At 47.9% G+C, this 71,661-nt stretch overlaps 1 protein-coding gene across 1 annotated transcript; it reads left to right on the top strand.

Moving 5' to 3' along the window:
- The first annotated feature begins 46,602 nt into the window (after positions 1 to 46,602).
- On the top strand, positions 46,603 to 70,860 carry ATOH8 (atonal bHLH transcription factor 8). The gene is given in 6 exon segments (XM_075420333.1): positions 46,603 to 46,646; positions 46,880 to 47,355; positions 47,357 to 47,413; positions 47,416 to 47,565; positions 62,025 to 62,216; positions 62,777 to 70,860. Coding segments are annotated over 5 exon segments (654 nt in total). The 5' UTR covers positions 46,603 to 46,646; positions 46,880 to 47,109; the 3' UTR covers positions 62,786 to 70,860.
- The last annotated feature ends 801 nt before the right edge of the window (positions 70,861 to 71,661 follow it).

The following is a 71,661-nucleotide window of genomic DNA, read 5'->3' as shown; positions in this document are numbered from 1 at the left end:
GAGGATTGAGCATACTATCTGTACATCCACAGCCTGTGCTGGTGCCATTTCAACATATGTTGCTGAAATTGTGATGTTTTGCTGGCACCACCCTTTCAGATTCGATTAATACCACAGGGGAATACCTAAGCAGCTTGGTTTGGCATCACCAGGAGAGATGGCGATGCTCCTTGCTATGTTTCTGAAAAATAAAGACCCATCTGGCAAATTGCACAGTAAAATAGCAACATAAATTTACAGATTGGGAGCTTAAGATGAGTACTGATTGACTATAAGTGTAACAGCCACAGGTTTTAACTGTGGATGTGATTAAACAGTGAGTTTAATCTTAAGAATGAAGTATTTAGTTTTCTTCAGGGCAGCTCTGACAGGCCAAGATCCAGTGGCTTTTGTTCCAAGAGAACAAAGTTAACTTTGCCTTCTTGACTTTGTTAGGAGTAGTTTTGGCATCCCTGCAATTTGCTTCAGTTTGCAGGCTAAGCTGAAATTCAGCAAAAGATAGATTGTCTGGCTTCAGAATAAAAACTTTCTCAGTCAGGTAGGGACTAGTATGTCTTCCACCTCAAAATAGGATAAAGCTCTGAACCGCCCAGAGGAAGACAACATTCTCACCTAAAACTAAATCCTATTATTCCTCAAAGTTTTATTTTGACCTGATGCTGTTTATCCAACCTTCTCCATTGCTCCTGAGCTACGTACACACACAAATGGGATTTCTCCATTCTTTAATGCTGAGTAAATGACACATGTAGACTTCACAGGGCTTTCCCATAAACAAACTCACATTATCCACCCACTCTGCAAATCCTGGGACATTGTTGTAGAGTGCAATATGCATATTTTGGTACATGACATCCATATATTGGCTCCCACCTTAGGGCACGTCTTTTCATATGCTGATGTAACTTCCATCACAGCAAAGCAGTTCAAATCAAGAGAGGCAGTTTCTGAACAACGATGACCCTTTCCATGCCCAGAAAGTTGAAGCTTGAAGATTCTGGTCTTCCTTAGCAACAGACATCAGGACAGCAGCTGAGTGCAGGTGTAGACCCTGACATTCATTTCCAGAGGGAGCGAGTGCGTTTGTACCAATTTTTCTCCCCTGCATACCACTGTTGCATGTATGAGATTCAGGTATTTTCCAAGGAACTACTTGCATTCCCAAGGTTTAGAAATGGTATGCACTGTGGGAAATGAAGCAAATACAAGCAAGGGATGGAAAGGCCTTTCTCTTGCACTCACAGAAACAAAACCAGACATGGGGATTCCAGCTGGCATGATGAACCAACACAAGCATTTATGTCCAAAAGGCTCTTTCCAGCCTCATTGATCTCGGTCTCTTTGAGCCAGAGAATGCCCAGAGAGTGTTTCAGCCCCAAATTTCTGTGAAAGGGTAGGGCACTAGCTTGAACTGGATCCAGACTCTCGAAAATTGTGTATTTAAAAGGAATACTGGACTCTGAAATGAGCTGGGTCAGCACCTCAGGGGGACAGAGGATTTTATTAACTTGCCCAAAGAATTACTAGCTGAAGTCCTGCATAGGGTGCTGCCAATAACCTCAGATGGTCTGAGATTTGCAGGCTAAAGCATTCCTGTGGGCTGCTCTGTGCACCTTGTTCTTGGGGTCTCTAATAGCATCTTTATTTCTATCCTTTCTTCCTGCACCCACATCTCTTCTGCCACAGCTGGCATAGGCATCTCCCAAGAAGAGGCAAAGTTAAAAGCCCCTGGTCCAGCCACATTTCATCATTTGTCAGCTCGCTGTGCAGGGTGGTCAGAGTCTATCTAGAAGCTTTTATTAATTTAGCTTTCCCACACTGTTGTTGCTGCCCTGCTCTCCTATCTAATTAGAAACTCATTTCCTGAGGGATACACATCTCCCAGAGGGGAAAAAATAAGAAACATTCAGTAATCACTAGCCTGTGCTATAAGTTTATTTTAAGGCTATAATTGCTAGGAGTTCCAAGATATTTGGGGAATATTTATTGTTACAGCAAAGCGAGTCAAAGAATTGGCACTACGACAGAAAGCCTTTCATCTCTGGGTCACTGATTCAAATCCAGCACGGGTCAACAGTGGCTATAAGTTGTCTTCATCCAAGGAGTCCTCAGAGGTGAACATGACAAGAGTTTGGTGGCCATCATTTATTGCCTAGCAGGCAGGTGCCAGGCTCCAAAACCATTTGCCTCTGGGTGACCCCACCAGCAGTCTCAGCAAGGCCAGTCACCACATGAGTCAGCAAGAAAGATGTTGTGCAAATTGTTCATTTCCATAAAATTAGCTGTATGCATTTGCTCCTGGAGGAGGGATCTAAAAGCCAAGACTAATATTTAAAGAAGAAACACATAGAAGTCCCACCTCTCTTCTCCTCAGTACCGCTTTCCTCCCATTTTTCTCCTCTGGCTTTCAATCCTGTTCTGATGTTGCCATGCAAATTTTTACTTGACCAGCTGTGAATCCCTAATATGAGCACCCTCCACACAGCCAAAGGGAAACTAATGCTGTTACTGAGCATAAAATCTCCATTGGTTTGGCCAGTTGCAGGTGGATCTGCCCTAAGCATGGTTCTTGTCATAGATCAAGGGGTGTGGACGTGAGACCTGGTCCAGGCTTATGTTGAAATCCCCCATCAGTCAATCAGTCTCCCAGTTATTCAGGGTGACAGACCCCATGAGCTGCTGGCTGTAGAGGTTATATCTCTACTTTGATGCTGTTAAAAGCCAGAGTTGAAGACTCAATAGTCGGAAGGCTGTTAAGCAGGTATTCTTTGTTATGGTGCAGGGCACACGGGGGATCTCTCCTCCAAACGTGCACGCCAAACACCCTGTCATTTCAGGTTAAATACAATCACAGTATACATAGTCATTATATTTCCAAGAAATGCTTACCATATTCATGGCTTTTCCAATAACTAATTAGCTTTTGTTAATGTCTTTCATGCAGGTCTGTTAGTGTCTCCAAGTGGTCATCGGGAGTCTTCAGATGAAGGCTCGTACTCTTCATCACAGTGTCCGCTGGTTGACCTTTATTTCTGCGCAAACTCACTTCTAAGATCACGTATACTGTGTCCTTCCAGGTTGTTTTGCTTTGGTCTTGTTGCCCTCTTGGTGCCTCTTTATCTCTGTAGCTTGGTGCATCTGCCCTCCCAAGGCTGAGCTGTCTAAATAACATTATTTAGAAGTCTATCTCTCTCAGAGCTTTTCTGTCCCCCCCAAAACAGCAAGTCAATCTTGTCTAAGTAGCATTACTTAGAAGCCTCTTCATCTCAGAGCTTTCCTGTCTTCTCAAAACAGCAAGGATCTACTTTAGTTTAGTTACAGTCACTCTGGTAAGTGGAAATTTTACATTTACGGGTATCATTTTGAAGGCTATGGACACTGTATATCTCATTCACACTCATCTCCTGTGCTTCTGGGCTTTCAACACTTTCGCTAGCAGATTTGCACCTTGGACCTTGTCTCTTGCAATAGTTACTTCTGTGTCCTCAAAGATGTTTTCACGCAGACACAGCACAAACCCACATGGTATCCAAGACTGCAGTAGGGCTGGCCCAGCTCCAGGACATGCGTCAGGGAGGGCTGGAGTCTAGGAGCCAGTTTCTGGCCGTAATTACGTGAGCTTGACTCCCACATATCTCTACCAAATTCAGTGGCACAACTGCACATGGAGTTCAAGCACAATCAAGACCAGGATCTGGCATCATAGTTGCAAACACCCTTATTGTAAAATTTGGCTTAGGGGCGAGTGGTTACGTGGGCTCTGCCATCTGGCAGGCTGAGCATACACACCTGCCTTTTGGGGAGCATATTTCCCATTTATGAATTGAAAGCTTCTTCTCAGACCCGGTGACAGCTCTTGGTTTGGCCAGGCTCAATTCGGTTTCCTGGGAATGTTTGAGGGCAGAACTGAGCTGTGAAGCATTTAAATATACGAGATCCAAGTTTTTTCAACCAGAAAAACATAAGGTGCGCTTGGTCTTGACACCTTGTGCACAGCTTGCGTATTTTCTCAAACAAATCCTGCCTAAGCCTTCCATGGGCTCAGCATGAGATTTGTAAATGTGGACAATTTGTCAGTTTTATTTCTGATGAGCAGAGCTAAACTACACAGCTTTTCTCACTCCCTTATTTAATTGGCTGAGACATTTGAAATTAGACCTAATTAGTTTTCTCACTCTATTAATACGCAGTGACAGTTGATTTCTGTTCTGTGACAGGCACTGGAGGTTTTGCTGAATTATTCAACTACCACCTCGCTGTGAAGGATCCTACAAAGTAATATCGACAACAGCCATAGCTAGTTTATGCTAAAATGCCTTATGCATACAACTTGCTTTTCACCCAGGTCGATAGGCTGTAGTTAAGCCTCTTTGGATCACAGGTTACTTTACTTTGCGGAGAGCTTGTGCTTGTTGGGTTGCTGTGGAGGGGCTCCCACCGCTCTCGCCTCTGGCAAGTGCTTGACTGCTACCCCACACTGCTTGACTTGGCACCGGCTTTTGCACTTGGGTGTTCGTCTTTGCCCTGGGTTATTCTGGCAGGATCTCTCTACCCCATTTAAATTCTTGTGGGCAAGGAGAACTTCACCGTGTTGAGCTCAACTAGCAATGAGGCCATGTAAGCTTTCCAGTCGCCCTCTCCCTTTATGCTTGCATGTGCATCCCATCAGAGAACTGCCTTTCCTTGCCCTGCTTCTTTGCTCTAGAGATGAGTATTTATAGAAAGAGATTTGGAAAGCTTCTTAACATCTCAAAAGAAACCTCAGAGTACAAGGAAAACATGAGAACAGCATTCACAACCTGAAGAAATACAATCTTTCTATCATATCTGGCCTTAATATTAGAGTTGGGAACAGAAGCTGTTGTGCACTGGCTCTTCTCAGCATTTACCACACATTGACTGGCAAACAGCAGAACCACCACCTGCAAAGGGGGTGACCTGGGAGGACAAGAGATGGGAAAACCACAGCCCTTCCAAGAAATGGCCTTTAGAACAGCATTTTCTGGAGCAAGTTCAGGGAATCAAAAATGTGCAGGTAATTTTGCAAATGTACTATTAAGACAATTCAGTGACAAAACATAGCAGTGAAGGTCTCGCTGCTAGGCAGATTATTTTCTGCTGTTCTAGTCTGTTATCACAGACTGTCTCAGACTGTTATCACAGCAATATTGAGTCAATATCGAGTCATCTTTGCATCACAGAGACGTGTTGTTTCTGCTGAAATGGCCATTGCCAAGGCTGGGGGGGCATTCCCATGCGATAGCTTCTTCTAGATTCCCTGAGAAATCCCAGTGAGGGGAAACTGCCAACAACTCACGTGAGCTGTTGGGCTTTAAGGTCTTGGCACAGCCACAGTCCAAACCTGTAGACTTCTTCATGCAACCCAAAAACGATTTGGGTTGCAGACAGATAGTGCCCATGCTGTGGGACAAGACTGAGGGACAAAAGTCATCATCAAAGAGATGCCAAGCAGGTTTGCACACTCCTGTCCTGGAAGAGGCGCAGAGCTCAAGTCTGGCAAACACCTTCATGGCTTCCTAAATCTGTACTAAATCTCTGAAGCTCCAATGCGATCTCATCTCCGGGGCGAGAAGAATAAAAGAAGTCTGAGTAGTTTATTTGCTGACTTCCCCATTTGCAGTGACAAAGCCATCACTGCACTGACCCATGAGTCATGGTCAGAACAACCAGAAACAGCACTCCACTGCAAAAAACAGTGCCTGATAAATCACTCAGAAAAAATAACTGCCTCATTTCTTTCTCTTCAGCCTGCCCCTCCTTTAGCCACTGCACAGAGCGACCACAGAACAAGCTGTAGGAAATATCAGACCTTAACCTCTCCACCCATGCAGCAGGCAGCCGCCTTCCTGCAACTGGCTGTTGTGATCACACCACTCGGCAAGACTCCCGGCAGCACTACCTGAATTGATGACTGCCAGCAGATGTTACAAAGACCGCCGCAGAGCACAGAGGTGTGGGATGGGACTTTGTGCCATGTTCTGCTTGCTCAGGGCTGTCCCTTCATGTACAGCCTGGTTTATGTGTGCACCCTGAGGAACAGGTTCCCAAAGGCAGGTGAATTCCCCATCATTTTGAATCTTTGCCTGAAATAAGGACATGCTCATGACAAAAGCACTGAATTTGATATAGGTATTGCCTGTGCTGGGGAGATTTCAAATTAGTTGGGTATTAGATTCTGGTTTGGCCTTGAAAATCTGTAAAAGAAATACCCGCACTTCATTTCAGCGTAGCTACTGCACTGCTAACAGCATCCCAACCAGTGAGCACTGGGACACAGGACTGGGAAGGCCTCCTGTGTCACAGACACTTCCAATCCTAAGCAAAATAATCATAAAAATCCTTCTATAAATCAACCACACTCCATCCTCTACTGACACCTGTTTTCTTCCCTCCTGCTTAGGAGGGAGTTCACTACCCCAATTGCTAACAACCTTGCCCTATTTCTAACCTAAGTTTATTCACAGCCACTTCATGCCCATTTGTTCTTGTGCCAACACCATCCTTAGGCTGAAATAGCTCTTTTCTCTCCCTAGTATATTTATAGACAGCCGTCACATCCTCCCCTGAGCTTTTGTTTTGCTAAACTGAACAAGCCAAATCCAGCAGTTCCATCTCATGTGCCAGGTTCTCCGTAGTCCTGATCCTATCCCTGCTTGGTCCAGCCTCAGGTCACCTTTCGAGTTCCAGGAGGTCTGGCCTGCTTCAGATGTTCCACCTAGATGTCCAGATCATTGCAGGTCCTATACATAGTGCCTGGGCATGGGACAAAGAGAGAAATGATGCAGCAGCTGGGTTTTGACCAGATATGCATGCCAGTAGCTCCGAAGTGCTACCACCACACACAACTCCTGCAACACCTGTGATGGGGCAGAACCATTATGCTGTATGGGTAGCACAGCCTAGAGACAGTATGGGAAGCAATAAGCCCAAGGGATGGTGCGTGGCAAATACCAGCTGAGCATTTAGTACCACAGCGATTTCTTCACCAGTTAGGAGGATTTCTTCATGAGTGTCCTGGATTTTGTTAGTGTCATGAGCCCATCCTATAAACAGTTTTTGTACAATGACTAAAAGAAAATACAGAAGAGCAGCACAGTGAGTTGCGTTTAATAAGGGGCAGCTCACAAAAGAAGAAAGAGTTTGTGGGTATTGAGGAAAGGCAGACACATCTGGACACAACCAGTGATGGGGTGGAGAGCTGGGAAGGGGAAGGAGGAGAAGAAGCAATGCCATTGTGTGACCTGAGTACAGATTTCCCCACGGCACTAAGTCCTTTGAACTTCTCAGAAGCATACAAGATACCCAGGGAGCCTTAATAAATTACGGCTCCTAATTAAACTCCTGATTAGCCACCTAATCTGAGTGCTGGCTTTCAGAACTTCGATTTTCTTTGGACATGTATTTTTTCCCTATACTTGATCATTTTAAAGTTTACATTTCAATTAAGCGTGGTCTTGATCATGCTTCTAGCAGCGTTTCACCATTGAGATGCACATCACTGACAATGACCTGCCTGCCCAGGAACAGGGAGGTTGTTGTAATCACCCTGCCATCACGAAGAATCAGCCTTTATGTCAGGTCTCAGAGGCAAGGGACAGAAGGATGATGCTGAGGTTCCCTGCTACTGTAAATTTATTTTTATTTTGCTGATGGATGGATGTTTGGGCAGCTGATTCACCTAGGCTGGGATTTTCCTATTCATCTTGCTTGAGGAAGGTTATAATAACTTCTCAGAAAACTTAGAACTAGTAACTCAAATAAGGCCATGGAAAATTACTCCGAAGTGATCTGATGTCCCGAGATATTGTGTTTCATTGTTTATTTGTTTATTTACTAGGAGGAAAACCTAGCAGTAATTTCTGCTATGCAAAATGCTAAATGTTTTGAAAATTCTTGGCCTGTGCAAGACTTTTCCTACTTAGCAATGACCAACAGTGACCTAATTCAGATTTGACTGGACTAAGCTGCAGGGCTCCAGTGTACTAGATATGTCACAAAACATCAGCAACGCACACTGCATGGTAGAGGAAATAAATAGAAATGATTAATTTTAAGAAGCCCATGCATGGCTAGGAAGTCCCACCTTTTGAACCAAGATGCCTGAGGGAAGGCTGCTGCTCTGCACACCTCTTAGTATTATTGTACTATGACCAAAGATGGCCTGATGGTGAGGAGCTCTTGGCCAGCAAAGAATTGCCATCACCACAGTCAACCACTTGCTTGTCAGCAGCTCTAGACACACCATTGTGAGAGCAGGAGGAGTGGAGAAGGCAGTAACAGAGGACAAGTTTTTGAGGCTTCAGCATTTTCACCAACCTGTTTTCCATGTTTCTGGTTTTTCTGCCCAAATTGTTCTCTGATCCCATTTAGCTTTAGGATGTCAGAAAGCGACTGTGTGCTTGTGGGGCTAGGTGCACTCATAAAACCACTGTGGGGGAAGGTCAGATAGAAAAGTCCTCCAGGTCCAACAATTCCAAATAAAGTCAACAAAGGCACTTGGTGAAATATGTCCTGTGTTTATAAGTCCCCAAATTTTGAGGTGTCATTGAAAACTCAGTAAGTAAATGTTCTGAACCACCTGTCATATAACGTTCCATTAACATCTGAATTGTGATGTCTCTTCTGGGAGACAGAGCAGAGAAAGTTGAAACTGAACCTAAGAACTGAAGTATAAGGAAATGGTTCTTATGTTGTGGTTCAGACAAGGGATAGTTAAGCTACTCAGTCAGAATTTTTTGAAATGCATTTAAATGACAGTGGTAAAATTCCTGACTAGCAATTTACAATTAGCCACATTCTTAGCCTCCCTTTTAACATTTGCAAAAGAGTTGGCTACACTTCAATAGATCTGATGATCCAGCTTCAGTCTAGCATTGAAACTGTCTTGTTCTGGCCAGTCCATTTGATAGTTTGAGTATTCTATTGTTGGGTTAGTTCAGTATTTTATTAATAAAAATCTTTGCTTCAGAAGTGTTTTCTTGGTTTTAGGTTAGTTTATTTAACAGCTCTAATAAAATGTATAAAACTGAAATCGATACGGAACCCATCTCTCCAGAGCAACACTGCTCCAAAACATTGGAGGGCCTAGAGCGGATGCCAGCCGGTCAGTTAAAAGGCAATTTCCCCCACAATAAATCTGTGCTCTCACACACTGGGAAGCTGTTAACAGTGAGAGCGGGGAATTCTGCTCGAAGAGTGTCTGGCAGCAAAGGACCACACAAGGTGCAAGACAGAGGAGAACTGGGCCATAAATTATCACTTCATTATGTTACTACTTAAGTAGCCTTGGGGATGGAGATTGTCACCCTTCCACCATGAATTTTGCTCTCTTCCACCTCCAGTGCATCCCTCCCGAGCCCGTCCTCCCCAGCCTGCCTGATGAAGCGACAGTCCACACCTGAATATCACCACCCTCTCCACGGGGTCTCCACTTCTCCTCATTCCTGGCATTCCCTGTGGATGGCAACAATAAAAAACGAGGCTTTTGTGCTTCTTAGGTGTGTCTTTAGTGTGGACCTTCACTGCACAGCAGGCACATGCATTCAGGAGCTGTATAGAGGCCACTGGAAGGAGCATTTTGGAGTACACTGTCATCGCATTTGTGTTCAGAGAGACCATGTGAAATGGTAAATAAAATCTGGTCCTTGGCCATTCAAACTTTGGGTGAAGAGTTGCTAAGATCCATCAGGATGTTTATCACTAACTTAAAACTTAGGATGTCATGGACACAGGAACATGGTGCTTCCCCACACGATCCATCATCAGACTCAAAGCAACACCACTCTGTCTATATGTTTTGCTGCTACTGCAGGAAGAATGAACAAGAAAGGTAAATTTCGTTCCTAAATAATTGTCATAGAGCCTAATTTTCTAAAATCCTTTGGCATAGACTTTTTTTAGAAAAGAGGAAATTGGAGGGTTGTTTAAAATTATTTGGTACTTATGTCTTGCTTTTTCATCACAAATGGCCCTGTGCCAGAAGGCAGAGGCTGGAAGCAGGGGGCACAGAAGGGAGCCTGGATTTATGATTCCTCTTTTTGGAGAGTGAGTAACACCATAGTCTGCACGCTACAGCCCTATCAGCCTGTACACATATTTCAGGTAATACATTCTGCAATGAAGACCCATATACCAGCTCTCCTGGAGATGCCACAGGCATTTAACTTCTCTTCTGGATTGATATCTTTATTTCACAAATCTGTGTTCACATGTAATATAATCTCTTTTCCCAGATAGTTACAAGAATATAAAAAAACCAGCTAAAACCCCAAATCACTCAGGTTTTCTACCTGTGGAAAATTATTTAAAATGAGGATACCTACACATCACATTGGCAACTGATAGAGGGATTCACCAGGAAGGCAAAGAGAAAGTACACCTCTCCCAAAAATCTCAAGTCCTTCCCTCCAAGGACTCTCTCTGCTAACACCAAAGAGAGCAAATGGACACTTAGCAGTGAATACCAAAGTCTTTAATAGTTTATGGTAAGACAAGAGAGGACTTCCATTGCCTTCTTTCCTGTGTAATTGCACTCTGCCATATCCATGTGCTGGAGACCTCTGTGACCTCTTCCCTCCTGGCAGGCACCCGTACCTTCTCACCAGCACAAATTCTCGTCAGTTTGTATTGATCCCAGGGCAGAAGTTATTTCTACCAGCCTCCAAGAAGACTGCAAAGAATCATCAAGCAATAGACACTCAGAAATGGTAAAAATGGAAGAGAACAGTGCCAAGCATTTCATTAAAATAATAATTATCTATAATAAGCAATGAGACTGACTGCAGGATGTGGATCCTCCTCTGGCCAGGAGTTCACTCTGCTCTTGCAGCAGGACAGGCAGCCAACACAGAGGGCAGGATGAATTGCCCCAGGTCCCCAGAGCAGAGCTGATATTTACGGACAATGCTAAAAATTATGGCACAAGGAAATCAACAAGCTGGAAAGCCATGCTGGCTGCGGCTGCGTAGGAAACAGCGGGACGGAAAAGCAGCGTTTGCCAAATGGATGAGGAAAAATCTGGTAGGGATGCTTTTTCATTTTCTTTTTTTTTAAATCAACTTTCCTAGGTTGTTTTGCAAACAGTGAAGCACAGAAGAAAATGTAGAATGTGTTTTTAAAAATAGTGCATGGCTTGGGAAGGCGGCTGCGGTTCAAATGGAGTTGAAATTTAGTGAATGATGGACATTGCCTTCAGATTCTTGGTTCTGTCACATCTTGCCTAATCCACCTCCAGAGTAGCACAGATACCAGGGTCCTCATTCCCTTCATCTGACCAAACTTTCCTCCTGCCCTTGCTCTTTGCAATAAATGTAACAAGCAGGCGCGTTAGGATTGCATTTCTCTCTGCATCTGCCCAACTAGTTTTTGCTTCTCCTCTCTCCACCCCACATGCAACAAAACACCCGAGCACCTGCTTAACTTCAAGCCCTGTGTTTTGATCCTGCTTGCTTTCAGTGAATTGAAGCACGTGCCCATTGCTGGGCTGGACCCAACACCACCACCACCAATGTTACGTGGTCCAGCCTTCAGGGCACCAGACCTAGACTCAGCTGTGAAGGTTTTTGGCTTGCGGTCCTCTTCCGTTTTGATCAAGGTAGGTGGAGCAGCAAAGCCAGCATAACAGTGTGTCACTTAAAGAAGAAACGCAAGTGGTTTGTCCCCCAAAATCATTGCACAGCCACAGACCTCACATGCAACTTCCACCAGGTTTCTAAACCTTGGCTGATCCCTTGTGAAACATGGGTATCTGCGTATCCTCGCTTCCCTGGACTTCTGTCAAGGCAGATTCATTTAAGACTGGGAAGTATCTGAATACCATTGGAATAGGAATGACACGTGTACTGTAGTCAGATTTGGCCGCACATTGAAATAGAGATCCCTGGAAGGGGGATCCCTGGTTGCTGGCACCCCTTGAACATCACACGGGAAGGCTGTGCCTCTCCTGGTCAATTCAGGCTCGACCAGCACCACCCCAATGCATGGGAGGTATTTGCCCATGCACAGAAATTGTTAGATCATCCCCTGGTGTGAATTTGTTCCAACCCAGCTAGAAATACCTCCAAGCCATTCCCAGGCTTGGTGTGGGGCTGAAGCAGTCCAGGACCTATTCCCAGCTGGTGCTTTGGATGCAGCCAACCTGGCTGGGTGGTGAAGATGTTTGCTAGGGTAGCTGAAGGCCATCACCTCCCTGTTGGCCTCAATGCTCAGAAATGTTCCCAGGCACATTTCATTTCATAGTACTGATATGGCTAGAAAGACCACCACAGCCCTGTGTATATTCCCAGACAAGTAAAGAAGCAAACAAATCCCTTCAAAGGAAAAAATACGAAGTTAAATAAATTAAAACAATTTTAAAATTTCCATTGAAAAATTATAGTCACTTTTTACCAGTTTTACTAAACTTTCTGAGATTTTTTGTAACCTTCACAAAGAAACTCATCCCATGAAGAGCAGAGTTTTGTTTTCTTCTTCTTTGTTTTACGGGTCTAGCTGCTGCTACAACGAAATCTGACTCTAGTTTTGTTTTTAATGATATGACAGAGGCCCTCAGGGCAAGGCCTCTCTCACTTCTTACAAAGAAAAATAACTAAAGAAGATTCAAATAAAGTCTTTGGGGGACATTTTCTTAAAAGCTTCCATAAAATAGGGTTACAAGTCACTGTAGATCCAGGTCTTTGTAGTAATTTTTAATTATAAGAGATTTCACACATGACATTTTTTAAAAAAGGCATTTTTGTATTAAAATACTGAATGATTTATTGATATTAGGCATATTTGTAGATTTTAATGAAAAAAGATATGACGTGACCATCGATTGTGAAATTTTAGCACAAATTTGAAATCAAGCTCAGTTAAAACCGGGTGCTCAGATGTGGGACTTTGAAGTTACCTGTTATGAATATGAACTAGGAAGTTCCAGCTTATGAGCAGGATTGTCTGTCTCAGAGCTTGGGGTCAGAGGACCCGCTGGGTCCCGTTTTGGAGCCATGCCAGGGAATCTCAATTTACTCTGTTTCCTGGCATCTGTGGAGGACCTTGCTTTGGCTAGAAGATCCCCCAGTTGTAGCAAACATCACGTACTTACACAGCATCTTTCACCCTAAGGCACCCTGAAGCAACTGCACCCAAAGCTCTTCACCCATCAGTGGCATGCCATCCATTCCCCTTTGGAAGGTGCCGTCAGTTTAACACCCTGCAACATAATCCAAACCTTTGGAAGAGGAATTTCAGAAGACAGAGTCCAACTGAAACCTGACAGAAATGCACCCTTTCCTTTGCAAATACAGACTGGAGGCAAAATTTTAGGGCATTAGTTTGGTTTCCTGCTCCAGTGAAAGTTGTTCTAGAGAGAAAAAACATCCTTGTTCATAACCCTGCATAACCCAGCTAAAATCAAATGTCAAATCCCCATAAGCATCAGTCCCTCAGCCAGAGGTTGTTTTTCTTCATGGATGAATCAAACATACTGGGTAAATCACATGAATCACCAACGGAAACATCATCCTTACAGCATCATCTCACATTTATGAATAAGGAACTTGTTTTGCAGGTCCCTAGAGAAGAAATAAAGCAGTGGGAGCTCAGGGAGGGGCCCGGGACTTTCACAAGCATTTTGTTCTAATAGATCACGAACAATAAGGTGTCTCCCTCTTCCCATCACAGAAATTTTAGGCAATTGCTTTACAAACCATCTCTCAATTTAGCAGTTCTTTTATTAATAAGAAAATGCTTACACTGATGACATAGCTCAATAACCCAGTTATAAATCGTATAAATATGTTGCAACGGTTACAAATGAGCACTGTGATTTATGAGCGGGGCCAATGACTTCTACACCTGACATAAAACTTTGTAGGCAATCAGCCACATGTTTCATTTTAGTTTTATATTTGACATATAAATCAGGCAGTGAAAGGACTCTCTCTCTCCACCCCCACTCCTCCCCTTTAAACAGACGAAGCAAATATTTTACGAGCAACATGTAACTCACTGTAGCAAGGACACAATGCGAGGTATGGAAAATATTATGTTGTGGTTTCACTAGTTTCATGTGAACCAATGTAAAGTACGGTGACCTGCCCTGCAGAGCAGGCAGGAGAGCAGGCAGTTTGGAGGGGAATAACCATGAAGGTCACCACAGAAAAACACTTGAGAAAAGATGTTGTTTTCCTGCACTATGTGCCCTGCTTATTTCCAGGTTTTGAGAACCTGTGGAAGGTCCTTGTCTTCCCCTCCTGAGCTGAGTAGAGCTTGGCCCTATTTTTGAGGTCACAGAATCACAGAATCACAGAATAGTAGGGGTTGGAAGGGACCTCTGTGGGTCATCTAGTCCAACCCCCCCGCCGAAGCAGGGTCACCTACAGCAGGCTGCACAGGACCTTGTCCAGGCGGGTCTTGAATATCTCCAGAGAAGGAGACTCCACAACCTCCCTGGGCAGCCTGTTCCAGTGCTCCGTCACCCTCAGAGAGAAGAAGTTCCTCCTCATGTTCAGACGGAACTTCCTGTGCCTCAGTTTGTGCCCATTACCCCTTGTCCTGTCACTGGGCACCACTGAAAAGAGCTTGGCCCCATCCTCCTGACACCCACCCTTCAGATATTTGTAGGCATTTATAAGGTCCCCTCGCAGCCTTCTCTTCTTCAGGCTGAACAAGCCCAGTTCCCTCAACCTCTCCTCGTAGTGGAGATGTTCCAGTCCCCTCACCATCCTTGTAGCCCTCCGCTGGACTCTCTCCAGTAGCTCTTCATCTTTCTTGAACTGGGGAGCCCAGAACTGGACACAGTACTCCAGATGAGGCCTCACCAGGGTAGTGTAGAGGGGAAGGAGAACCTCCCTCGTCCTGCTGGCCACACTCTTCTTGATGCACCCCAGGATCCCATTGGCCTTCTTGGCAGCCAGGGCACACTGCTGGCTCATAGTTAACCTGTCGTCCACCAGGACACCCAGGTCCCTCTCCGCAGAGCTGCTCTCCAGCAGGTCCACCCCAAGCCTGTACTGGTGCATGAGGTTGTTCCTCCCCAGGTGCAGGACCCTGCACTTGCCCTTGTTGAACCTCATCAGGTTCCTCTCTGCCCAGCTCTCCAGCCAATCCAGGTCACGCTGAATGGCAGCACAGCCTTCTGGTGTATCTACCACACCTCCCAGTTTGGTGTCGTCAGCAAACTTGCTGAGGGTACATTCTAACTCTTCATCCAGGTCGTTGATGAAGAAGTTAAACAAGACTGGGCCCAGTACTGACCCCTGAGGGACACCACTTGTCACCAGCCTCCAACTAGACTCAGCGCCACTGATGACAACCCTCTGAGTTCTGCCATTCAGCCAGTTCTCTATCCACTTCACCGACCAGGTCAAGGTGTCCAACACAATCCCACAAAAGTAATGTAGCCATCAACAGAATGGAACAGAAAAGGAAACTCAGCAGTCACTAACTGGATTTTTGAGGGTTGTTTTCCATAGGTATTAATAAAATAATTCTCTGTCCAGCATCTCTCCCCTCTTCAGATGCTACAGCAAAAGTTCCCTGTAGCTCAGAGCTTCAAATGTGACTCCCAGCTCAATGATCAACAACCATCTTTATTTAAAAAAAATGCACTGGGAGCACATTTCAATCATTTCAGGGCATTCTGGGATATCTTGCAAGTTTCTCCTGCATTTGTGTGTGACCCAGCTCCAAAGTGCATTAAAACCAGAAAGACTCCTTCATTCATCTGAATCTCAAGACGAGTCAGATCTCTGTGCAAAGTGGTGCTTGAAATTAGGTAACTAGGTATTTGCCTTAGAAACCCAAAGAAATGCTGCTCCAGATATCTAGATGCCAACTCAGATGTCTGGTTTTCAACAAGGGTAAAACCAGACCCATAAACATAGGAAATTTTCTACGGGTAGGATGTACAGAAGTGAGATGAAGTGCAAAATAATACATAACAAGCTAAAGAAAAAGTTATTTTAAACAAGCTGTATAAATCTCTAGTACTTTCATTCAATTGCACAAGTTAGCTTATCTCAGCTGGATCAAGTCCTGCTGAAGGTTTTTATGTTCTCTTCCAGGGATGTGAATTTTTCCATAACAGAGGTGTTGGCCATTTCTGGAAAGCTCTCACTATGAGTCAGGCATGCACTACTTTTCCATTTTCTCAGAAGAACTCTTTAAATACACTTGAGGCAATGGAAAGCCATCTGGAGGCAGAGGTTGAAGGATGGGTTATGACTGCTTCGTTCAGTGATGCAGAGCTCTGAAGATGGGGTCATAAACGGACTATCCAATGTTAGAGCAAGATTTTTGTCAGAATTAATCCACTATTTCTTTAATTTTAATCTTCAGTGATTTTATGTGATACATTACATGAACACAGGCCTCTTGAAAACTTCACTTAGGCTCCGATCAGCCATCCAGGTTACACCACCTTAGTGCAGACGAGGCATTTGCATACCCTCAGACAAAAAGTATGTCTTCAATAACACAAATATCTGCAGTCCCGCTAAGACTGTTAGTGTCTCGTCTACTCCAAGAAATAACGTATGATCCAGCTTAATCAGACACCATCTGTAACTGGGTTTCTCTAGTGTGTGTTCAAAGTGGAAAACAGGTGATTTTTTTTATCAAGGTGAGGTTATTGTACCATAGCTGAGCTCTCATTATTTATTAAAAAATAACTTATAGAAATACTAGAGAAAGCCATACTTACACTAGCTGAGAATTCCACCTGTACATCTTTCAGCTGCTCATGACCTTCTGTCTTCCTGCTCACTGATAGGTAGTGGAGTAGATTTTCCTGTATACAGAAGGCATACTGGATACTGGAAAGTTTACACCTCTAAGTGTTTGTCTTAATTAAATACGTTGAATGAGTCCTGGAAGAATGATAATTAAGATGTTCTCTGCACACAAATAGACATTTAGTTGAGAGCGACAGGACTGAAGAAAACATAGCAAAGAAATAACTCAAGGTCAATATAAGACTGAGCTGCCAGTGCAGGGGCTGGGTGTTAAGCCAGGTCTGGATCTGACAGCAGAGGAATCCAGCATCCCACCAGTATCCTAAGCCCTTGCCACGGCAAGGAATGCACTAGGATAAATATGTCTGCATCAGTCCATAGCCCAACTTTGCTTCTTTGGCAGCCATTAATTAACACCAACCTTTACAGCCATAGATTGGTCTTATTTTCCTACTCTGTGACTCTTTTCTTAAGCAAAAATGTTGTCCCTAAATTATGTCCTAGTAGTGGTGGGACTGTGCTTGAGGCTCTTCAGTGGCACATCTTTATCACATGGCTTGTATTATGTTCTTCCCACTGTCACAGTATTTATTTAAAAGCTGCAAATGAGCGTTTACATATCCAGACATCTTCCACTGGACTTCCCATTCTTTCTTATCTCCCCCACAAGTTAACTTCAAAACATGGTATATATAATGATCAGGAGTGATCAGCAAAGCTTTACAAAGGGGAAATCATGCTTGACTGACCTCATTGCCTTCTACAATGAGGTGACTAGCTTGGTGGGGGAGGGAAGAGCAGTGGATGTTGTTTACCTCAACTAGTCAAGCTTTTGTCAGCGTCTCCCATAACATCACCATGGACAAGATGACAAAGCATGGGTTGCACAAGTGGAAAATAAAATGGATTAAAAACTGGTTGAACCACTAGACCCAAAGGATTGTGACCAGTAACACAAAGTCAGGTTAGAGGGAAGTCACTAGGGTTGTACCCAGGGCTCAGTTCCTGGGGCCAGTACTGTCTAACATCTTCATTAATCACCTGGATGATGGAACAGAGTACACCTTCAGCAAGTTTGCAGATGGAACAAAACTGGGGGAATGGCTGGTACACCAGATGGTCATGTTGATATTCATAGAATCATAGAATCATACAATAGAATCACAAAATCATTAACGTTGGAAAAGACCTCTAAGATCATCAAGTCCAAATGTCACCACCATGCCTGCTAAACCATGTCCCAAAGTGCCACATCTACACGTTTTTTGAACACCTCCATGGATGCCGATTCCACTACTTCTGTTGGCAACCTATTCCAATGCTTGATCCCTCTTTCAGTAAAGAAATTTTTCCTAACATCAAACTGAAACCTCCCCTGATGTAACTTGAGGCCATTTCCTCTCATCCTATCACAAGTTACTTGGGAGAAGAGGAACCTCAACGAGCTGGAGAGCTGGGTAGAGAGGAATCTCTTGAAGTTTAACAAGGGGAAATGTCACTTCCTGCTTCTAGGGAGGAATGGCCCCATGCACCAGTAAACACTAGGGGATGACTGACTGCAAAACAACTTTGCTGAGAAGGACAAGTTGACCACGAGTCAGCAATGTGCCCTCGCAGAAAGAAGGTCAGCACTATCCTGGTCTGCATTAGGAAAAGCATTGCCAGCGGGTCAAAGGAGGTGACCGTTCCTGTCTAATCAGCAATGGTGAGGACTGTAGCATGACCTGGAGCACTTGCCCAGTTCTGGGCTCCTCAGTGCAAGAGAGATATGCACTTACTGGAGTGAGTCCAGCACAGGGCTACAAAGATAATTAAGAGATTGGAGCACCTCTCGTATGAGGAGAGACAGAAAGCTGGGACTGGTCAGACTGGAGAAGGTGGGGAGGGGGCGGGGAGAGGGCGGATCTTGGCAATGTGTAAAAGACCTGGTGGAAGAGAATGGAGAATGAAGATGAGAGAGTCAGACTCTTTTCAGTAGTACCCACTGACATGACAAGGCAATGGGCAAAAATTCAAACATAAAAAAATGTTTACTCTGAGGATGGTCACACACTGGAACAGGTTATCTGGAGATGTTGTGAAGATAATTCAAAACAAGACTGGACATGGTCCTGGACAACCTGCGCTAGGTAACTCTGCTTGAGTAGGAGGGCTGGACTAGATCTCAAGGGTGGACTAGACCTCAAGAGCTGTCTCCAGCCTCAACCATTCTGTGATTCTGCGACTCTGCAGTAAAGCATAGTACAACAGCAGCATTGATCTTCTTTGAAGACAAAGAGTATTCAATATTCAGTATTGCTCATTAGCCTGTTGTCTGTTCATTAGCGTATTTCTCATTGACATATGACATATTAAATTGTGTATGTTTTCAGACTGTGTTTTCAGTTGCAGGCAATTTGACATACTCTGATATAATAATTATAATTGGAAGTGCAGCAGTGATCAGATCCAAGAAGCACTTTGGCTGCAGACTCCCAAGTTTTCAGGAAGTTCCAGTGCAGATCTGCACCTCGCACCTGGTTCCTGTCTGTGCAATGGGCAGAACCAGCATTTCTTATCTGAGCAGCCACCTGCTATTTCAAGAAAACCCAGACCCCACAGCTACAGAGATATTCTTATTTAGATTCGGACTCAAGTTTTTTAGCCATGGTCAAGACTGTAGCTGTAAACTTTTCTAGCTGCTCCACTTTATCCTGCACCTCTAAATGCAAGAAAAACATAGGTTTAATATACATTTTAAAACAAAATGAGACATTGAATTAAAGCTGAACAAGACAAGAATAAAATGGTTTTCAAACAGATTTTATTTTCATTTTTGGCAAGTTTTTCAAATAACTTTTAATGACACATACTGCTAAAATGGAGCCAGAAATAAACTGTTTACAACAAATTGTTTTTCCAGTAAGTGAGAATCTATTTATTTTGATTCTTAGGAATTTTTTTTTAAATTAACATTTTAAAATATTTTTGGAATTGTTCTTTAAATTAACTAAGCAATCTCAGTCTGGAGAGGAATGCTCTCCCAGTGCTTCTCTGTGTGAAGAACCAGGCACAAGAAGAGAAATCCTGAGTTCCAGATCTTCAATAAGAATTCTTGCTTTACCCCAGGAGGGTCTCACCTCACAAGCTGAGAAGGTATTTGATGGGGATCTTTTCCAACAAACATGAGCTCCACTATGTGTGAATGCGCATTATTGCAAATAAGGTGTTTTCCTAGAGTGTAAATGCAGACTGTAATTTTTCTTATTTTGTTTTCTGTTGTGGAATTCTAGTGACACTTATTTTTCTGTAGTTGCCTACATTCCTCATATCACTGGAGTTCTCTTAAGCCACAGCCAGTGTGGATGAAAGTCCTGACTCAAATTTTTTAAAGATCTCCCTAAAAGAAGAAAGCATCATTTCAAGAGCAGTAGCAGTGGATATTGTCTACCTGGACTTCAGTGAGGCCTTTGGCACTGTCTCCCATAATATTCTCACAGGCAAGCTATGTGTGTATGGGCTGGATGCGCAGACTGTGAGGTGGGTCAAAAAGCGGCTGAGAGGCCGGGCATGACATGTGCTATAGCAGTGGCACAAAGTCAAGTCTAGCTAGAGGCCAGTAACTACCAGTTGTACCCCAGAGGTCAATACTGGGTCCAGTCCTGTTTAACATCTTCATTAATGATCTGGATGATGGGGCAGAGTGTACCCTCAGCAAGTTTGCAGGTAACACCAAGCTGGGAGGAGTGGCTGACATGCCAGAGGGTTGAGCTGCCATCCAAAGAGACCTCAAAGGCTGGAGAAATGGGCCATCTGAAACCTCATGAAGTTCAGCAAGCAGAAGTGTAAAGTCCTGCACCTAGGCAGGAACAACCTCATGAACCAATATATGCTGGGGCCACCCAGCTGGAAAGCAGCTTGGCAGAAAAGGACCAGGGGGTCCTAGTGGACACCAAGTTGAACACGAGTCAGCAATGCACTGTTGCGGCCAAGAAGGCTGGTCTGCGTTAGACAAAGTATTGCCAGCAGGTTGAGAGAGGTGATCCTTCCCCTTTATTCAGAGCTGGTGAGGCCACACTTGGAGTGGAATTAGTGTCCTGAGCGTACAGAGTCGTTAGTGTAGATAGTCAGATCTACTACAGTAAGTGGGATGCCATTTGGCTGTGTGCTTCTCTTCTCTGAGCGCTCCCCCATCATGCATTTTGTCCCACCTAGTTTATAAGATACCATGTGCTGAGTCTATTACCATTTCTTCTTCATGATTGTGTGGGTCTATGCAAATAATTTTGGCACCTTACATGCTACTTAACTTTAACAAAGAGACCTTCTTTTCTACTTTTTATACAATACTGCTAGTCCATGTTCGGAGGATTAGAGAGTAACCTGCAAGGCCATGCACCCCTTGCTTTCTTCTTCATCCCTTTTTCCTTCTGTCAGTTTGGCTCAGGAGGGTTTTACTTCAAGAGAGACTTTCAGCGGCGCTGGTGATGGAGAGGCCGCATGGAGGTGCAGTCTCCCATCCTCACTTGCATACAAAGAAGCGTGGGCTACGTCTCGAGTAAGGGCTCCTCGTCCTCCCACAACCCCTGGTGCTGGCACAAATGGTGCAGCAGGCTGCTGCGTCTGTCTTGGAGGGTCATTTTCTTTTGTGTTGAAATTTCATGAAGCCTTACCAACTTTCACTCATAACTTTCCAGCCAAAAATTCACTGCCATTGACACTGAAAAAATGATGAACAGAAGTCTGAGAAATGAACGCAGCTGAGCTGAACCAACTTACTGATTAGGACTATAATGGCTTAATGGGTAAAGCACATATCTTCTGAGGCTCTTGCTTTGGCTGACTTGTGATGGAGAAGAAATGAAGACCAGCTCAACACAGGAAATCAGCAGTCAAGACCGACCTGGCATTGGATATTGGTAACTTTTGTTACCTCAGAGAACCCCAAGGAAGAAAACCTGACATCTGACAAGTTCTGTTATGAAAACCATTAGCACCATCTCCTTATTAACAGTTCTGCCACATTCCAAAAAGAAGGTATTGGGAAAATATTGTACCAGAGAGGCTATACACGTTTGTAAAAAATATCTCCTCCATCAGAGTTTGACAGCTCCTGAAAACACTGAGCTAAGGTACATCATGCAGGTAGTCAGGCATGAAACCAAACAGACAACATTACAAGTTTGGTTCACAGCTCAACAATAGCTCCATACAACCTCATCTAACAGGCGAATAAGGAAAATACAATATTTAAATAATAGCATAGTGCCATTGTTTTCCCTTCCTGACATTCAAAACTTGGCCCCAGATTTGCCATGGTTTTCACTGGCTGCTGAAAATGGGTCTGACAAATGTGGCTTGAGTCTTGGGCTTTTAACTAAACAGCCAGTGTCCTCTATGCAGTTATTTGTCCCCAGTGCCCGCCATTTAACAGGCAGATTCAGCACAGCTCTCCTTTCAGCTGCTGGAGGTGTTGATGGTTGCTTGTCACTGTTCCCTTTTCTGTTTCTTGCAAGAGGGGAATTCTCCTCTGAGGATGAACCTCTTCCGCCTTGAAGGGAGTCTTGCAAAAATGTAAGTTAAGGCAGGGCATGTTTGGAGAACGACAGAGATATTTAGAGGAGAAGTGGTAATGTGCTGGGGAAAAGGAGAATACCTTTTAAACACTTCAGGGATACGCAGGCACAGCCTCTGAAGTTTAAATTTATGACTCTATTCTGATTTTCTGCAATGATTGAACGCATACTTTAATAATATAGATTCTTGCTTTCAAATCCCAGCTCGCATAAATCGCAGATCTGTACTCTCTGCAATATATATGCCACATTTTACTACCTAGGTTCACGGCCGACACTTAATTCCATTTAATGCTCACCCTTTCATGTAATATATTCCAAGATACGCATCACTTCACGGTTCTGCACCGTGGTGCTCAAAGCTGCCTATTGTATTGATCTATATGATGATTAAATTTCCGCATTTTTTAAGAAACTGCACTTTCAGAGCACTAGATGGTGCTAGAGAATGCTCTTAGCCAGCTCCAGGGCCACATCCCCATAGGTTCTCTCCACGTACCATTTATTTTTGTAGGATATATCAGCATAATCTCTACCAAGCATCTATATTCTCAGCAGTGCTTCAGATGGGCTGCTGACATTGCCCATCATTCTTTCTTGTCAGGTGATGAGAAGTCGTTTGTTATTGCCAGAAGAGAGCTGTCAAACCCATGAGTCAGGCTCCCCAGATCATGCAATTGCCTTCAAAAACAGGGGATATATATGTTTTTTTAAAGTGTACTTCTGATTTACCCTCTGGTTCCTAAGCTTTAGGACTGTTATGATGCTGTTTATGTGCTCCCTAGGAAAGCATGGAAGCGCTGAGCACTACAAGCAGGTATGCTCAGGGCCAGGCACAGGTCTGAGACACAAGGCTCAACCCACAGTTCAGACCTGACCTGGGGGTGTTTGGAAGCCAGGTTTTGATCCATCCAAAGTAAAGAAATCACATTTGGAAACCACCAGAAGAAAAAGACAATTAGGAAACAGAGTAGGGAGTTGTACGGTTCTCAGTCTGCCAGCAGCTGCAGCAGTTGTTTGGCTGGAGGACACACTGGGAGAGGAGGGTTTTGAGGAGCAGCTTGCACCCAGCAAGAGGCTTTCTCATGTCATCGGGGGCAGAGGGCCACATCTTTAGCTAGTCCCAGTAGGGTAAGGCTGGATATGTCTCCTGTGATCTCCAAAAAAGGAAAGGAAGGTTTACCAAGACAGTGGTGGGCTACTCTGCTCCATCTTAGGGGTGGCCCTGGCATCAACGGCAATGGGCCATTTTGCCACATGAGGACAGGCTCTTGCAGAGAAACCCAGGTTTGGGTCCTTCTCCTGGCAGTTGCCCCGAGGACATGCAGTGTCTCAGAGAAGCAAGGCACACAGATGCTGGCAATATAACAGGAACGATACAGGGCATTTTTCCCTCCCTGACAGCTCAGCTGTGAGGCTGAATGCACTGCTTGTAGAGGGGCCATAGATATTTTGCAGACAGGTGTCAAATCAACAACATTTTCGATGCTCCCCAGCTGTGCCCATGCGGGGGTCCGGCGCGGCACGGGCAGGCACGCGGGACGGCACACAGTCTGCCACCAAGCCACAGGCAGCAACTGCTGCCCAGCAGCTGGAGCGGGTGACAGGGCTGTCCTGGGGTTAGCCCCGGTGGCACAGCTGGCAGCGAGCACCCCTCCTGCTCCTGCCTGCGGGGCAGCTGCAAGCAGCAGGAGAGCAGGAGAGCCGCCTCTTCGCGCGCTGACATCACAAGGACATCACAGGACAAGCTGGAGCCATCTCCAGCTGCAGCTCTCCCATCCCACCAGCCTGCAGAATCATAGAATCATAGAACAGTTTTGGGTTGGAAGGGATGTTTAAAGGTCATCTAGCGCAATCCCCCTGCAAAGAGCAGGGACATCTACCACCAGATCAGGTTGCTCAGAGTCCCGCCTAACCTGGCCTTGAATGTTTCCAGGGGTGGGGCATCGACCACCTCTCCAGTAAACCTGTGCCAGGGTTTCACCACCCTCATTGTAAAACTTCCTTATATCTAGCCTAGATCGACCCTTTTTTAGTTTACAACCATTACTCCTTGTCCTATTGCAACAGGCTCTACTAAAAAAATTTATTCCTATCTTTCTTATAAGCCCCCTTTAAGTACTGAAAGGCCACAATAAGGTGCCCCCAGAGCCTTCTCTTCTCCAGGCTGAACAGCCCCAACTCTTTCAGACTTGGACCCATCCAAACCAGGTATGATGGGGCTAAGCATGTGATGGACACATCTCCTAGAACTGGTTCTTCCTAGGCAAGGTGTAGCTACCATGTGCTCACACAACAGGCAGTAGCACAGGTGGAAACACCAGGGTCCACCCGTTGACCATGCCATGCTTTATCCCACCAGGAGTACTGATGAAGAGCAGTGTAGAATAAAAACCATTGTTTAAACAACATGGAATCCAGACAGACGTTATGCGCCCTGCATAACTTGAACGTCTCTGATATCATGGACCAAAAGCAATCACTTCTCATGGCTTATTTAACCTTGGTTTTGTTGCTGATACACAACCCCATCCTGCTTCAGCTTGATGATGGCATTTAAACCAGATGGAAACAGTTTGAAGAATTCAGATATGATATCATGGAATTAAAACATCATCACTAGAACTATCTATCAGCTAACAGCTAAATAGTGACGTTTCCAGGGAACAGATATTTATTTCTGTTGCATCTTCAGCACCAGTAAGACATTGAAGGCACAGAGTCAGATCACGTTAGGCCCATAGTTTAAGGCTATTTAAAAGACCAGTGGAAACTTTCTCATCATTTTTCTTTTAGCTGAAATCGAATCAATTGTTTGTATGAATTTAAATGTACCCCTGAAGTGCTCACAGAGGGTGAAACTGCAAACCAGAAGGGAAACCCCACCGCTGTGCTGGTTGTCCCAGCTAAGAAATGTGCTTGAAGTCTTTGCGTTGCTGGAGAAACTCACCATGGTGCCTCATCCCTGTCTCGTTTTATATAACCCACAGCCTTCTAATATCACACAGGGCAGGAAACTTGCTTTTAATTGATTGTTAACCCACCAACATCCCTCTGTGTGCCTTTCATTTACATTAGCGGTCTGAAAGAGCAAAGTATTCCCCTTCAGGTTTCGTTCTGCTGGAGAAATGGGTTTGCTGTCATCACTCCTCATAAGCACAGCCTGAGACCCGCTTTCCTAAATCTCCCTTTCACCGTTTGTCTTTACTACCTCATAGCTGTCAGTTTTTCTTCTAGCTGCTACTATGAAATGAGCACAGGGTCATTTTGGCCAAAAATCACTCAATAATGCACAAGGAGGGGAGGAGGGGAGCAATTACTGATCTTCGAAGGGAAAACTTCCCTGGGATGGTATCCTTGACTGAGGGTGGCAACCTCCAGATTTAAAATCACCATTAATCCTACTGAGCAATAAATTCAAGAGAATTAGAAGTGTTCATTTAGTCCTGCATCATCAAAGTTCTCACATCCTCCTTCCACAAAGAAACCTCTTCTGTTCTGAAATAATTTGATATGTGGAGAAGCCCTAAAGAAGCTCTCGGTTCTCTTACTGCAACAACTGCATTAACCAAAGATTGACAGCACTCTGTGACTCCCTTATCCAATCAAATTTTCCTTAGGCAAGTTATTTCATCCATGCTGCCTCAGTTTCCCCACCTGTAAAATGGACATAGTGGTAGCTGCTAGTTTGACAAAGGAAGATGTTGTCCAAGGAGGAACCATGTTTTCTATAAGCTGGTGGTTTTTCTTTCCACAGCTGAATGGGTGTTCAAACAGAGAGAGAAAGTCAGGTGAGAAGCATACCCAAGGATCCGGGAGAAATAAATAGCCCAAATGACTACAGAGAGAGCCCTTGTTGGACCACCCTGTGAGAAAACAGAAAGCCATGTTCAGGCTCTTTCTGTTTGGGTGATAGATGCTTTAATGGACAGTCAGATAAATATATTCATTTTCCCCAAAGAAAGAAACTTTGTGCAGTAAAGCCTACGATATTTTAATGTCACTGCAACTTTCACTCGGGCCAGAAAAGCCTAAACATTTCTTTCCAAGCCCTTGGCTTCCCAGAGGGTTTTTCTTCTAATGGTCAGTGAAAATTCAGAGAAATGTGTCAAATACCACAGGGATTTCACAACGAAAGAAGCGGTCCATCAGGACAAGAAAGAGAAGACGCCTGCTTTTACCCTGTTCAAGCTTCTTGGCATCCTGCTGGGTAATTTACCCCCATTTTGCAGATGCAGGACGAATCCTAGGAAGATTTGAAGGGGGCAGGAGGCTGAATTCTCACTTTTGCATGAAGTCCAGGGCCAGCCCATCAGATGTGGGGCTGGTGCACTGTGCAATTAGATACAATCAATAGAAAATTAACACTCTGGGGGCCGAGCAGGAGCCGGTGGGCACTGGTGGTGGTCCGGACTGTCACCCACCTGGGTGACCTGGGTGCCATCATGGATGGTGAGGATGCTGGCAGTGCGTCTGGCAGGGAAGCCATGCCCTTCTCGGGGGAGCCCCTCTGCTGCCATACAGCATCCCAGCTGGCCGGGCAGCAAACCTAACCTGGGTCTGTCCGTCAGGGCAGCCAGTGAGGAGCCAGGCTGTCCCCTCGCCCCCCTTCTGCCACCCCCTCGCCAGCCGTGAGGACTTTGTGTCCTAAAAGCTCATTCTTTCCATAGTGTAAAAAATAAACCAGCATGTGCTCCTCTCACACGCCGCCCATCTCCGCAACGGCCCCGGGTGGGTTGTTGTTGTCGTTCGACTTCGTCTCTCCTTAAATAACAGAATTACAGCGGGTCTAATCCTGCAAAGTGCTGAGTAACTGATCATTCCCAATAAATTAAGCAGGCACTCAGCGCCGCAGCCTGATATTTGTATCCATGTCCTCCCGGATTATCGGTCTCTCCTCCTCGCTCTCTCCCCGGCCCCTCGGGGAGCAATTATCTATGAATGAGAACAGAATAACTCTTTTAGCAGAAGGTTTCCACACTGGCGCACAAGGAGCACTCTGAATGGATTTATCATGCTCGCTAAAAAGGGAGGTGGAAAAAAATCCCCCACTTTTCTCTTTTTTTTTTTTTATTTTAAGGAGAAATCCCTGAAGCGGCAGCCGCTCCCCGGTGGCTCCACGCACCAAGCAAAAGAAAAAAAAAAAAAAAGATTGGATATAGTAAAACTTTTTAAGGGAGGCATGAATCGGTTCTTCAGAAAAACAAGGCAGCAGTGCCAACTGGAAATGTTTGCTTTGGGGGTGAGTTAGATGGCTGGCGTCAGCCAGGGCTACAGACATGCCAGCGGAATGCAATATTGGGGAAGCAGCAGGTCACTCAATCACTGGCAATTTGCCCGGGAGCAACTGGATGCCTTCAGATTTTTTTTTTTTTTCCTTCTGTGTGTATGTTGCGCTTTTTTTCCCGTTTTTTTTTTTCTTCCCAGGCAAACAGAGCCCCAGCAGTTTTGGGGTCGGGGAGCTGGAGAACGGTATTTCTGAAAAGCACGTTCCTGCAGGAACACCCCCGTGGTCTGCTCGGCCACGCAGCAGTGACATCTGGCAGAAGAAGTTGCTTTTCGATGGACGAGGCTGAATCCTGCCTCCACGCACAAGGCAGGAGATGCAATGTCCCGTCCCGGCTCTGTCGGGAGAGCGGGCAGCCCCAGGGAAGGGCTGGGGCAAGGGACAGCAGTGCCCATGCCTCCGAAAATACCCTCCAGCAAACAAAAATATTTTTTCCTCCAGTAACAAGTATCAAACACTAGAGAAGAAAATTTTGTTCATACTTTTGGGGGGTAATGGGATATTTTTTTCTGGGTTAATTTGTTTATAGGAGTGGAGGAACTAGGTAAAAGACAAAAAGAAAAATTTCCCCTGATGAAAAATATCCATTAACTCCCCGCAACACAGGGGGAGGCAAACACCCCACAGGTGTTTTTGCCTGCACGTCTGTAGTTTTTCACTGCTATATCATTTGCGCAGAGTGCCAGCCTGCACGCAGAGCTCAGATCACCCGGGAGAGGGGGCGTCCCGGCTGGGGTGGCTCTGAGCAAGCTGGTGGCCCAACTCGCAGCAACCACCATCGTTAGGGATTTGCCCTTTTTGCTAACGAGGGAAATTGGTGTTCGGCCAGCAGCTGAACGCAGCAGAGTTACCAGCATATGATGGGCTGATGTCGGCTGTGCTTCTCCTGAGGTAAAAAGGAGCAGTAATATCGCCCTTGTTGTTGCCTCCTCCATCCATAAGGGTAAAACCCGATGTGTGAGAGGGAGGGGAGCGCTCGTGAAAACAAACACGGGGACCAAGGTGTACCTGCGACCCCAAACCCACAGGGCCCAATACTGTTCAGAAGCATTTTCACAGTTAAACGCGGCATCATGATGCCCATCACCAGCACCCATCCATCTTCCACTACAATGTCACCACTCCAGAGCGCAAAGCCACCCAAGGAGACTGCTGTTGCAGACGGAGGACAGGTGATTTTCCACGTGGGCAAATCTGATCAATTTGTAGAAGCAATTGGAGAGAAGCTATGGATCTTTGGAGGCAGATCCCAGCTGTGATCAGCAGGTAGGGATCCCCGAGGGGTGTCCTAAGCGGGGTCTGTACCTGTGCTCTGCTGCTGTCCCCTGACCTGGCAGCTGCCCTTGCACTGCCATGTTATGGTGCCGGGTGGCACAGCCACCAGCCCACCCAAGTCCAAAGACCACCAGGTTTTGAACTGCAACTTCAGCTCAGGATTCACTCCCCACCTGAAATGCAGCTCTTTTTTTCCATTTCTGGCTTTCAGAACCATTGCTCCGGCAAAGATGATTTTAGCTCTGTCACTCTTGTCTCTTCATTGACGCCTTTCTTTTTACATTTTCTTCCTGGGTTTGGATCTTGATCCAGCTGCAGGGGAGAAATGTCCAAAATGCGCTCAACATCCCAGCTCTCCATTGTTCTCTTTTTCTACATCCCTTTTCATCTTAAAAGATTCATACTTGGAACAAGAGCTTGTCATTAAATCACTGGACAAGGGCTTTAGTTAAAATGAATTGCATTCCCAGGTCAGTCAGTAGTTTCTTGCATGATCTTGAGAAGAATCCTCCTGCCCCAGATCCTTCTACTGTAAGATGGATATTGCAACCTTTTCTTTTCCTTGCTGTGCTTTTTGTAGTCTTGTGGGGAGAAATAGACTCTTCCTTTCTCGCAAAGTACATGCATGGCAAAGCAGTGAAAATTATTTGTATTTATTGTAAAGAATCTCTATTATTTAATAAAATGCCCAAGTTCCTCACAATGTCTTGGGGAAAAAAATATTTCCCCAACTTTTTTTCTAGACGATTAATCCTTGTAAAAAGGATCACATCAGAGTGTCCAGCCCACACAACTGTTTTAGATGCTGCAGTTGTCTGTTCAATTACCACACCTAATTGCTGGCCCACAAGCGCCTCCTCCTAGGAACACCTTCAGTGTGGCTCAAGAGGAGCATTGATGGGAAGCAAGGAAAGAAAGCATGGACACAATCGATCACTCTGAAGGACAATTGTTTCATTGAGCTCTCCCACCCAACCCTGTGCTCCAGGGCTGCAGCACAAGGCAGGTTGGCCACTGGAGATGGGCAGGACTGAGCCCTTCCCTGAGCTCCTGTCTCAGCGCCGCTGTGTAACTTGGGAAAATCGGTTCTACTTCCAGTACCTCAGTTTCCCCATCTGGAACATGGAAATAATGATCTTGGCTTCTTTTTAAAGCTCCTTGGGATGAACAGCCCTTTTAAAGAGGTAAGTGGTATTATAAGCAACGGACCGTCACGTCTGCCAAGAACCAAAAGTGATATGAGGGTGATGAAATTCAGGCCACCTCATCAGCAAAGCATGTTGTCCTGGCCTTCAAGACAAGGTTAGGGCTCTTGGAGAGAGCCCGTTCCTTTTTGGGACAGAAAGGAGTGGACACAGACCCAGCACATGCTTTCCTATTATTAGTCATTTGTATCCATGTATTGCCACAAAAGTATACAGCCCTCAAAAATCCTCCAAAGTAAGGGCATAGCCTGAGGCCATCGAACCCAGGAGCTCAATCACACAATATGGACTGATTAGAAGTCACCAGGTAATTTCGCCGTGATGGCTCGAGCAGGATGGATGCAACCAGTCCTCAGCAAGCCTGCAAGCCCCAGCATCTCCATGAGCCATTCAGTAGGACTGGAGGGGGACAAGAGCAGGCAGAGGGACCTGCCTGGGTGCCAAAGCTGGAGAGCACAGCATCTCCAGAGGACCAGGTGGGAAAGGATAGTGACGCACCGTTTGGCTGGGCGAAAGAAGCTGGAAGGAGGCAAGATACAGGCATGGGAGAGGTTGGTGAGGACCTCACAGACAAGGCTGGAGGCATGACCGAGAGCTGCTTTGCACGACAGGGCCAAATCCGTCCCTGGCACAGCTCCACTCCGGCTGCCTCTGTGTGTTTGTGTAAGGATCCAGCTCCGGCCGCGACAGGAGGCACCGGCTGCGCGGGGCTGGCGTGCCAGCCCGGAGGCCCAGACGCGAGGACAGCGCCAGATGCCGGGCATATTTTTTCAGCTGCGCGGGCTGCGGGTTGTCACACAGGGCTCGGGGTGCACCTGCGCGACCCTGAGCCGCCCGGCTATTAACAGCCGGCGACATCGCTCTGATGCATGCCGTATCGCTGACCGCTCCGTTCCCGAGCTGGGCCATAAATCAGCCGCCCCGCTGACAACCCCGGGGCTCTTCTGCAGCCGGGATTGATGCAAATGCTAATGCACCTAATACTGGCTCCACAGCAGGAGCCACGTCCTGCCACCCCCGGTCGCTGCTCATGGGATGCCCGGTGCTCCTGATGCTCATGGACCAGCCCCTTGAGCCGATGGAGCTCTCAGGGTCTCTTAATGCAGTTAATGAATGTTTGGGGTCGTCCAAGAGGAGAAGAGACCAGCACAGATTTCTTGGAGAGGAGCTAACTTGAGGAGGACTAACGCAAGATGTGAAGTCGCTGGGGTGTGTTTGAGGACATATAAGGTGTCCAGAGGCAAGAGCTGCAGCAGGCACTTAGCATTAGGGGGCTAAAACCTGCTCAAACATGGGGGATAGCATCTGAAGGGGGCAGGGAAGGAGGCACTGATGGAGAAAGCTGCATTTACCTCCTTCCTCACTCCCTCTGCACTAACCAAAGCACCAGACCTGCACAATACCTGCACGCCTTGAGAAAAAGTCCTGCCACATCCAACCCCTTTGCAAGAAACGTGCAACGGGTGATAGTCTTCACATTCTCTCTTTTCTTTCACTGCTGACCCAAAATAAGCACAATCTGACTAATTAACAGAGCTAGTTAGCATCAAGATGAAATATCCAACATGGACCGCAGACTCTTGGGAAATAGATCTCGATGCCTTGGGACACAGAAAAATGTTTCCCAGGCATCACGTGCACAGCGCAGCCGGCTCTGTGACTTTTTGTCTTTTTCCTCATCAGTTCTTGGTTCTAGCACAAAGATGATTTTTAATGCCAAATCATTGTGCTTCTTCCCTCTTTATTTCAGGCCGCAGGCTGACCACATTCTGGACTGGTTGCAACCCATCTGGTTTCACTAATACTTCTAGTTTAATATCTATAACTAGCTAAGGGCTGATCATATGATGGGTGTAATCAATAAGTCATGTGTCAATTGTGATTATTCTACACCTCGAGTCATTTTTCTGTATTTTGGAGCCTGCTGCGTCATTTGTATGTTTTGTTGCTGTTGTGTCTTTCCACCTTTGCAGTTTGGCATTAAAGAAGGCTGTCTCAAGTCAGTAACTGAGAAAAAAAGAAACACCACTTAGTTTCCACCCAAAAAAGGAAATTACATGAGAGAATCAACCAAAGGCTCTGCTTGCCAGATGACACTTGCCACCACCTTTGGCTTTGCTGAAGGAACTCGCGCTTACGAAAGTTGTTCAACCTAAACAAAATCATCTTCTCAACAAGTTCTTCTTCCCACTGCCAGAAGGATCACCCAACAGAAACCAAAACTAGGTCTGACAGTTTTAGCTCACCCGTAGCCAGCTGTGGTAGCCCAGCTTCATATTCAATGGGCACAGGACGTTTCCTGGCAGACCATCGGGTGCCAGGAAGTAATGATCCGCTATACTAAAAGGGGAGATCGCCTTGCATGCAGATACCTCCTTCTTGTTCTTTCTGTCCTTCTCACCCGATGTGGCTAGGGTGGGCTAGTGGGAGTAATGTCTTGGTAGATGCTCTGATACAGCAAGAAGTGTTCTTGACCCCTCCCAAAAAGTACTTTATAAAATATCTTCAAGAGAATTTGATTGAGACGATCTTTGAGGAAAAAAACCCAAAATTTTTAGCTTAGCTTTGAAAAGAGTGAATATCCTTGGTGTAAAACCACTGGAGTGGCACCAGTCTAGGATTTGGCCCCGTGTGGCTGCACAGAGGCAGAAGGAGAGTGAATTCTCCCTTTCCACGGGTGCTTATAGCTGGCCACAGCCTGTAAAAGCAGATGATTTAATGATTCATTCTGGCAAGCAGAGAAGGATGACTTCAGGTTTGAGCTTCCCACATCAATTCTACCAGCTTCCCCTGGAGAGCCAACATGTCGGTGGCCAAGACAATTGGACGCCGCAGAGCCAAGCAGTGCTGCCGTCTCAGCCTCTGGAGCAGAAGCATGAAGGAAGGTCCCTCCTCGACACATGGGAATTCAGCAGCAAAACAGAGGCTGTGCATCAACCCCGGGAGGACAAGTTAAACCTCTCCTTTTTATGCGGAGGCTTTCAGCAGCAACAGCCACTACCTTGTGAGTCAGTTTATTCAGAACGGCTCTGCGCTAACGGGATTAACAAGCTCTTCGCTGCTTGGATGCCTTCACAGTGGGAAGATCCAAAATCAACTGATGGAAAAAAGGGTAATTCCTCCTGCGGAGGGAGCAAGGTTGTTTGTGGAACCAAATGATCAAACAATGGCTCTGAGTGCTGCAACCAGGCCATGCAAGGAGACACGTACCCAAACTCCGTTGCGTGCTGGGCTGGATGATGCGGGCTCACAGTCTCACCACATGGTTGGGACCCCGTGCCCTACACTCGGGTGTAGCTGTGTGGGATGGCCAATGTTTGAAGGTAGGATAGGTGACAGGGGAAAGGAGCAGTCATTCTCTCAGGCAATTTTCTTCTTCTCTCACCAAAATTCTAATTTTTGCTTGAAAAAAATGAAACAGCTGAAAATAAACTTTCTGCTTTTAGCTGAAAATCTTCAGTAAATATCTGAAATCTCGTGCTGAAAACAGACACTTCTCAAAAATTTGCTTAATCCATAACAGTATTTTCTGTCAGAAAACATTTGAGAGGTAAACATTTTGGAACAGCCCTGGAAACACTCTTTTGCTTAGCTCAGTTCAGTGTACATTAACCCTTTTAGATATCCATTGGAACACTCTCATCTGGACCTTTAAAAAGAGAAACCTTTTTTACCCTCCCTTCCAGGTTAGCTCAGCAATAGATCCTCGAAATGGCTCTATGGCTTTCCTCCCATTCCATTTCCACTTTCATTGTGACCATGTTTAATAGTTATGAAGATACGTACCTGCAGATTTGAAAGCAAATTAGTCTCTCAGGTGTTTATCAGGGGCTCTGAATGGCATTAGGAGCAAACGGTAGCAGGAAAATAGTTGTAAGTTAGGGTGAAAGATAAAACTAAAGTGCCTCAATGTCTTGTTTAACTGTGCATCATGTTTGGCTCTGCTGAAAGGTGGGTGGAAAGCACAAGCATAAAAATGTCCACATGAAAACTCATTTCAGGTCCACACTGTATGTTTCAATAGGCTCCCATTTCAGGGTGGCTAAGGTTAGCTTTCCGATCAACTCAGCCCACTATCGCAAAGAGAAACATTATCATCTCTTTCTGTTGTGTTAATATCCAATTTATTTTTCAGCAGTGCAATTTCCTGCCTGCTTTTTGGACAGCTATCAAAGGACAAGACACCAGATCATGGCAGACATTCTTCTAGTGGTGACATCTGCTAAACTAGTCAGTCTGTTCCTACACAGCCCACTCAATGCATCTTAAAATATTTTATAAGCCACCAGTGGAACAGAGAATGCTAATGTGGGTCCCTGACCTTTATTTGAGCCACCTTGATGTTCAGTACAGATGGGCATTCACACTTCAGCAGCCAGAATCTCTGGGTCCATTCATCTTAGGGTTTCTGTGTTACCTCCAAACCCAATAAATTTCATTTACCACCATCTGGCACTTCATATCCTTCACTATTTTTCATCTGAGAGCACTGACAAATCTGCATATGAGGTTTAATCCAAAAGCCTCTGAAAACAAATTGAAAGATGGTTTCGGATCACACCTAAAAGTGCAAGAAAGTATTTAGAAACTTGCTTTCTAAAGTTTTGCTAGAAGATGCTCCTCCTTTGAACAAGCACTCAACTAACAGTGAACACATTCCAAGAAAACATCTGGACACTTAGGAAAATGTTGGTTTAATTACATTTAGAGAAGCTAAGAAATGTCACTAAGATATTACCCAAACTCTTGTGTGTTAGCTCCATTGCTAATTTTGTTTTGAGCAACGCCACTGATACCATGAATATCACTGTGTTTCACAAACATAGTCAAGTGCTACCAGGGATGCTCACAGCTAATTTTCAGAGTTACTCATAGGACCTGCAGTCTCTGTGTCACTGTCTCCTCTGTGCTCCCCGGCTATATCCCAAAAAGTTTTCCATACCAGTGCTGACTTCTGTCTGAATTTTGTGTTCTGCAGCCAGGAAAAAAACAAAATGTGTCCAAGCACCTGAGAGTTTTCTTGTAGGTTTGGTGGGAGATTTGCCTCAACAAGTCACTATTCAAGGAGTCTTTTCTATTGCTCTCTGCTCCTCACCATCCTTCCAGGTTGTGGTTGTATCTCCTGAGCATGATCTCTGCTATGCTTGAGCCCTGATCCCTGACCCACATCTGACTGACCTCATTCCCATTCTGCCTAGTCCTTGTTCTAGATCCTCTCCTGTGTCACTGCTCATCCTAATCTTCAATGTAATCCCAGGCTAAACTTTTATTTTCTTCTTGAAAGAGTTCCTAGATGTATTTTGGACAAATTTCTGGCATTCATCTCACTTATCTGGACCACGGTATTCTTCAAATTCGCATCTATTGACCGCAGCTGTCCTTGTTCACTTCTTTTAACCCCTGCCTGACCCTGACCACCTTTCTGAGACCTCTTAACAACCAGAAACCTGGTTAAAGGACATAGCTGGCTAGCAATGTCATTGACTGTTCAATAGCCAGCATGCTGGGTTATCTTTTCTCCCAGATACAGACCCAGCTGAGAATCTATGAGGCTAATGGTACAGCAGGCTGGAGGAAGAAAGGAGACTTGCTCAAACTTACACCCAAGATGATTCAAGAACAGCAGTGAAGACCCCAGATGCATGCATAATGATAAACAAAACAGATAAAGGCCATTTTCTAGCTATGAGGTCAATTGTCATAGCATAATATGGGTCCGGATGGCTAAATTCTGCTCACACCCACCAAAGAAAAAAAAAAAGAAAGGAAAGGAAGGAAAACCCCATGGTACTCACCTGCACATGGCCCATTTGGGAATCATCCCTGTCCCAGGCTATCCCCACAGTGCGCCCAGGAATTGTCTGAGAAAACTCACTTGGCCCAGACCAAACCCATCCAATGGAGTGTACTTGTGATTTAAGAGTATGGCCGACAGCTCTGTCCTCTGACATGGTGTGCACCTCTGGGTGCAGACTGGAGGATGGCCCTGGCTGGGCAGTACCTCTGCCCTCTTGAGAAAACCTTCCATGGTGGAGAAGAAAGGCCTGGCTGGTGCATTGACACAGATCTGCTATGAGTGTCTTCACCAGGCTGTTGCGACAGGAGTGAATTTAACAACAAAAACAAGCCAATCCATCTTCAGCCAGCTCCTATGATGAGCCAAAAGAGAAAGTGTCAAACCACAGACATGGAAATTGAGAATGAACCTCTTCGCACTGTCCTCATGGCACCCAGCTGGATGGATGTGCCCCATTCTCAACACTGAACAATTCACATCCAAGATAGCAGGATACCCAAACACAAGTCTGAAGGCAAACTCTCACTCTGAGGCAGATTCATATCTGACAATGGATTAAAAAAAATCTGGTCAAACCCCAGTTCTTCAGCGGCTCAAACTTTCTGGGCTTTATAGAGAGACTTTGAACTCTGTATCACAAGATGACTGCTGTACTCCAGCCCATCACTAATTTCTCTTTCCCTGTTTCTTTTTGATACACCACTCACCAGGACCTTTATCAGTATATGAGTAAGAAGTTCACAGACCATACTGTCAGAATGTTGATAATGTCCACAGTGTATTCATTTATGTGCTGTGAAACATGTTAGGAGGCCAAGGTGGAGAAATTGTATTGCAGAACTGGCCTGAGTTTTGGCAGGGGTTATATTTTATATCATGTTGAACCTAGGAATACATTTACTGACTAGTACTAAACCAAGTCCTGCAGTAAACTGACATATAGGTTACCAGTCATATCTCTCATATGTTAAATAATGGAGCTTTTTCTCAACTTATAGGATGCTGACAGGCAATAACACAAAACTGAAGAGTTGTGCTGAAAGGAATTTGAAATGGAAAGTTAGGAGTTAAATGATTTCAGGACTCGCAGAGTTTGTTTAAACAGTGCATTTTCAACACTGAATGTTAATAGAATGAATAACAGAATAAAGTCTATTTGAAGTAAAATATGGGAAAGAAGTTCAAAATGGGAGTACAGAAAAAACATGCACATAGGTAAGCCAATGTTAAAAAATAATATAAAGCTATTAAAAAAAGCTCCTGAAGAACAATTTCATAAAGCTCTGAAAGCTAATAATAAAAACTGCTCCAAACACTTCCAAGGCAAGTAGTTTGCCAGACAGCTGTTCACACTAATAGATGATCAATATGTGATAGATGAGCACTCAAGACGTGTTAGCTCGTGATAGCAAGCTCAAATAAATACTGCGGATGCATCCCACACTACAGCTTTTCCTTACTGGGAGCGTGTCTGAAGAGATATCTCAAATTGAAGCATCAGTAGAAAAGATTTTCAAACAAACTGATAAAGTGAACAAGACCAGCTGGTATTCACCCAAGAGCTCTATGGAAATCCAAAGAGGAAATTGCTGAACAGTTAGCCGCGGTGCAGAGCCAACGTGCTTGTTTATATCCGCCCATGTCAAAAGAAGAGAAGCAATAAACGTGATGCAAAATGAAATAGCGGTTTCAGGAGACAGCTCATTGAAGAAATAAATACAGACAAGTGTGATTCTGTATAAGGCAAACTGATAAATATTCCGAAAAAAAAAAAGAATATTAAACACATCAGGGAAGAAGGTGTAATGGAGAAGAGTCAAATATTGCATCTATGAGTGGAAGTCATGTCTCACAAATCAAGTTCTCTGAGGGTGTCACTGAGCTCTGCGGGATGGTGATCTGAGTAATATGGCTCATTTGGATTTCCAAATGTGGGAACCTATGAAAAAATTAAGCTGTTCTTGAACAAGGGAGAAGGTTGTCTTGTGGCTTAATAACTGGTTAAGGCTAGGAGACAGAACAAGGAATAAATGACCAGGTTTCACAACAAGGGGAGCCAATCTGCAGAGGTTCTGCGCTGCTAGGACCTCTGGTGCTCAACACTCACATTTATTCTAGAAAAGGCATAAGACATGCAAAGCAGGGTGACGACTTTTTCTGACAATTCTATGCCATCTAAAATAGTCCAAAATAAAGCTGTGAGCAAAGAAATTCAGAAGGACTTAACAATGCTAAGTGACTGCACAATAAAATGGAAGACAACATTCAGAGTAATATAAATTATAGGAAAAAAGCAATCCTAAGGGATATATGCACAGTAACGAGTGCTGGGTGAGCTACTACTGTTGGGATTAAGATCCTGGAGCTACTGTGGATGGTTTTCTAAAAAAAAGAACTTAGTGCTCTGTGGGGATTAAAAAGGCAGAGAGAAACTTACAGACTAGTAGGAAAAGACTTCAGATCAATATAAAGAATTTTTGCATGTAGCTCCAGTGCACCAATCTCATAGAGGACAGAGCAGAATGACAAAAGGCAGGAAAGGGCAACAAGACACCAGAGACAGGGAAGAATTTCCAGACAAGAAGAGCCAAAATAGGCTAAAACCTTTTGTCTTGGGAGAAAAGAAGACAGAGGGGATCTGAAAGACCTTTGTGGAATCATGGAAAAGATGAAGAGGAAATAATTGTGCACCGTTTCTCAGAACATCAAGGGCCAGAGACTAACGAGTGAAATGATCAGGCAGCAAGTTTAGAAAAGAAAGAAGGACCTTTCTCTCACAAATAACTTATGGGACTCATCGCTATGGGCAGAAAAAATTACAAATGAGTACAAATGGACTTAAAACAGTAATACTGGCTAGCTCCAGCATGGCTACTAAACACCATAGTCCGAACTCAACCTTTAGTTCAGGAGTTCCCTTAGCTGTTGACTGACAGAAGCTGGGTTGATGTACCATGGGTAGGACCACTCTGCACTCAACCTGTTTCTTAGGGGTTTTTTAGTTTCTTACAGTCTTTCTATCTTATGACTCCGAGACAGTATGACTCTGGACTCCCATGTCCTCGTCACTAACATGCCTTTAAAGTAACGTATCCCAACGTGAAGGTCAGAGTTAACCAGAAACAAGCTGCTACGTGAAGTTTTGTGGAAAAATACCAAGTTACACTACTGATACACTCTAATAGTAAATTCAGACCTTCTGATGAATGGTTAATAGAAGAAAATAAAAAACTTTAGCAGATGATAAGACCTCCTTTATGAAAATGATCCTCCCCGGGAATCTTCTACCTTCTCAAAACATCGATTTCTACACCATTGTGGTGACTGCCCACTGAAGATGTGGGTACTTAGTTCATGTAAATGAAAATCTCAGTGGTAATACTCTTCCTTTTTCACCATCAAAAGCTCTTTTACACCTGGAGAGGGTTTATAACAAATGTGCCTCTAATTTCACTCTCTGTACTGTAACCACTAAGAATCATTGGGAATTCTTGGGATCTTGCAAACCACATTGAACAGCCACCATTAAAAAAATCTGGCAAACAAGTGCTTGCTTTACCCACAAAAGTAAACTTCCATCCAAAATACACAGCTTTGAGCTAAAAAAGAGGCTGTCTTGTATCTATATGCTATTTAAGGTCCACTGTCCTTTTTCTAGACCAAAAGGGTATTAAGTGGAAGGCTTTAGCATCCTCACAACTCATCTTTTTTTTTTTTTTATTTTTATTTTCTGCCACAATTTCTCCGCAGAGATTTTTAATGTTCTGGTTTTGCCATGGCGTTTGTCACTAACCGTCACTGAAGACAGCTTTACCCAAGATCATCTCAGCCTTTTGTCCATCTGCATTTCAGAGTTGGCCAAGAGCTTCAGAGTGAACCAAGTGGCGCAGGAACAGGACAGGGCTTGAGGTTGAATGGGAATACCAGCTGATGGGGGGGACAGCTATGAAGGGACAAGCTTGCTCTCACTTACCAGAGAGAAGAAGCAATGCTGGAGGGAGATAGGCTGAGAAAAGAGACCTGAAACTCCAAAAAGAAAATCAGCAAAGCCCAAAGGATTCTCAGTGCACATGGGGAAACTAAGGCATGGGGAAGCTTGAGGCTGCTTGCATGAGCCTGTTAATCTCTTGTCTAGATGTCAAGAGTAATTTTTTGAAAAGCCTAGAATATACTTCCGTCACTGTTTAGAGCAGGGCAGCAATAAACGGAGTCTCCACTTCAGCTCTCACCGCCTTGACTGACTAAAGGAGGAAGAGTTTGAGTTAGTGCTCATACCGGTCATCTTGTTGGTGCTGCAGGGCACAGGGACTACAGGGAGTAGGTGGGTTGAGGCAAGGAAGGACACGGTACTGCTGCTTGCCAGGATCCACAGGAGACCAGGAGTGCTACAGGGAACAACCCGCAAGAGGAGTTTTGACAGAGTTGGGACTGCGCCGCGTGTCCATCTCCACACACAACCCCTCTCCTGACCGCCTGAACAACCTCCCAGCCCCAGACAGGTCCTAAACAAACAAATGGGAGGTTTTTTACTGGTTTCTGTGATGGATGAGGTCAGATCGAGCTGAAGCCAGACCAGCTGCCAGTGCAACTGTGCATAAATCAGTGGATTGGCTCACAGATGGAGGAAGGGTTGAGGTTTCTGCAGGTCCTTACTCAGCTATTCAACCTCCCAGATACTTCATATCCCTGCAATGTGGGAATCCTGTACCTGCTCTTGCTGAAGTCAATGGAAGAGTTGTCCTTGGCCTTGATGGCTCCAGGGTCACTGTATAAGCTGCTACGGTGTGGCTAAGCCTCCTGGCAGGTTAGTGGAGACACGTCTTTCACCTGGCCTTAGCAGGAGGAAGGCACTGAGGCAATGGTCTGAGTAATGTAGTACTTCCACTGGGGCTAGGCTGAGAAATTCAGGCTTTTTTAAATTTTAAACAAAAATGGTTTTGATAGAACTGAGCCTCTCCATTTGTGGTGGAGTTCATCCAAACCGATCTGCAAGACTGCCAAGCACCCAGTGGCTTCCACTAAGTTGTACACTGATGTTTCAGAAAGTCAGATACTTGACTGGGATTCAAAGATATTAGGGCCAGAGGGATCTTGTACGAACATTTAGTCCAGTTTTCCACATAAAAAAAATTCATACAACAACTCCTGCATCAAGTCCACAGCTTAAAAGGTAACATCCATTTTTAAAAGATGTCCAGTTTTTATTTAGACAATTCTCACAGTGTAGATTCCATTATTCCTTTAGGTAATATATTGCAAAGATTATGTTCAGCATAACAATATAGCTCTTATCACAAGCCTCCTTTGCTCTGCCTCTGGAAATCATTGCACTTCTTTCTCATAGACTAGAAAGCCACTGGGCAGCAGCAACGTCCTCCTGATGGAGATGTGGATGGGCTCACCCCTTGCCCTTTGCTGAGATACACTGACAAAACATATTTTTCAGATCTTGGATCACTGTTACAGCCCCTATTTAAGCTGAGGAGAGGAGAGGAGAGGAGAGGAGAGGAGAGGAGAGGAGAGGAGAGGAGAGGAGAGGAGAGGAGAGGAGAGGAGAGGAGAGGAGAGGAGAGGAGAGGAGAGGAGAGGAGAGGAGAGGAGAGGAGAGGAGAGGAGAGGAGAGGAGAGGAGAGGAGAGGAGAGGAGAGGAGGATTAAATGTCATCAGTCTAAGAGAATAAAATTAAGCTGCAGACCGTCATAAGTACTTTTCCCTCTGAGTGCATATTGACTATGTCAAGTAAAAAAAAAAAAACATTCAAAAAGAAATACAATTTTGAGTCAATGACAGATATGATGCCAATATATATTGGGTGTGAATAATTCTCATTTCTTACCTCATTTCACTATCCTTCCTCAGTTTCATACTATCCAAGAGGACTATCCTATAATCCTACCCATGCACATTTGCCAAGTCTCCAAATAGCTTTAAAAAACCCCACTGATGAGAGACCACCAACTTTACGGGTTCTTGCAACTCCCACTGTAGGTTTTATGGGTATTTAGCAGTGCTACAGGGTTTTCCTAATGCTGGAGAAATTTCTCTTCACTAATAATAGACATGTGTTTCAGCAGTCTTTTCTCACTTTTTCCCTCCTCTCCTGTCTATATTCTCAAATTGCTGATTTTTAAGGTGTATTTTTCATAGAACTATAAAAACAGTTCATTTTGTTCTTTTTTATTTTTTTTTTTTCCAGATTAGGGACTGGACAAACTTTTAGCCTGCCAAGCTTTTTTTTTATTATTTCTTTTTTGTTGTTGTTTAAATACTTCACAATAAAAGAATGTGCTCTTGATGGAATTTTTATTGCAAAAAAGAAAAGTTCTCCCCTTCTCCTTTCTTATATCTTACACACTTCAAAACACATACTGAAATTCTGTAACCTCTTAAGAAAAACGGCTGCTCAAATGGTGTGAGACTATTAATGATAACGTCAGACTACATGACATATATTTAAACATTAAAAGAAGAAGGATTAAGGCTGCATCTCAGTCTGGCTTTGATGACTCAACTTTACATTGATATACTCAGCATGCCACTTGTGATCAGACTTCTGCTTTTGCTCTTCAACAGCATCTTAAAATGATTCCTCTTGCCTAAGGAGAATGTCGGAAAATGGACATGAAAGTAGACATTCCTTTTTAACAAGTGCCGAGCTCTGGTTTTTCGCAGGATTTGGGACTGTGTTCTGGTTTTCAGAAAGTGCAAAGCTGTCACCAGCTGAATGAGCTTTCAGAAATGCTCAGGACGCTTTCCTGGGGAAGAGGTCCTGTCGTCTGGCCTCTGCTTTGGAGATATCTCCCTGGCACCCGCCTGCAGCAGGTCTTTCCCCAGTCACCGACCCTGGGCGCTGAAGACAAGCCTTTCAAACACCCCAAACTGCACCTACCGCTAAACCCTGTTACTTAGTAGATTATTTCAATTTCCTTTTTCTTCCTATCAATCCAGCATTATAAAAAAATATATTATCTGAAGACACATTCTAGGGTTTCACAGTCATTCCTTTCAACCACATCAGTTTTTAGCAGAGCGGGAAGTGGCCTGACAAGGTGTTTCACCACTGGCAGGAGGCAGAGAGCAGTCTGGGGCACAGTGGTGTAGCATCAGGGGGAGCTCAACCCCGTACTCGATGGACTTAATCCATGGCTTTATGTAACGCAGTGCCAGAGGATACTGGGATGAGAGGTTAGCACTTCGCCAGTGATACTGTGCACTCAGATTTTTGCCCAGGTCTCCTATGTACTTCACAGGGGATTGACAAAGAGTTTATCTCCTTGCTTTCTTATGCTTGAAGGTAGAGGTAGCTGAGTTGCATGGCAAGCTTCTTGGTTGGCGCTTCTACTGAAGCTATTTTTTTAGAATCATAGAATCATAGAATGGTAAGAGTTGGAAGGGACCTTAAAGATCATCTGGTTCCAACCGCCCTGCCATGGGCAGGGACATCTTCCACCAGACCAGGTTGCTCAGAGCTCCATCCAACCTGGCCTTGAACGCTTCCAGAGAGGGGGCATCCACAGCTTCTCTGGGCAACCTGTGCCAGTGTTCCACCACCCTCATGGTGAAGAATTTCTTCCTAATACCTAATCTAAATCTGCCCTCTTTTAGTTTAAAGCCATTCCACCTTGTCCTATCACTACACACCCTTGTGAAAAGTCCCTCTCCATCCTTCCTGTAGGCCCCTTCAGGTACTGGAAGGCTGCTATAAGGTCACCCCAGAGCCTTCTCTTCTCCAGGCTGACCAGCCCCAACTCTCTCAGCCTGTCCTTGTAGGAGAGGTACTCCAGCCCTCTGATTGTCTTGGTGGCCCTCCTAGGGACCCGCTCTGGACCCGCTTTTTGGTGCTTCTCAAAGCAGAGAAGTGACCCCTTTCTCATTATTTCTCACCAGTGTGCAGCCACAGCCACACCACCACGCCACAAAATGCCGGGCATATTAAGCACGACTGGGCTGGGACAGCTTTGCTCCCTTTGAGCAAAGAGGACCCCAGAACGGGCAAAGGGAGGCAATGGGAGTACGGTAAGGAGAAGGAGGCAGGGCAACGGGATCCGACAGTGGCACCAGACCATCAGCTTGACTCTGCCATGCAGGAAACCTCCCGCTGTGTGTGCCTGTGCCCTGTGAGTACCTGCCCCGTACAACACTGCAGGCTGCTAAAACGGTGCAAACCTGAGCGCAGACAAGGTTGACTTCATGTGGTCTGCAGAAAGCAAAGGTCAGAAGTTTCGCTGAAACTCGTAACCATGGTCCTGCTAGCCAGTGCTTCCCCACGGGCAGGCAAGTCCCTCCCATCTGTTTTTCACCTCACTCCATCATTTTGGCGCGTAGCTACCACGCAGCAGAACGAGCTGCTGCATAAGGGCACAGAGCAGACAGCACCGCCTGGAGATGTTCTTGCATTCGGTCCCAAAAGCTGTGTCTCTCCAGTGGCATGGCACGAGGCCATGCTGCTCCTAGCCCAAATACTGACACCAGCACGGCCCTGCTGCTTTGATTTTGAGAGGCGAGGTGGTCTCTGGGAGCTCAGGCATTGCTGCCCATCTCCATCGCATGTAGCAAGCATGCCAGTGGCTCTAGGTCTACCACGACTTGTTGCTGAAGGGCAGCATTGAGTCTGCAGGAAACTTGTTCTTGCTTAATTTAAATAGTAACTAACTAGCTAAATGTCATAAACTGGCAGAATAGGCTGCGTGGACTCTTCCACTGTGGTTTAAATCTCTCTCCCTTCAGTTTAGTTTCAAGCAAGCTTCAGTTTCAACCACCTCTAAGGTAAACAGGAGCAACCCAACCGGATGACAACCGGCGTCCGCACCACAGGCAGTTTGCGCTGCTTGACCTAATGAAGCGAAAGCGGGTTCGTGCACCCGGCGCAGGTCTGTCTGTGCACGGCGCCTGTGCTCCGCCCTTGGCAGCTTTCGCCCTGTACCCGCAGTGAACTGGGCACAGGCGGGGACGGGCTGCAGGCACCATGTGGCTCGTCACCCTGAGGGACAAGGACCGTCGTCTCCCAGCCCTGACTGGGGCCTCCCCAGCTCTCTTCTGACACCCATAACCACAAGGATACTAAAATGAGAGGAGGGGAAGGTCTGACAGGCAGTTATGTGACTAGGGACGCGCAGGTTTAGGTTTCTTCTTGGAAGCACTCTGTAACGCACCGACCGCCAAGGGAGCAGCTACATAACCAGCACCCAGAAAACACACGCGCCTTAAGGGTGAGACATGAAAAACAAATGGTGCAAATGGCTGCAAATTCCTTTGGTTTTAACAGGCTTCACTTATTTAACCCCCAAATTAATTTGGTCCACAGAGTCAGGATGGAATAACAGGAGGATTTTAGGTAGGCAGAACTCAATGGCTGAGACTGAAATTTGGCCAAGATCTTGGGTGTAATCCTCCTTCTCTTGCAAGAAGAGCCACCAAATATTTAATGCGGGCTTCCACTGAAAGATAGACCATGCTGGAGGGTCTGCTGCCACTGCCACCCACTGGGACATTTGGGAGAAACCCGGTCAATCAAAAATCCCTTTGCTGGTTCTCATCTTTGAGAGTGAGAGCAACTCAAAGGCGAAAGATGGCAAAAATGGTCATCAGGGCATGTCCTGGCACTAGTAGCAATAACTTTCATGCTCTAGCTGACAATGTCAGAGCAATTTGCCAGCACCACTACAGGGCAAGGAGGTGATGCTACCCACACTGGGAAGTCAGGCACTTCTGAGTTCAACTGACTCACCTAAAGGTCTTCTGAAAAAGAAGACCAGACTCCAACGACACCTTGGGCAGAAGATTTAATGGAGGAGGTAGCAAGGCTGTTACAGAGATGGTGCTGAACCAGGACTCGGCATATCTTCTCTAGTACCTTCTCCACTACCCCTAGTTCCTCCACCAGGAGAAACCCTTGCTATGTCTGCTCTGCGACAGCCTGGCCACAGTGGCATGAAGCAGAGGACACTAGCCACAAGCCAGAGCTTGCCTTGCTTCATGGACCTCAAGAAGGTCGACAGAAGCTCCCTCTGCTCATCCCACACGGTGCTATGTTGACATGCCCTGGGAGAAGGAGGAGGGTGAGGAACCAACATCCCTTCCTCTGCAGTGAATTGAAGCATCTCGCAGCTTACATCCCATTGATTCTCAATACAACTCTGTGCCTAAGGGGTTTAGGTGACTTGAAAACAGAAACCAGGTGCCTAAATAACGGAGACACTTTTAAAAATGACGGAGGACCTCCCGAGGTCCCTTCTGTCCTACCTTTTCCTGCAGTCCCGTGAAATGCAGTTTATTCCCAGCTGTGCCACAGCTCTGACTCCGACCTTTGGCAAGTCCCTGCACCTCTCCATCCCTCCCTCCCCCCCACCCCTGCTCTGCCGGGCCCCCTGGCCCTGCTGCGCTGGGGCTGCTCCCCCCACCGTGGCTGGGGTACGGGAGTTGCGGGGTTTCGGGGTGCCAGCAGAAGGGTGCGTCCGGGCTCCCTCGCCATCCCTGGGAAAAACCGGGCAGCCCTTTCCCGCGGGATAATTCTTCCAGGCGGCTCTGAAGCCGGTAGCGGGGGAGGCTTGAGGGAGGCGTCAGAAGGCGAAGCGGCGACGGGAGGGCTGTCGGCGAGGTGCTGGGGGCTCCCCCGGCCCCCCCATCCCGCCGGGGTGCCCGCAGCGCTCCCGGGCACGTTTAGGGAAGCGATGTGAAGGCAGAACACACACACACACACCCCCCCACCCCGCAGATGAGGCTCTTGATGAGGAAGGGGAGCAGCGGGATGAAGTGGGGTTGGACACCAAAGCGAATCACGGGTTTCGGGGGGTGAGCGCCCACGGTGGGTCGCGGGGAGTCTCCGGGGGGCAGGATTTCTCTTCCACCGCGCGGAAGAGCGAGGTTAAAGAAGAAAGTGGGAGTGGGGTGGGAGGGAAGGGAAATGGGGGGAAGAAGGGGGGGGTGAACAAAGGAGATTGGCAGCACAGCTGTTTTGGGAAAAGAAAAAAAAAAAGGGGGGGGGGGGGAAGGCAAAAAAAGCCAGCCTTCCTGTTTCTTTAAAGCCGCCCGTCGGCAGGCTGCGGGGAGCCGCGGACCGACGGACGCCCGGACGGAGGGAGCCGGCCCGCCGGGGCCGGGCGGGCGCAGATGGGCGGCGGCGGGAGCGGGGCGGCGGCACCGGGAGCGGAGCTGGGTGGGAGGAGGAGGAGGAGGAGGAGGAGGAGGAGGAGGAGGAGGAGGCGGCGGTGCTGCTGCTGCTGCTGCTGAGCGGAGCGGCGGAGCGCGCCGGGCCATGCGGAGCACGCCGCTGGCGGAGGGCGAGCCCTGGCCCCGGCTCTGCCCCGCCGAGCTCGGGGGGCTGAGGCGGCTGCGGCGCAAACACGGCTGCAAAAGTTTCCGCCTGGAGCTGAAAGTGCTGAGCGGGCGGCGGACGGGGCTCCGCGCTCCCCCACCCCCGCCACCGCCACCCCCGCCGCCCCCCGCCGCCCCGCCGCCCGCCTGGGAGCCCCGCAGCGCCTTCCCCGCCGCCCGCCCGCCGCCCGCCGCCGCCTCCTCTTCCTCCTCCTCCTCCTCCTCCTCCTCCTCCTCTTCCTCCTCCTCCTCCTCCCCGCGCCCGCGGCCGGCCGAGGCGGCCGGCGTCTCGCCGGAGATCAAAGCCCTGCAGCAGACGCGGCGGCTGCTGGCCAACGCCCGGGAGAGGACCCGCGTCCACACCATCAGCGCGGCTTTCGAGGCGCTGCGCAAGCAGGTACCTGCCCTTCGGGACCGGGCACCGCAGCCCGGGGGCGGGGGGGACACCCCCGGTCCTCCCTCCCCGCTGCTGTCCCCTTCCCTTGCCGGCGGGGCTCCGCGCTGCGCCCGCGGCCGGGGGAGGGGGAAGGCAGGAGCCTGGGGTGGGCGGCTGACAGGAGGGGAAGTCGGTTCAAAATGCCTGGAAGTACCAGCCCTAGGACTGTGCTAACGCTCGAGATAAATAAATAAGGGCTTCTAATTTGCTTGCAGTTAGAAACTTTTGGGCTTGTTTTGTTTTGTTTTGTTTTGTTTTGTTTTGTTTTGTTTTCCCCCCGCGGAGAGAGACTGGCATGGAGAGGGGAGAAAAAAGTGACACAAAACCCTCCGAGTGATGACAGAGGGTGGCGAGAGGCGCTTGGCCGAGCTGCGGGCTGGGGTGATGCTCCTGTGCCCGGAGCACGTGTACTCGCTAGCTCTCCTGCCGGGGTGGGCTGTCCCAGGGGGGTCACGGGGAATCTGGGGAGCAACGCGCTCCCATTGGCTTTTGTGCCCTCGAGCCTGTTGGGGTTCCCGCAGCCACGTCTGAAACTCTCCTTGTGCTCCATGTCTGCCAGGACAGAGGTGAGTTAAGTTCGTAGAGTCATAGAATGCTTTGGGTTGGAAGGGACCTTTAGAGGTCACCTAGCCCAACCTCCCTGCAGTGAGCAGGGACACCTTCAACTAGACCAGCTTGCTCAGAGCCCTGTCCAACCTGGGCTTGAATGTTTCTGGGGATGGGGCCTCCACTGCCTCTCTGGGCAACCCATTCCAGTGTTTCACCACCCTCATGGTAAAGTTGAGGTCACCTGCCACTTAGTTGCCCGTGATTTTTACTGCAGTGCGTGCTTGAAGTGTGTACGGTGCCAGGCTTTCTTGTTGAGAGGTCTTGAAAATCCTCATGGTTTACTGGGGAGGACAGTAGAAGCATTCTCACTGCAGAGTGGAGCTTTAGGAAGGTGAATGAAGTTTTGGACAAAATTCCTCCATCGCCTCCCGAACAAAGGTGAGGGGAGATCCAGAGAAGCCGTACCTTCTTCCCCGTGAGGATAAATCGGTGCCCTGGCCCCTATACTTGCCCCTATAGCTCTCTCTGTGCGTAGGCACCCGGTGACAGCTCGCTGATAGACAAAGATGGGCTGTCACACTGTGCAAGCCCAGCTGTGGCAGCTTTTCTGCCTTTCCAGTAAATGCTGACGGGTCTGTTCCAGGTGTGTGGGAAGGAGGAGACGTGCAGGGCTTGGAGGGCTGGGAGCCACGGATGAGTCTGATCGTGAGAGATGCTGAGCCTTGCCTCTCCTGGGATGGTCCCTCTGGCCCGGTGGGAGCGGCACGCTCTGCTTGCAGGGGGGCTCACACACCCAGGCTTTTGGCTGCTGTCTTTCGGACGTTATTTACCCAAGCCATGCCCCAAGTGTGTTCACTTTAGGTCTCAATCCTGTTTCCTGCTTAGCGGAGCTCTGCATCTCCTGCGTGATGCCTACAGCCCTTCTCAGTGGCCACTGTTGGGTGGCCGCACCCCAAGAGTTAATCCTTCCCCGTCATCTACTTCTGCAAACAGACTTCCAGCCCCGGCCTCAGTAGGAAGCGCAGGCTGAGGCTGGGGCTGTCTGTCAGGAGAGAATTGCTGAGGAGCATCTAAACTAGAGCATTTTTAATCGCCGCGCGGTGGTGGGATCTGACAGCTTCTGCTGTAGTCGCTGTAATCCAGCGTGTGTGGCACGCTGTCCCTCCGGTGCCGAGAGGCCGCCCCTTGGAGATGCAAACTCCAGGCTTGATGTGTTTTGTTTCTGTAAGCTGCTTCCATATCTCAGTTGTTTGGCGACTGTGCAACGCGCTTGGAAGTGTCAGTCTAATTCTCGGTGGACAGACATCTACACCACCAAAACCGCAAGGGGAAGTAGCACTGATTTCCCAAATCACTGGCAATCTTGTTCTAGGCTGAGCCTCAAGCAGAAGTCAGGCAAGCAACAAATTAAAGCCGCGCTCTTTTGGGAAATGGGCTACTCTTGAAAAGCCTCAGATTCCTGGCCTTGGCCCTGTCTCCATAAATCATTTCAGCCCTGGACTCAGCTGGGAGCCCAAAGAGCCTGGAGAACAAGTTGCTGTCCTCTCTTTCCATGAAAGCCGGTCTCCAGGGTCAGCGCGGGAACATACTGGCAGAGCTGTATTCGCTCTGCAGAGAGAAAGAAATCATTCTCCGGGAAGTGTTCACCGCGAGGTTTTCCTAGCAATTTGCTGAGGGGTGGGCTGGCTGTCCCGACCATCATTGGATGACATTTGGATTCATTTCCTGGGGGGCTGCCAGCGGCGTGCTTGGTGCCGTACGTGACATCAGGTGACAGTCGGCTTCATTGCGCATACGCGTGGCGCTGGCTTGTCACTCAAATCACTCACACCGGTGCCGGCGGAGAGCTTTCTGAGGAGCGGTTTGGGTCGGGAGAGAGCGCGGTGCTTTCCGTCACGTCTTGGTCAGCGGGGCCGGGGAGCGGGAGTACGGGGAGATGCGTTCGCAGAGGTGACCGCAGTAGGGAGGCTTTCTCCTGCCGTCTTTTCACATCCCCGAGCACACAAAGGGCCTCCAGCCCCGAGCAGGAGGCAATCCTGCGCCGTCAGCCGCAGACCTCGGTTTACTTCTTGTTCCTCGGTTAGTCCTCTGTCCCTTCCTTGTCATCGCGTATCAGGCTCTTAAGCAGCTGGGAGGCTTTTCCTGAGGCGCTGAAACCGATACCTCCCCGCAGACGGGCGAGCGACAAGCACGGGAGAGTGCCGCGCTTGCACGCAGCCGGCCCCGGCCCCGCACTCCGCTGGGAAGGGTTTCGGGTGCTGGATGTGGAGCCACTGAAGGTGGGAGCCCCACTCAGCCTCCAGCACCCATGCAGGTGTCGTCCCCTTCCCCACCCTATCTGGGTTCCCACCCCCAACGTGTGCAGGGTCAGGCCCACCGCAGCAACACTGCAGGGAGCCCGTCCGTGCTCGGTGAAGAGGAGGAGGAGGGGGAAGCCATGCCTCTCTGCAGGATGCCCTCCCCATCTCGGAAGGCGAGCGGCTGGCACGCAGCGTGCCGGGCAGATGGGCTGACAGCGGCGTCGCCGCGCTCCGCAGCTGTGTACATATGGCACACATGTTTCGGCTCGTGTCGGCTAGCGCTCCAGATGGCAGGAAGGGGTGGGTGGTTTGCTTTTTATTTTTTATCCCCAGATCTTGGTGGAGGAAGAGCCGACCACAGTCATTTCACACAAGGAGAGGCTAATCCAGCCATGTCCCAGAGCACTTGGCTGTCCCCAGCTCGCCTCCGAGATGGGACGTGGGAGGCAGACGGGCAGCTGCCAGCTCCGGAAAGCTGCCTGCTGTTGGGAGAGACGTGTCGTGGCCATTGTGCTCGCCCTTCAGTGTCAGAGCCACCAGGAATGAGGATCTCTCTCCCTCTTTCTGTAAGCGAGATGCTGCCTTCACCATAGGGCTGTAACACTACAGTGGGACTGAAGAGTAAACACTCCTGAGATACAGCTCCTTCCCCCTAGTCTTGGCACCTGTGATCTTCATCTACCAGTCTGGAAGAGATTTCCCCACCTCAGTCCTCCAGGCATCATTTGTCCAAGTGATCCTTCCACTGACAGTGGACTCCTGAGGCTAACAACGTAGCTCCCCATGGAAAACACCTGCTCTAAAACACTTTGAGATGGTGGAGATACTTCTGCTATACTTTGCTCTCCCTCTGCTGCTGCCTTTCTGGGTGTTCCTCCTGGGTGCTGCTCCTGTTCCCCATGGCTGGGCAGCTCCTACGCGGAGCACTGGGCTCCTGCCCTCAGGTGCCCTGGCAGATGCTGGTCAGTGGGTTGTTGCACTGTACCAGCTGCTCCAGGACCCCCCATAAGTGACATGACGTGTTGTCACTTCCCTCCTTTTTGTCTCCCTCTCCCTGCTGTTGTGGATGGTCAACAAACCCAGACATCTCTGATGCAGACAGAGAGGCAGCACTGAGTTCACAAGAGCCCGGGGTCATCTCCTCCTCCATCTGAAGTGCCCTTGTGCTGGGAGGATGTTCCGGTTCATGAAGTGCAACCATTCAGAGGAGACAGGATGAGACAACACCACCGCACATCTTCAGAGCAACTGCTATCCAGGCCAGGCCACGGTTGCCAGCAACGCTGGCTCCTTTTTTTGTCTGCAAATTCCTTTTGGCAGTGAGAGTCTTTTACTCCAGTACATCCCAAGTATGAAACTGAACCATCTTAACATTTATTACAGCATGAACGTAGCCACCAAGTTTGCTCCTGGAGGCCTTGGCCAGGAGGATGTAGTGCTCTCCACCGTTAGACTGCGGCAGGCACCCAAGCAAGCCAACTCTCACCAGTATACTGCACTCACAGGAGCTGGGATCGAGCTCCTCGGCTGTGCTGACAGACCCTAAGGTGGCAGCAAACTCTCCTTCGGTGGATGGAGACAACCACGGCAGCCTTCCTGATCTGGAGCCTGCCTAGGCTTGCACATCTGGTTTCTCTCTGGAGCACTGCTGTCCAGCTCCTCCTCAAGAAAGCAAAGCATCGAGCCGGGAGCTAATGCGTCCGCAGACATTTCTTTTCCCTTGAAGTATATTGGGTTTTTCTGAATCTTTTCACCACGGCATTGCCAGGGCTCTCTCTGCCTTAGCAGCTGACAGCCTCGCTCTCCGCACTCATACGGGTTCTGGAGATATTTTAGGGTTTTATAGGGATTTTTAGATGCTGGAGCGGAGGGTTTTTTCCCCCCCCACTAGCATCCTTTCAATTTTTGCTGCCAGCATGCGCGTGGCTGCTGTGGCTTGTGGTTAAATCAGTGCAGAAAAGACCCCACTCACTCCCATTGGGAGCATGGTGGGACACCGGGACCAGCAGCCTGAAGGCCATGGGAGGAGGTTGCGCTGCTGTGGGGTGGCGTGGAGGCAAGCTGTCTGCAGGGGTTTGAAGGGACAAGCCAGGCACTAAAGGCAGGCAGGACCTGCGGCTCGAACAGTGCCGTAGCCGCAAGCCGGTGGAGGCTGAGACTATTCTGGGGAGGCGTCATGACGTGCTCGCCCTCCTTGTGTCTCATCCCAAGGGCGGCTGTGGTTTGTCACCTCTGCAGGCAGGACACCGTATGCGACCAGTGTTGCTGGCGTGTCCTTACTGCGTGGTGGGGAGGCTGAGAGCTTTCCTCCATCACCTGCTGACATCTCCCAGCCCTGTTCCCAGTGATTCATGCCCCTGTGATCCCACCAGCAGGAAACCCTAAGATGCCTTCAAACCCAGCTCCTGAAGACAGACCACCCGTGGAGCTCCCAGGGGGTGACAGCCGGGTGGGAAGTTTTGGCCCAGCTCCACGATGGCAGCTGGAGAGATGCTGCCAGGCTTCGGGAGAGCCGGTGCGGTGCCACCGCTGCACGTCGTCATCGAACAGCACAGCGTTAACCAAAGCGTCTCGTGGTTTCGGCCAGCCCGGAGTGACGCCGACGGCTATTTAGAGCCCGGCTGGGGCAGAGCGGGGTGGCACTGTGGTTTAACAGCTAAAGAAGATGACAAAATATTGGCCTGAAGCAACGCAAAGGGAGAGAAAATAAGGGAGAAACCAGACAAAAGGACAAAAATCCTGAAAACAATGACTGTGTGTCACCAAGAACGGGGCTTGTTTGCTCCCTTGGCTGCTGTCTAACTGATTTTGTCCTCTGCTACAAATCCCTCTCCTGTCGGGAGGTATTTGCTCTGCCTGCTGCAGCCACCCCGGGTTAACCTCTGTGTTTTCTTACGGCTGCCGCTGAAATCAGAGGAAAGAGTCTGCTTTTCTCCATCGGGCTTTGAATCCAGCCCCTGCTCCCTGCCTTAATCCGCTCTCAAATTCCTCTCCAGGCTGCCCTCCCCGTGGTGGGGAGGTGGGACACTTTCTGGTACCTTGCAGCAGAGCCCCCCGGGCTCTTTGTTCCCAACCTTTATCTCCTCCAGTGTGTTGACAGGGTGACATGTCTTAGCCCGGTCCCAGTTTGCACTGTCCCCCGTGTCAAGCAGGGACTCACGGAGGTGAGCAGAGCCATGTATGTGTGTGCTGCAGGAGGGTTGTGCTCCTTGTAGCTGTCCCGAGCCCGTGGCCTTCTACCGGGTCTAAGCAGCGATAGCAAAGGAGTGGAAAACCCCATGGTGTCCAGCAGTGACCAGTGACTAAAGAATCACCAAGGCCAAGCTGGGGCTGGTGTAATGCCATTAGCTCCAGTGGAGCTTGTTCTCCTGTTCCTCAGGTGGATTGGACTCATTGGACCTCAGAGATGGAGATGACCACTACTAAAACATCACCAAAAAAAGGGTTTCTCCACTATAATGCTTGAGGGTAGCCCCATCTAGAGGAGATTTTCAGTGCCCAGTGGCCCTGGGATTTCTGTTGGGATACCCTAGTAGTCCTCTGTGTAGTTATTATTCTGGGAGCTGGTTCAGAGAGCCTGCAGTAAGGTAAGAGCTTTTGCTGCACCCCAGCAAGGTGATATTTTTCATGCATGATACTGAGATTGTGTGTTGCATGCTCCGAGGATGTGCAGGAGGCTTTGAGGGCACGAAACATCCGGGGATAGTGCAGGAGGACTGTCCAAAACGGAGCGGAGCCAGGCCTGGGGCAGCATTAACCAGACTGCCGTTTGGAAGAGATCCCCAGGGTGAACTCACCCAGCACCACACCTAGGTTTTGTTTGGAGGAAGCCAATTCATTCGCTCCAAGGAGTGAACTCATGTTTCTGCAATGTGAGCGACGGGGGAGCCAGGAGCTGGGAGGGAACCGGGAGCTGGGTTATTTGACAGCGTGGACCCACCCGAGAGGCGAAGGCGCCGCGGTCGGGACGAGTGCTCCCGCCTGAGCGATGCTGCTTTTGTTCTTGTTGGCATTTTTAAGCTAGGTTTGGTCCCTGGCTGGATGCTTTGCTGCCTGTGGTGAGGAAGGGATGAGGTTTTCTTGCAAGCTGCTGTGATTGCTTTCCTAGCATGGGGCTGCCCGTTCCCCACCGCTGCAGTTGGGTGCCAGAGAAACAAAAGCATCCCGCGCCCATAGCTGCCCATCGCTGGCCGGAATAGAGCTCTGCGGAGCATCTCACACCGTGGCACCCACAGATGGTCGAGGAAGGGGATTCTGCCCCTCTGCTCTGCTCTGCTCTGCTCTGCTCTGCTCTGCTCTGGTGAGACGCCCGCCAGAGTCCAGCTCTGGAGACCTCAGCACAGGACGGACATGGACCTGTTGTAGCGAGGTCAGAGGAGGCCCCAGCAATGATCCGAGGGCTGGAACCCCTCTGCTCTGAGGAAAGGCTGGGAGAACTGGGGCTGTTCAGTCTGGAGAAGAGAAGGCTCCAGGGAGACCTCATTGTGGACAAGGGGTAATGGTTTTAACCTAAAAGAGTGTAGATCTAGACTGGGTATAAGGAAGATATTTTTTGCAATGAGGTGATAGGTGCCTGAAGGGGTGGTAGGTGCCCCATCCCTGGCAGTGTTGAAGGTCAGGTTGGACGGGGCTTTGAGCAATTGATCTCGTGGCAGATGTCCCTGCTCATTGCAGGGGGGGTTGGACTAGGTGACCTTGAAAGGTCTCTTTCAACCCAAACTGTTCTATGATTCTGTGGGGCCCTTCTCCAAAAGCACTGCTCTGAGAACCATGCCATTTATCCACAAAGTAGGATCTGGCCTTGCTGGGTTTAAACCTGTGCTGTGCTGCCCCAAAGGTCCAGTTCAGTGTAGTGAGCACCAGTGGCATGGAGGAGCCCTCCGTGGAAGCTGGCTGCTGCTGTGGCCTGGGCAGGAGGAGGGGTGTTTGGGGACCAGGGCCATGCAGCAGGCTCTGCTGGTGCACGTGGGGGTAAGTCTTGCAGGCAGTCAAGCTGCCTGTCTGGTAGCTGCAAGTTGCTTGGTGGCTCTGAAGCACACAGCATGGTTCTCCTGGGTCGTTACCTCGATCGCCAGATACACCCACTGATAGCCAACTGCACTGAAGAGGTCTGGCAGGACTGTGAAAGGATGTCCCAGCACTGCTGGCAGGCTTTTACATCATACAGCTGTATAAATCATCATCGTCCCACCTGGGATGATAGAAGGTCTCAGGGCATGTAGCTGTCAAGAGCAAGGTAGGGAAGCCAAGTCCCTTGCTGGTGAATCTGAACGCACCAACTAGCCCATCAACAAGCCAGTCTCCCAAGAAGTAGGAGGACCCATATGTGTTCACCTGCACTCCTGAACTGGGTGGAAAGAAAAAGGCTGGCTCCAAACCTTTCCCCAACATGCTGCACAATGTAACACATCTTGAAAGCAGGCGATCATCTTCTGGACAAGGCCTTCAGCTTGTGAAGGCTGTTACTTGTGGAGTCACAGCATGGTTTGGGTTGGAAGGAACGCTTAAAGATCACCTAGTCCAGTCCCCCACTATGAGCAGGGACACCTTCCACTAGACCAGGTTGCTCAAAGCCCCGTCCAGCCTGACCTTGAACAGTTCCAGTAATGGAGCATCCACAGCTGCTCTCCTCCTCCTCCTTCTAGTAGCTCCACAGACACCAGCCCTGGAGATATCTCAGGATGGTGAGAGAGAGAAAGGTTTCTCCTGTGCTTAGAACCAATGAGCAAGAAACACCAGCAAGGTTGGTGCCTCAACCTGCTGCCTTTCCCCCAAGGTGCCTTAGCCCTGGGAAACATCTGACTCACCCCGGGGTAGAAAGAGGGATGGACAAAAGCCAGAAATATTAAGCACTGGACATTTATATGAATCTTCTGGAAATATTTTTGGCAGGAGGCGCGGCGCAAACAATGAGACAGTGCAGTTGTGCTGTGTGTTCGGACACAGGGAAGAGGCAGCCAAATGCTCTCCCGGGGGGGCCCTGATGTGTTTTATTTCCCAGCATAAAAAAAAAAAAAACAGATGAATTCGCAGACAGGTAAATTCAGCAGCTTATCATGACATGTTGTGGAGGAGCTAGCTGTCAGGAGGGCTTAGCTTACCCTGCATCGCAAACATGGATGTTTGTCTGCCTTGGAGCCACCCCATCTTCACGGCCGTACCCAGGGGCCCAATTCTGCCCTGTGTGACCTTCATGTGAAGGGGATCTGTGCAAGTCTGCACTGCTAAGTTCCATTTGTAGCATGATTATAGAGGGGTTTGGATCCCCAGCACCCAACGCTCTTCTTTCTTCTGGTGTTTTCATGCAGCGTAAAAGCAGAGTGGACTTGGCTTTACACACGTTATGTGTACAGGTCCAGAGGGTGTTTGTAGAAATTGTATCTATCTAAGTACAGAGCTACCTGGCCAGAAGCTCAATGGTGTGACTAGCTTAATGCTTCTAAAGTCCATGGGATGCTCCTGGTTGTTCCTCACAGACCCATCACGGTCAACATACCCTGCACGCTCATATGGCAGGGGTGGTTATTGAACCTCCTCACCCACCTTTTTCTGTGGTCATTCCCCAACCTCCTCCCACAGTCTGCTCTCCTGTGCCCTGGATGAGAATCAACTCCAAGACCATGGCTTTGGTGGATGGCAGTGACCCTCTGGGGAGGTGCAGCAGAGCCCTGCCTTCCTCAAGAGGGCTGGCTGTGGGCCGAGCACTGCGCCGGTCGAGTGTGCGGCAGACTTCCCATGGACTTCAAAGGGAGCATCTTTGGTCTTCCAAGGGCGCTGCCTCTGAATCACAGACGTCAAGGATGGAAAAGACCTGTTAGGTCACATCCCGTCCTGTCTTCCTGCCAAAGAAGGGCTCTTCTGCATAAGAATATGTCTCAAGAGCATTCGTCTTGCGTTGCTTCAGCCCTTGCCAGCCTGGGGATCACTGATAAGACCCGTGAGACTCTGCAGAGCCCTTTGCAGACACAAGAAATGAACATCCTTTGGCTGAAGCTCTGGTTCCTGCTGGTCCCAGCCCACTGCTGTGCTGATCTCCCGAAACTGAGGATGGTGCCAGTAACCCTTCCTTTCTAGCAGACAGCTGCATTCCTTCAGATCGGTGTGAAATTTCAGTTGCAGTTCCTTTCTAATTCCTGTTAATCATTTCAAATATTGCAGGCAAGATGGTGAGCTGCGCTGCTGCTCGGCAGAAATCAGTGAGGTCAGATAAGGGAAATATTTTCATTAACTGCACGGGAACTTGAGCTCTCCCCTGGTTCCCCCTGGCTCTGAACAGACCAGCTCAGCTTCCGTCTTCGCAGCTCTCCCACCAAAGCACTGACGTCTGTACGGCTCAGGCGTGATGAGCGAGAAGGTGACAGAAGGAAAGGGCTTGGTGCTCACCAGGAGCGTGATGGAAGCCTGCTCGCATTACCTCCTGCTGAAAATCTGTGTGGCACAGACCCCGTGGGAGCTGGGAGTGTTACATCTGCGTGACCAGACCAGCATCAGGCATTTTTTCCCTTTCTAAGATGCTCACTCTGTTTTGGGTTGGATTTTGAAGATTTCTTGGCATCCAGGTGTGTCATCAACACCCTTCACTCCAGCTTGCACAACTCTGTCTCCTCTTCCCTGCAGGCTTTATGTTAGAGAAGGGATAAAATCAAAGTTCACTTTCTTCCTCCCCTACACCCTGCTTGGGGAAGCTTTGGATCTGGATCTGAACTACAAGTGGCTCATTCCTCTCAATTTCCCATGTTTAATTCAAAAGGAAACATTAAAATGGCAGGAGCTGAGCCAAGACAGGGAGGGTTCCTACAAAATAGTTATTCTAACACTGTTACCATGGCAAAAGCTCTTATCTCCTAACATTGGTGCCCTGCACCCATCCCAGTGGTATCTGAGCTGCTCAAGGTGAACCTCTTCCCGTGGACGTGTGGGGCAGCTCCAGTTTGGACTTTGCTGCAGTGTGTGGGAAAAACGTTGTGTAATCCCAGTCGAGGGTTTTGTCAACTGTGTTAGCACTGAGATCTTTCTTGGAATTTGTAGCAAACATGTCGTACAAAACAGTTTGGTTTTTATTTTGCTTCATCTTTTTTTTTAAAGTGAAAACACAGAGAGAGCAAAACAGATGCAGAAAAAAGACATTAGCCTGCCTTCTTGTGTTGTAACTGGACAGAGTCTGTGCATCAGCCTCAAGGATTTCGTGGTCTATTTTCCTTCCACTCGATTTAACTTCCTTCTTGCTCTAATTCTGAAATTATTCCCACATTTCACTGAATCCTTCCTTTTTAGTTTCCATCTTGCTTTGGTTTTTCACGCTGCTGTTTGATCTGGGATCTCTACTGTTCTTGTTACATCAGTGTCGAAAGAGACTTGGGTGTTTCTGCTGCCCAAAGCTCTTGCCTTCAAAATAACTCTCAGCTTGTTGCATCTGGAGGCCAGGTATGGTCTGAGGACAAGCGCAGCTGGGGGGTGCATAATGCTGGTCAAAGAAGTGAAGGCAAGAATTTAGAGAGAGAGTTTGTCAGGCAGAAAGAGGCCCTTTGTGCCACCAGACTCCAGCTGTTTCCAGCTACCCCTCTGATTCACTCTGGAGCAATGGGGACTACGCTTTGCCTCTCCTTTTCCTCCGCTGCCAGCTTTGCAAAGAGGGTCTTACAGGGTGTATCTGGAATCCTGTGGGACACCTGGTGCTATTTCCAGCAGGGGGGACCTGGAAGTGGCTCTGTCCCTTCTGGGTTGGCGTTACCAGCACAGAAGTTTCTGCTCCGTACAACTGCCACCTGAGGTCACTGCAGCAGTGACACTGGGTATTTCCAGAGACTAAATAGATGCCCTGGGATGTCCCTGCTCATTGCGGGAGGAGTTGGGATAGATGACCTTCAAAGGTCCCTGCCAGCCCAGGCTGTTCTATGATTCTATGATGCCTTGCCTCCTCCTCAGGGGTATCAGTAGCAGATGGTGTATATAAAAAAAGGCCCTTTGAGGTTTTTTGGCTTGCTTCTGGAGAGGTTGGATACTGCTGGGCACCTCAGCTGTACCATACAAGCCAAATGGCCCATAGGGTCAGCAGCATTAAAATCCACATGCTCATGGATAAGGGTGATGCAACCTTTTGTAGATGGTTTGGATTTCCATAAGTATTACGGCATAAGTAAACGACTCCTCCCTAGGAGCGTTTGAAGAAACTGAGCAGTTTGGACAGGAGTGTGGTTTAGTGATCGGTGGTCAGGCAGGGAACGGGGAGTAGGGAAGAAGGGCTGGTTCCTGCGGGGAGGGACATCATGGGTGGACAAATCAGGATCTGGCTCTGAGCTTAGCCTTGCTTCGAGCAGGGAGTTGGGCTGGAGACCCCAAAGGTCCTCACCACCTGAAACTGTGACTGTGTGAGCTGTGCTGCTGAGTGTGTTTATAAATGAGCTAGAAAGCTGGGTGAGATAGGAAGTTTGCTGGAAATACTCCAGCAAGAGGTACTGATATTTTCTAAAGGTAGCAAAGGTAAGAATTACAGAGGGATCTCATGGCTCTGAGTGACTAGGTAATAGTATGGAAGATGAAATAAACGTAACATAGACAAAGTGAAGTGATGAAAATGGGAAAATCCATACCAGATTGCACATATGAAATGGTAGACCCTGAGCTGACCATTATCTCAGAGAAGAGAGACCTCAGGGCTGCTGTGGATGGTTCAATGGAAGTCTTGGGTCAGTGCCTGGTAGGGATCACAAATCAAGTCAGGAGCTACGAGAAAAAGAATATTAAACAAAACAGAGAACGTAAGCATCTGTTAGATAAATACACGGAGCACCCACAACGTGAATACTGTGTGTTGTTCTCATCCTCTCCGCTCCAAAGGAAAGGTTCAGGGAAGAGCAGCAAGGGTCATCAAAGGTATGGGATGGCTTCCACACAGCTGTCTGCTGAGGAGGTTTGAACTTTTTCTGCTGGAAAAGAGGCTGAAGAGGTAATGGAGGACTAAAAATGTGTGTCACAGAGGAGGTGAATAAAAATCTGTTGTGCTGTCTTCTAGTACAGGAACTGGGTGACCTCAAGTGAGGACAGTAGGAGCTAAGTTCAAAACAGGCAAAAGAATGGCAGTCTTATGTAGACTGGGAAGAAAACTTTGCAAAACGACGTTGTGGGTGCTCAAAATTGACAGAGGTTCAGCTTACCAGGCCAAATTCATGGACAAAAAAGATCTCTCGTGGATTGTTAAATACAGGGAAGGCACATCTAGCTGAGGTCATGGAGTTGAAGGTAGTTGAAGCCTGGCAGAATACTTGGGGAAATACTATATGTGCCTGAGCTGTTCTGCTTCTCCCTTGGCATCTGCATATGGCCTCTGTGGGGTTCGTGGAGGCGGTGAACCCATCTTACCTTGTGTAAAGTCAGGGACATCACTCTAGGGATGAGCCTGGCTTTGTGTCTCTGAGGAGAAAAGAGGAGCTGAGGCATGAGCATGGCAAGAAGCATTAAAAAATCTCCAACCATAAGCAGAGTATGACACCCTAGGGGGATGAGGAGGATGGAGGCTGGTACAGAGGCAGATGGTAGAGGGACATTGAGGCATTCCGGTGATTGATGTAGTATGAAAGCTTAGATTGATGGGCGGTCAGACAATCTGAGTGGCTAGGGTGGATTTCAGATAAATGCCTGGCTCCAGTTTCCCGTAGGCGATAGACTCCTGTGCATTAAAGGCTGAATGACCTTCAGCAATTTTGCAGAGGTCCCAGGCCTACTGAACTCAGAAGAAGATCTGTCTTTAAGCTGGACATGTCGAAGTCGTGTGCCTAAAATTGAGTATAAATGTAGTATTTTGCTGGATCGCGATCGAAAAGCAATCAAACCTTCTACAGCAGGAAACGTATACTGTTCAGTTATTTAGACACGTACTGTTTAGTTTTAATTGTTTGAGTGTTTCCCATTACACTACAAATCTTCAAGGGTAAAGAAATAAATTGCGCAAGGTACAGCCAGGGCCCTGAACCAGGCTCTGGTTTGGTCTCTTCTGGGAGGTGAGGTACCGTGACGGAGTGTTTCAGCGGGTAGGAGCTACTGCCACCGAGTCCTGCTCTTACAACAGCATCGTGTTTTTGGACGGGTTGGAAGTCATGACCGATTCTGTTTGAGTGCAAAGCCAGCAGGCTGTGATATATTTGCTCATGCCTCCCCTCTTGCCTTGTTCTGCAAGACCTGTGAAGGCATTGGAGCTACTTGTGGGGAGTAAGTTACTCAAGACGAGTAACTGGGTGGCATGCGGGTTGCAGGTTTCTGAGAAGTATGGGGCCTCCAAGAACTGCACTGCATGTCAGACAGACGTCCTGGGCCATATCCTGCCATCGCCTTTTAAGCAGAACTGCCCCGCTGAAATCAAGAGGCTTCGTGCTGCTTTCATCCCCATGGAGATCAGCGGGGGAGTTCTTCTTAAAAACCTGTTGGGACCATATGGCCTTTTATCGCTAGAATGCCTATTTATGTTAAAAACTGCTAAGAAAATAACCTACGGTTGTTTTGTCATGCTTCAAGCAAGATATTTTGTTTATCTAGCCTAATTTTTAATTATTTTTTTTTCCCTGTTACCCTTTCTAGGTTCCCTGCTATTCTTATGGTCAGAAGTTGTCCAAACTGGCCATCTTGAGAATAGCCTGTAACTATATCCTTTCCCTGGCCAGACTAGCAGACCTGGATTACAGCGCTGACCACAGTAACATGAGCTTCTCTGAATGTGTGGAGCAGTGCACTAGGACCTTACAAGCAGAAGGAAGATCTAAAAAAAGGAAGGTATGTTACAGCCTCCCCCCTTGCCCCCAAAATAACGGTAAAAGTTACAAAAGGGGGGAAAAAAGGAAGAAAAAGAGAAAAGATCCAAAGCGATTTGCTTCCTTTCTAAACCTCTTAAAATTTTCCTGGTTTTTATCCCTTGCCTTTCTCTCTTGCTTTTTCCCCTCCGTCCATCTGATCTTATAATAACCGCATTCCTCTCTAATCAAAAGCTTTTCTCTCCTCCCCGTCCTCCGCGCCGGGCTCTTCCTCTCGTTAGTTGCCCATCGTGTGTTTGAACACGAGGGTGATCCTATTGGAGTCATCTTGGGGCTGTTACTTGTTAAACCAAACCAACCTCGAGTCGCCTTTCGGAGCCCATAAAACACGGTCGCCTGCCTGTGTTTTCTGTTTTGTTTAATCTAACACTTATCTCCGAGAAAAATCACCCGACAACAAAAAAAAAGTAGCTAATGGAGACATTGTATGTATAAACACATTAGCAAGATGTATGACCTGAAGGACATGTGGGTATCTTGAGGAAACAACGCTAAATCTAATTACGCCTTGCATTCCTTTAGGTTACTTAACACTGAACCAATTAGGTGAAATCATCGTCAAGCGGCGGGAGGAGGAAGCGGAGCGTTCTGCCAGTTTTCCTCTCGGAGAGTGACATGGGTGAATTAAAGGAGTGATTGATGTCTTTGTTCGGGCTTTTATGACAAAAAGAGTTTTGTAAACTTGAATTGAACTTCCCCCTGCTTTCTGGGCTCGCTTGTCAGGCGTGATAATAAATCAGCGGGATTTTAATGGATGAATGGGCAGCTAAGCTGGGGAGCAGCCTCCTTCCCCAGTGTCATTAAGATCTGCCTCCGATTCGGGCAGGTTTCCTCAGTTTTCCTCCTCTTCAGCCCAACAAATCTTCCTGCAGAAATTTAGTTTATAAATAAACACAATAGCACACTGCCTGTCGCTTCCTCTCGCTGTCACTGGCCGAATTTATGCCCCCAGAGCAGCAGTGCCAGGCGGAGACGCAGCACCGCTCACCCAAGGCCGACAGCCCTGACAGAAACCAGGAGTTTTGGGGTTCATTGCAGGGCCACAGGTGGTGGTGTCCCAGGGACACCAGTGTGATGCCACCAACTGTAGGATGAGGTTGGGTCTTGGGCTCCCTCCCCGAGTCAAGATGGAGAAGAAGAAGAGCATGAGCATCCTTTTGGGGGCTTCAGCAGGTTGCTAGTTGGGCCTTGGGTCCCCTCCCCAAGTTGAGATGGAGGAGAAGAAGAGCATGAGCATCCTTTTGGGGGCTTCAGCAGATTGCTAGTTGGGTCTTGGGCCCCCTCCCCGAGTCAGGATGGGGGGGAAGAAGAGGAGGAACATCCTACTTGGGGCTTCAGCAGATTTCTGGGCTGATGTTCAGACTTTGGGTGCCTGATGGGCTGAGACCCGTTGTCTTGACTTATGTAAACCAATGTGAGCTTAAAGACAGAAAACGCGGAGCCAGATTTAAAACAGCTCCAAATCCCAGGGTATTCACATCTGAGGGTTAGGGCTGGGCCCACTCTTAATTAAAAAAATAAATTAAGAATGAAAAGCCTTCCATTTATGGCATTTGTTCTGTAAAATTCACTCCAGAGCAGATGCATGCAGAAAGCCCTGAGCCCGTCAAGAGCATGCAAACAACGAAACTCTCACAGGGCATTGGCACATTCCACCTCCCAACAGGTCACCACCTATCCGCAGAAACAGCATCATCGGGAGAAAATCTGCCTTTTCCCCATGTTCTTGAAGGACACCCACCCTAACCCTTCTCCAAAGGCCCTCTCCAAAAAGAAAGCTGGGCTTTGTACTGGAGGCGCAGGGTCCTGGGCCCTGCTCTGCCTTCCTTTTCTTTCTAGAAAGTGTCCTGCAAATGTATTTCTGCTCTTTGGGAAAGTCCAAGTTCAGGGTAGCCCAAGAGCCCTGGTTGATAGGTACAATTTTATTTCTGGCACTGTTTGCTCAGGTGATGGCAAGAGTACATTCAGCTGATGATGAAGCCAAAATCAATAGGTACCATGACGTAACACCACTAATTCCCAGTAGATGGGAATGGGGGTGCAAACCCTGGGTTGGGAGGACTCATCTTGGTATCTTCCTTTCTTCTTGAGCCGAGCGAATCGATGGCATCGTGAGCACCAGGGAGAGAGGTGCCGTTGTCAGAGGGAAATTATAGGTCCGGGAGGGCTGTGCAGGGAAGATCTGAGCTCTGGATGTCAGGTGGTGTGAAGGGTTGTCTCTTCTGGGGGGTCTCATGCGGGCGGCTGGATGAGGATACAATGGCTTCACCCAAAATCACCGCGCCCTCATTAATTCTGAAATGGGCACGTTTTTCTAAGCTGTGTGTGTTTTTAATCAGGTCTCCGAAACCACTGCTTGCTGAGCAGTTCATCTGAATTGTCGACTTTGGGGTGGTTGTTACATTTTTGTCGTTGTTGGTTTGGGGTTTCCTTTTTTGTTCTCTCTTACAAAAATAAAAAACACAACACAACAAGCCTGAACGCAGACCTCCGCTCCTCGAGCTGTACCGTTGGGTCCACAGCGCCCTTACCTCCTGTCATCTCCATTTTGTTGTGTCTCTGCCTCTATCGCTTGCTCTCTCCGCTCTCTGATGGCAATGTGCTATGGCACCGTGAGCTTTTCACACAAAAAAGTAGCTGGTTGGAGTTTGTTTTGGCAGGCAGGGGCTCCAGATGTTGCCTTCGCAGGATTGTGCGTCGCCTTTCGCTTTGTTTTAGAGGGCAAATTATCTGCTGTCCTAAACGTTAGGTTGTTGTTCAGACTTTACTGCTGCAATAGGAAATTTTATGGGTGGGGTTTTTTCCCCCTTTCCACTCCATTGTGTTAATTAGAGAAGTTGGCTTTGGCCTTTCAGACTTGGCTAGGGGAAAAAAAAATCCCCTTTCCAGTCCTAACTGCAGTTACGTGGTGATTTTAGTTGTTGCAGCTGAGACTTGACCCAGGGTGTTTGGTGATGGGAGATTTCATTTATAAGCAGCCAGGGGGGTAACTGAAAAGCTTCAAATGCCTTTTCCTATGAAAAAACAAAAAAAAAGCTGCATGGAGGGGTGGCGAATTCTGATGATAATCTTCATTTTTTGAAAGCTGCCTTTTGCTCTTTTGCTTGCTTATATGAATGATCTGTACTAAGCCTTGCCCTTGACCGCGCACACAAGTGTCACACCACATCGGAGATCTGGGTCGCGACACCCTCAGCAGAGCCCTGAGTTGTGCTGGGACCACACTGATGTCCTGGGAAAACAGGAGGGATCTGCCCTTGGCTCCAGCCAAGAGCCTTGGAGCAGGCTGCCCAGGGAAGTGGTGGAGTCACCATCCCTGGAGGTGTTCAAAAAACATGTAGATGTGGCACTTTAGGACATGGTTTAGCAGGCATGGTGGTGGTGGGTTGATGGTTGGACTTGATGACCTTAAAGGTCTTTTCCAACCTGAATGATTCTATGATTTCTATGCTGCTCCGGCAGTGCCGAGGGAAAGGAGGTGGATCAGAAAGCGGAGCCCAAGTTTACTCTTCCCTGATGTACCCTGCTTCTGCATGGTACGTGATCTCGAGTGGCCAGAGGTCATCTGAAAGCCTCGCGTGGATTTCATGGGGATTCAGGTCCAGTGGGCTCTTTGCACGGTCTCTTTTTACAGCCTTTTCCCCTCAGGGCCAGATTCTGGTGCCTTGCAGGAAGGCGGCGTTACGGCTTGGGGTAGGGTTAGGGCTTTAGGGTGCATGGCTGGGTGCTCTCCCTGGAAACTACTGGTTTTGTGGGTGCGGAGCTGTGCACCACAGTCCCTGGCCCCACAGGATCTGGCCCTCGAGGCTGCGGGGCAGACCTTACCTCCCTACGAGGCAGCGCAACCACAGCCCTTCCAGCCAGCCAGCGCAGGATCCAACCGCTAACAAACACCCTCTACAACGCACCCAGCACTGACCAGAAACCCCCCGACCGCTAAGAAAAAATAAATAAAACCCAAACTCCCATCGCTAGGTTCGTTTTCTTTCCCTTCCCCTCCGCTGTTCGCTTTCGATGAGCCCTGGTGCACAGGCAGCAGCATCGCCGCGGCCACGGGAGCTGAGCCGGAGCGGGGAGGGATGGGTGAGGGATTATTTTTTTGCTTCGTCCTCCCCCCGCGTCGCGGCTCTTCTGGCAGCCGCAGACTCCAGATGTTCGGAGCGCGAGCTGGGAAGTCCTGCTGGCGCCACTCGGGGCAGAGGGCAGGGGAAAGGCACGCGAGCTGGAACCCGGAGTACTCAGTCACCGCGGGACTTGGCGCATTCCCCAGCTCGCTGCTGGCACATTCCCCGGCTCTCTCCTGGCCATCTGTTCCAAAAAAACACTTTCAGAACCTCATCATCACTCAGGATACAACACTGCGAGCAGCTGTTAGCGAGGCAGAAGGAGGGGGGAGGAAAGAAAAAAAAAAAAAAAGGCATTAAAAAAAAAGAAAAAAACCCCAAACCATGCAAAAGGTCTCTTTGTGAGAGAGGAAACTGGGTTATGAATAACAGGCGAGCAGTTGGAGCTCAATAAAAGTTTTCGGCTGGAATTTAGTTTCTTGTTTTTGTGCCTGGGTGTGTGGATGCGCACAGACGCAAGGAATTAAAAATTAAAAACGCTCTCTGTATATACACACATACAGACTCCACGATAATTAAATGATACAGAAGCGTATGTGGAATGAAAAGCCCCTCTATTTGTTGCATTCTGCCGCACTAAAAGGGCTCGCATTATGTAGGTAATTATTGCATTATATAAAATAGTTACTGTGGTGTTCTGCCGTGCCTTGATGCTGCCTCGTCGCTACTTTGCTAAAAGCTGTAGGTAACACTTATTCCCACTGAAAAATTCAAAGGAGGGCATTCTGCGGGCATGTTTACGTGCAGGAGTGAACAAGTTAAGGTTTTGTATTATAAAAGAGAAATGATAGCGGCAGGCTTGATTCGTATGGCACTGAAACCATTCACTTGGAGCAGATTTTTTCTATAACACTGTATCATGACTCGTGATTTATTTAGACGGAGCCCCAAGATAAAGCCGCAGCTCCCACCCCCTGGTTTGCATGGATGATCCTGGCTGCCGGGGCTTGCTGTTATTGATCATCTGATATTGATTATTATAACACATTCGGAGCCAGCACAGTAAAAATCTTGACGATCTGCATGGCATTTCTTCCTCGCGGCTCCCCGTCCTGTGTCGGGAGGGGGGGGGGTCTGATAATGAGGTTCGACCTCCCTTTCCCTGCAGTTTGACTTAGCAGAGGTTCCTCTTTAAAAATAGCTTCATTTCCCTGCTAGGGCTTGCAGGCGAGAGCGGGCAGCCAGCCAGTCTGCTTCCCCACGGCCGCCGGCTCCGCGGGCCCCGGGGAGGAGCTGGACCACAGGAGAGCAGCGACCCGCTCCGAGCCGTCCGTCTGTCTGCGGGACAGCGGGACGGCAGCATCCCAGAACCGGGGCGGGGAGGGCCTGGGTCTGCCCGGCCATGAGTTATCCCTGCCCTGTGCTGGCTGAAGGCATACGTGCCAGGGGAACAGCCCTGCCGAAATATAAAACGGCGAGGGGGTCGCGAGGCTGTGGAAGTGCCGTAGTGGATTCCCGTGCTTATTGCCTGCGTTTGATATGTCCCTGCAACCCGAAGGAGCAGTTGCAAATGGGGCACGGTGTGAGGCTAAGGGCTGGTGACAAGTTCATGGGCGAGTTCACCCGGCGCCGGGCAGGGAGGCAGCGGCAGCTACGTGCGATCCCCGAGGGCGCTGCGCACCCTGCGTTGGCCCGTTGCGGGGCCGAGCATCGGTACCCCAAAGAGCAGGGCCGAAAGCTTTGCCTTGCGAAAGGGGTGCGACGCGGTACCCCACTGTTGCATGGCAGCACCCCAAAACACCCTTTGCTTTAAGGGGTGCTGGAGCGGCCACATCGCAGCACTCAAAGGCTGGGGCTGGGGATTCGCTCCCACAGTGGGAGCAGGGTCCCAGCATAGGCTCCGTTCTCTTTGTAGCGAGGGTATTACCAAGAATAGGGTAAGATCCGCCCCACAGATATCAGGTAACTACAGCAAAAGGAAAATGTGAGTGGAAGAGACAGGAGAAGCCCTGGAACAAAGGCTGACTCAATTCCAGAAGTGCTTTGATTTATAGAGATTGAAATGCTCCGGGATGCTGCAAACTCACCAAGGTCATTGGGCCAGTTGTCAAATTCAAGAGCCATGGGAGTTCTGATATTATTAGTTTAAAGCAGACCCTGGTTAATAAATCTGTCTTCAGAGCTCCTGGCTGGAGTGGAAAAGGGTGGAGGGGGGAAGAAAGGAGCCTGTTCCCACCAAACATAACCCACAGCCAGTGTCGGGCAGCGCCTGGGGACCGACCGAGCGGTGCCAGCGAGGTCTGCTGAGCTCCTCCATCACATTGCAGAGGGTTCTCTCCATCCCCTTTTCATTTCCTTCGCCTCAAAGGTACGGCACGATTGCGCTTACCTGCCCTTGGCTGGTTTGTACATATTCCCTCTTGCCCCACCATGGCTTGTCTTCCCAGATTGCAGGGACTTCACAGCAGAGACCTGCCCCGGAGGCTCCTCTTCCTAAACCCATCCTGCTGCCCAAAACCCACCAATGCTTTTTATCAGTGTCGAACACCCTGAGCTGAAGGGTAGGGTCTCTCTGAACAAATGCAGGAGGTGGTAAGTGCAATCCCAGGTCCTGTTTGTTCAGCACTTCAAAGAGCACCGGAGGAACAAGAGAGGGGACCAGGAGCCCTGTGACTCCGGTGGCTTTGGCTCAGGGCATGAGGCTGCTGTTGCTGGTTGATTTGTTCCTGCAGTGGAAAAGGTTTTGCTTGCTAAGACTGCTGCTCCAGACGGGAACACAGGGAATTTGTCTCTCTACTGTCTGTTAATATTAATGAGAGCGGTCGTTGCTTCCCTCCTTCTTCTTCTTTTACATTTTCTTTCCATGTGGGATAAATTAAGCAGCCGACTTTTCTATTACAGGTTATTACTATATATTATGTATTAGTAGAAAACAATTTTAGGGGGTTCCCAACAGAAACGTTTGTGATGATACACAAGGCTGTTTGTTTGTCATTCTCCCACCTAACCCTCATTTTTTCAAAACCCCAAATCCCAATTAAGGCCTTGAATTAGGGCAATAGTTTCTACATTCTCCTTTGTTATCGCTGGGATGCGCTGGGATGGGGCCAGCCCACGGCTCCGTCCTGTCCTCCAGCAGAGCTGCCCCGCCAAACGCCTGCTCCACCATATCCAGATGTGCTGACCCCAACTCCAGGAGTCCGGGGGCTGGCAGAGACCAGCATTTCTTGCATGGAGGGTGACCTGGAGCCTTTCAGCGGAATACGCTTATCGAGGGAAATCCTGATGGTCCTGGGGTAATCCTGGGGTTGGCAAGATGGATTTTTGGGTCCCACTGCCCCTTAACCTGGCGTGGATGCTCAGCTGTGATGCTTGATCTCACAAGCAGCTGCCCTAATGATAGTAATAAAATAAAAATGAAGTAAAATAAAATAAAAATAAAATAAAATGAATTTAAATAAAATTAAAAAAAAACCCAAAACATCATTATCTTAATAATATTTTATACCTTAATGTTAGAATATCCAGCAAGCAGAGACAGTACAGAAACAAAATGTCTTGAGGGAAAAATGTTTTTCAGCCCAAGCTTTGAGGAGTTTGACCCTTTTGAGACTGTCAGAAAGACAGTTCATCTGTCCAGGGAACTGATGACCGTGTCCAAAGGACCTTCAGAGGCCGTACTGCACCCTGAAGCACTCTTAAATCCACTGGTAAAAAACAAGAAACGGTGGTTGGACTCAGAAAATGGGATCTCATTTCCATGTTTCTAATTCCTAAGTTACTTAAAGGAGGATTTAGGAGCCCACGTGATGAAGGCAGTTTGGACAGCAGAGATGTGATCTCAGGACAGAGCAGGCCCTGAGGATTTTACTCTGTTGTGAACTACGCTTGTTTGTGGGATATTCGCGGGGCTTATTTCGATGTTAAAGAAAGGGGGTTTAGGTGAGGTTTTCCCTGGCTTAAGCTGCTGTGCTTCGGAGTTGTGCATTTTCCAGTGGACCTGGCTACAACACTCTGTAGCCAAATGCAGTCACCCCAGTACATCTGCCACGGCCGTGACTCGCAGGGGGATGCGCGGGCGCAAGGGACAGCTTGCAGTCCTGTGGGCTGAGAAGCCGTGCACGCAGAAAAGTTAATGCAATCACTAAAATATGGAAATAAACTCCATCTCCTGCACAAACCCAGCTCGTCCCAACCCTGTTGCTTTCTGAGATCAGCTTCTGAAACTGCAAATAGATCCAAAAAGCTGCAGGTCTTGTCAAAAGCATGTATTTGCCATCATTTCTAATATTTTTCTGGCAGGAGCTGGAGCCAGCACCTACTTACCTCGTTGTATTTCCTCCCCAAACCTTCCCGATCTCTCTGCCGGTCCCTCTGCTCCGTGTGGTCTCTGGCCACCGCTGTGGCACCTGCAGGTGCTGGCTCTGCAAGCCCAGCTCGTAGCGGGTCCCGTGGTCCCCGAGGACACCCAAACGCGTGCCGACGATGGTCGTTGGTGAAAGGAGCTGCCGGGACACCGTGTGTTCACTGTTCTGATGGTGCATCTTTCCCTTTCCAGGAGTAATAACCAGGAAGGGAGGATTCAGAAGAGCTTCCAGCCAGAGTTACATCTGTTCTTGGCAAAGGTTGCACGATCCAGATGAACACTGCGAGCAGCTTTTTTGCAGAAACCCCTTTTCAAGATGACGATTGGCCAAGGAACTTTCTTAATCTCTGGAACAGAAAAGAAAAAAGGAAAAGGAGAAAAAAAAAAAGGACGAGGATGCTTCTTATTGTTGTTAAGCCAGCCACCTTTTAGTACGTGCAATTTATTTAGCACTTTTCCCTTTGCTTAACTGGGAAATGTTACCCTCTCAGCTCATGTGTACAGTAATTTTTTGTTGTTGTTGTTGTTGCTGTTGTGCCAAAGATTTGATGGAGCTTCTACACTGTGTCTTATTTTTGCCTTAATGTTAAATCTTTGAGCCAAAGAAAAGTCAGAGGTGCCATTCAGATGGTGGCAAGCAGGCCAGCAAGCTGTCGGTGACAAATCCAAATTTCTGAGTCCTTCTGTGAGTCGCCGCGTATTTCTCCTGCCTGCACGTCTCCGCCTGCAGCCCTGGAGCCAGTGTTCAGTGTGGGCAAGAACTGGGACAACACCAGATCGTGCTGCAGCGTTCAGGTTTGCTGCTTTCTTTGAGCTACCCCATAATTCTAATTTTGGGCAATTTCCCAATGTTCCTGCCTGTGCAACACATCCACAGGGTAGAAATACTGACACAAAGTGAGAGCTGAAACAGGAGCTATGAATTTTTTTTTTTAATAAATAAATAAAATTAAATAAGCAAAAGCTAAGTGCCATGT

This window comes from Opisthocomus hoazin, chromosome 5 (genome assembly GCF_030867145.1).
Source record: "Opisthocomus hoazin isolate bOpiHoa1 chromosome 5, bOpiHoa1.hap1, whole genome shotgun sequence".
Lineage (NCBI taxonomy): Eukaryota > Metazoa > Chordata > Aves > Opisthocomiformes > Opisthocomidae > Opisthocomus > Opisthocomus hoazin.
The sequence above is the reverse complement of the archived record's forward strand: the minus strand, read 5'-3'. Positions and strand labels throughout refer to the sequence as shown.